At 44.5% G+C, this 71257-nt stretch overlaps 4 protein-coding genes and 1 pseudogene across 4 annotated transcripts; 1 reads left to right on the forward strand and 4 right to left on the reverse strand.

The window, feature by feature from the left end:
- Positions 1–21270: 21270 nt before the first annotated feature.
- Positions 21271–29723, reverse strand: LOC133915421 (serine/threonine-protein kinase 1-like). Its single transcript, XM_062358569.1, has 18 exons — positions 28662–29723; positions 28471–28559; positions 28178–28285; positions 27941–28048; positions 27674–27764; positions 27536–27588; positions 26592–26654; positions 26072–26116; positions 25930–25965; positions 25641–25696; positions 24049–24130; positions 23829–23945; positions 23627–23732; positions 22687–22837; positions 22343–22580; positions 22000–22200; positions 21821–21906; positions 21271–21724 (listed from the first exon to the last, which is right to left on the reverse strand). The coding sequence occupies exons 1-18, from the start codon at positions 29509–29511 to the stop codon at positions 21625–21627; spliced, it is 2580 nt and encodes an 859-aa protein (XP_062214553.1). The 5' UTR covers positions 29512–29723; the 3' UTR covers positions 21271–21624.
- Positions 29724–33571: 3848 nt separating this feature from the next.
- On the reverse strand, positions 33572–37350 carry LOC133915423 (cleavage stimulation factor subunit 50-like; annotated as a pseudogene).
- Positions 37351–38139: 789 nt separating this feature from the next.
- Positions 38140–42538, reverse strand: LOC133915422 (uncharacterized). The gene is made up of 6 exons (XM_062358570.1): positions 42237–42538; positions 41588–41969; positions 41277–41473; positions 40441–40582; positions 39499–39652; positions 38140–38583 (listed from the first exon to the last, which is right to left on the reverse strand). Exons 1-6 carry the CDS (start codon positions 42302–42304, stop codon positions 38552–38554), a joined length of 975 nt encoding a protein of 324 aa, XP_062214554.1. The 5' UTR covers positions 42305–42538; the 3' UTR covers positions 38140–38551.
- An 11638-nt stretch (positions 42539–54176) lies between these two features.
- On the forward strand, positions 54177–57436 carry LOC133915424 (COBRA-like protein 3). Its single transcript, XM_062358571.1, has 6 exons — positions 54177–54520; positions 55134–55213; positions 55444–55900; positions 56333–56486; positions 56581–56861; positions 56951–57436. The coding sequence occupies exons 1-6, from the start codon at positions 54436–54438 to the stop codon at positions 57241–57243; spliced, it is 1350 nt and encodes a 449-aa protein (XP_062214555.1). The 5' UTR covers positions 54177–54435; the 3' UTR covers positions 57244–57436.
- Positions 57437–59398: 1962 nt separating this feature from the next.
- Positions 59399–60733, reverse strand: LOC133915425 (cytochrome b5-like). Its single transcript, XM_062358572.1, has 3 exons — positions 60457–60733; positions 59894–59960; positions 59399–59801 (listed from the first exon to the last, which is right to left on the reverse strand). The coding sequence occupies exons 1-3, from the start codon at positions 60541–60543 to the stop codon at positions 59554–59556; spliced, it is 402 nt and encodes a 133-aa protein (XP_062214556.1). The 5' UTR covers positions 60544–60733; the 3' UTR covers positions 59399–59553.
- Between the last annotated feature and the right edge of the window lie 10524 nt (positions 60734–71257).

Genomic DNA, 71257 nt, shown 5'->3' on the forward strand with positions numbered 1-71257 from the left:
GTGATGGCAAATTATTTCCATGTTGCCTTGAGGGGCTCTGCCCGTTCTTGGTTTATGAACTTACTCCCAGGGTCTATTAGCTCCTGGGATGACCTCTGCCACCAGTTTGTGGCTAATTTTTAAGGCACCTTCACGCGCCCCGGTTTGGAGTGCGACCTCCACGCCGTCAAGCAACAGGAGGGGGAGACGCTGCGGCGCTTTATTCAGCGCTTCAGCCAGGTCCGCAACACCATCCCGCGGGTAGCCCCCCACGCTGTCATCGTCGCCTTCCGGCAGGGCGTCCGCGACGAGCGGATGCTCGAAAAGCTAGGTACGCACGAAATCGAGACCACTGTGAAGCTCTTCGCACTGGCCGATAAGTGCGCTAAGGCGGCGGAGGCCCGAGCGTGGCATGCTCCGCGCCCCACCGCCGACCAACCAAGTTCTTCCCGTTCCGACAGGCGGGAAAAGAAGAAGAGAAGAAAGCGCGACCCAAGAGCCCGACCGCCGGCAAGAATGCCGGGCGGCCGCCGACAGACGGCCTGCGCCCGCAAGGGCCCCTGCCAGGGCCCCTCCTCGGGCCCCGGCCCCCGCGAGAGCCCCGGCACCAGCTAGGGCATCGGCTCCCGCAAGAGCCCCGGCACCCGGCCGAGCTCCTGCTCCAGCGAGGGTCCCCGCTCCCGCGGGGCCCGAGCCAGGCAAATGGTGCCCCATACACCAGACCAGATGGCACGATCTCACGGAGTGTCGTACGGTCAAAGGTCTCGTCGAGAAACGCCAGAGGGAGCGCGACGAGTTCCGCGGGAAGGCGATGCTGAGGCCGCCCCCGGCAACACCGAGCTCGGCATCCAGGAGCCCGAGCATACCGTCGCCTTCATCGATGGAGGCGCCTACACGCCTTCCTCGCGACGTGGCATCAAGGTCATGCGGCGCGAGGTGTGCTCGGCAACCCCGAGCGAGGAAGCCGCTAGGCCCCTAAGGTGGTCGGACGCCCCGATCACGTTCAGCATGGCCGACCACCCCGCAAGTACTGCAGCTGTGGGGCGACTGCCCCTGGTAGTGTCCCCCACCATCTGCAATGTCAAGGTCGGCAGGGTGCTGATTGATGGTGGTGCAGGCCTCAACCTCCTCTCCAAAGAGGCTTTTGAAAAGCTGCAGGTGTCCTCCAGGCGCCTAAGGCCGTCGCTCCCATTCTACGGAGTGACACCCGGGCACTCCCTGCCCCTCGGGCAGGTCGAGCTACCCGTGACCTTTGGGAGTCGGGACAACTTCCGCACGGAGAACGTCCTCTTCGACGTCGTGGAGCTCCCCTCCCCTACAACGCCATCCTCGGGCGTCCGGCGCTTGCCAAATTCATGATGGCCACGCATTATGCGTATCTCACGGTTAAGATGCCGGGCCCAGCAGGCCCCATCTCCGTGATTGCCGACTCCGGCGGCGCCGTCTCCTGCGCCGAGCAGTCGTACATGGCTCTGGTTTCAGCACGGGCCGAAATTGAAGGCTGCATAGGGGGCCCGGGACCCTCTTCATCCAAACCCCGACTCGCCGCCGACGCCTCTGTTCCTACGAAGGAGGTCGTGGTGGGCGAAGGCGCTACCCAGGTCGTCCGGATCGGCGGTGACCTGGGCAGCAAATAGGAAAGCGCACTCGTCACCTTCCTCCGGGCCAATGCAGACGTGTTTGCATGGCAACCGTCCGACATGCCCGGGATCCCCAGGGAGGTGATCGAGCATCACTTGGCGGTGCGCCCGGACGCCCGCCCGGTGAAGCAGAAGGTCCGGCGGCAGGCGCCTGAGCGCCAGGAGTTCATCCGGGAGCAGGTCAGCAAGCTCCTTGACGCCGGAATTATCCGAGAGGTCCTCCACCCCGACTGGCTGGCAAATCCAGTCATCGTCCCGAAGGCCAACGGCAAGCTCCGCATGTGTGTGGACTACACCGACCTAAATAAGGCTTGCCCTAAAGATCCTTTTCCCTTGCCCCGCATTGATCAAATTGTAGATGCCACCGCGGGATGCGATCTTTTATATTTTTTAGATGCAAACTCCGGGTATCACCAGATCCGCATTGCCGTTGAGGACGAAGAAAAAACTGCTTTTACCACTCCGGTGGGGACTTACTGTTATGCGTCAATGCCTTTTGGTTTGCGCAATGCTGGGTCTTCTTTCCAGCGCGCCATTCGCATTACTCTTGATTCGCAGGGTGGCCGCAACGTCGAGGCCTACATCGACGATCTCATGGTCAAGTCCCGAGACCGCACCACCCTGCTCGAGGACCTTGCCGAGACTTTCAACAGTCTCCGCACCACCCGTCTCAAGCTCAACCCCGAGAAGTGTGTCTTCAGGGTGCCGGCGGGCAAGCTCCTCGGTTTCTTGGTTTCCGGCCGAGGAATCGAGGCCAATCCAGAGAAGATCCGGGCCATCGAGCAGATGCGACCCCTGGCTCGACTCAAAGTGGTCCCGCGTCTCACCGGCTGCATGGCGGCCCTCGGGCGCTTCATCTCCAAGCTCGGGGAGCGGGGGCTCCCCCTCTTCAAGCTTCTGAAGAAGACCGGTCGTTTCGACTGGACGCCGGAGGCCTAACAGGCCCTCCGCGATCTGAAGAAGTACCTCACCTCACCACCCGTGCTGGTGGCTCCCTCCAAAGGTGAGCCCCTACTGCTCTACGTATCGGCCACTCCTCAGGTCGTAAGCATGGTGTTGGTGGTGGAGCGCGATGAGTGCGCGGGGCCAGGTGCTGGGTCCCAGCTCCCGGCCGCCCCCGGGCACTCCCCAGTCCTCGCGGCTCCCCCCGAGCAGGGGGTCGAGCCCGAGCACTTGGCTCCCCCCCGAGCAGGGGGTCGAGCCCGAGCACTTGGCTCCCCCTGAGCAGGGAGTCGAGTCCGAGCACTCTACTCCTCCTGACCAGGGAGTCGAGCCCGGGCACCCGGCCAACCCCGACCACGCCGCCGAGCCTAGGGGCTGTAACAGCCCCTCGGGTGAAGCCGCTGCCCGGGCCCGCTGGGTACAACGACCGGTGTACTTCATCAGTGAAGTCCTCCGGGAGGCCAAAGCAAGATATACCCAGGCTCAGAAGCTGCTCTACGCCATGCTCATCGCTTCCCGGAAGCTGCGCCATTACTTTCAAGCGCACAAGGTCTCGGTGGTTACCACGTATCCGCTGGGACCCATCCTCCAGAACCGAGAAGGCACCGGGCGAGTTGTCAAGTGGGCAGTAGAGCTAGCGGAGTTTGACCTGCACTTTGTCAGTCGCCAGGCGATCAAAAGCCAGGCGCTCTCCGACTTCGTGGCAGAGTGGACACCCGTCCCCGAGGTCGTCCTAGAAGAGATTTCTGCGTATCCCGGGCACGACACGCTCGGGTACTGGGTCATGCACTTCGACGGTTCCCTTTCGCTGAAAGGCGCGGGGGCTGGAGTGGTTCTCACCTCCCCAACGGGTGAAGAGCTCCGGTACGTCGTGCAGTTGCAGTTCCGCGCATCCAACAACATGGCGGAATATGAAGGTCTCATCGCCGGCCTCCGAGCTGCGGTGGGGCTCGAGATTCGTTGCCTCCTGGTCAAGGGGGACTCCCAGCTGGTGGTCAACCAGGTATCCAAAGAGTACCAGTGCACGGATCCTCAAATGGCGGCGTACGTGGCAGCGGTCAGGAAGCTGGAGAGGCGCTTCGATGGCCTGGATTTGCGGTACATCCCTCGCCGCGACAACACTCTGGCCGACGAGCTCTCCCGCCTGGCCTCCTCCCGGGCGCGCGTCCCTGCCGGAGTCTTTGAAGAAAGACTCACACGGCCTTCCGTCCTACTTGCCGAACAGGACGAAGGGGAAACCTCAAACTCAATTCAGGGGACCCCGGCGGTGCCTGATGAGGACATCCCTCCTACGGATGCAAACGAAACTCCTCAAGTTGCTGTGCAAGGTCCAATTACTCGCGCTCGCGCTCGACTCTTAAATTTACAGGTGAACTCGTTCCTAAGCAATTCTTTTTGTGAGTTTGAGAATAAATTGCTACCTAATGATTTAATTGTACTTAGGAACACAGGAGAGGACCAGCAAGGGCGTGGAGAAGGCCTTCGAGGCGTGGAGGGCCAGTGCGGACGTCCGGTTCAAGATGGAGGCCCAAACCGATTCGATTTCGTTTCTGTTTCGGACTCCAGAAACAGCCCGCACTAAAACGGACGCCCAGGTTGCATACGGAGTCGGATTTGGGCGTACTATAGATGGATGGAAAGATAATTTCAAGACACTTCCAATGGCACCAGTATCAGGCTCAAATTCATCTGGAGTTATCGGGAATCGTCCGAACAAGTTGACGTCCAGAATCTGTCTCGGCGATGCGACGTCGTATTTTGGTCTTTGGGCCTTGTATCGTGTTGGAGCCCAATAGGGGCGCGTCCAGAGGGTCTTGTGCGACCCTAGAGTCTCCATAAACAGCTGTCGTGCCGTCGTTTAGGGCTGGGTTTTGCTTAAGTTAATCTGTCAAGAACAGTTCGCCGCTAGGTCGGTTTGTGAGACCCCAACTTGTGAGCTTAATCAATTCATCTGCAATTTTCCAGATTGTGTTCTTCTTGGTTCTTGCTTGTGTCTTCGATTCGCAGGCAAGGATTAGCCTTCGTGGCAAGGTCAATCGCGCAGCGCACGGTTGATAACCCGAGGAGAAGTGGTGCTGCGATTGCGGGATTCGAATCTTATTGATTGGAAGCCGGATCGTTTGTGTCAAATCTCCACCAAATCGTTAGTTATCCCCACCTGACGGAAGATCGGGACCCCCTGTTCCCATCAAGTGGTAATCAGAGACTCAGGTATAACCGTCAGGCTTACCCTAGTTCGCGTGTGTTTCTGTCTTTCGTCCCATAGTCCACAAAAACAAAAAAAAAATTAGGTTCTAGTTTACCCGTCCTACAACCGTGTTTAGCCTTTGCATAGTCACTTTCAGAGTCCGTAGTGTTGAGTTTATGTCCTAGTCGTGTCTTTGTTGCTGGTTTAGTGCGTGTTTTAGTTCAATTGTGTTTCCCCTTTGCAACCCTAGCCGCCACCTCCACAGCTCATAGCCGCGCAATTTTTTTTGATCGTCGTTTTCCTACCATATTTGTTTGATCCGGTGCTAGGGTTCATCAATTCCACCAGTTTCCACCATCATATACACCTACCCAGATCACCACGCCACTCCAGACCAGTGTCCATATATCCGCTGCCACCGTATCACCCCCCACCGCCAATCCAATTGTGTTTTTCCCCATCTGAAAATCATAATCGGAAGCCCTAATTTCAAACGGCCATAACTCCCTCATACGGACTCCGAATCAGGAAATTTTTGATTCTACGGACATCTACACGAAATTTCCCATCCACTTCGCCGGTTTTGACGATTTCAGAATCCCCAAATTCGTCTCAAAAAATTGTCTGTTCGAGCTTCGAAGTTTTGGCACGCTTTTTAAAGATTTTGCAGAAATTTCCTAGGCCACATCTTAAGTCTGATTGAGCTGAAACTTTGTGTGGTTCCTTTTCCAGTGTGCCTATTGGAGAAAAAAATATCAAAAAGAAAGAAAAAAGTGAAAGATTTTGATTCCTACTAGTGCCTGGCTGTCACGATAGCGTCCATTGAGCTCGATTCCAGAGAGGCTGTTTTGCTGAATTGTGCTGGTTTTTGCCTAGTCCGTGAATTGCTGTTGTTTCTCCTATCCATACTCGAGCCTTCCTTGTTAGCACTCCTGTTCTAGGACACGTATAGGCCAGCAACTAGGACAAGTGTACTTTGGACCTTTATTCAGCATTGCTATCTGTTATTGAATTGTGTTCCACTCACATACATTTTTTTTTGTGCCCTCCGAGCTCCACATATCATCTTCTGATCAATACAGTTTTGACCTTGCAATCGCGGTTTCACTCCTTCTCGGTAAGTATCACGAACCAGCCTCCGATTGTACCGTCCTCTGTATTGTGTTTTTCGAAAGATACTTGTAAGCGCTCAGTAAGACGCATTAGAGTGTGTGCCTTTTCCCACCAAAGAGAGCGTAGTCGGATTACCAGAGAGAGCATAGTTGGATTATTAGGGATAACCTTCACTGTTTGTTCCTGTTTTTGGTGTTTACAATGGCAGGAGATGATATGAAGATTCCCACAGATTTCAACGAATGTGTCAGTCGCGAAGAGCTAGAAGCTGCTCGGCAGCTTATGGAGGAAAAGATGGAGGAAACGGTCCGCAAGTCTGTCCATGACGCGCTTATTGCGATGCAGTTTGGCACCATGCTGGAGCGGGTGGACAGACAGGTGTCCGAGCTCACTGATAGAATTGCTGCATTGGAGACACGTCCACCTCCACACCCACAGAACACCGGTCCACGCTTTCCAGATGACGCGGTGTTTGATGCCAACGGTAATTACGTTGAAGCAGCTACCAAGGAAGCACGCCTACGACGTCGTCTCCGCACCAACACAGAAGGTATGGGTGGTGCTCACCATCAGCATGGTAATAATAATCGTGTACCCGATGATCCTTATGCTAAGATTAAATTCACAATACCATCTTTTTCGGGTCATTATGATGCTAAGGGATATCTGGATTGGGAGATGACAGTAGAGCAGAAGTTTTGTTCCCACCTTGTGCCTGAGCAACATAGAGTTAGACAAGCCACTAGTGAGTTTAAAGATTTTGCTATCATTTGGTGGACGGGCTTAGCTGTAGATGGTGCTTTACCTACCACGTGGGAAGAACTTAAGGTGGCTATGCATGATAGATTTGTTCCCCCATCTTATCATAGAGACTTACGTAAGAAATTGATGCGTTTAGAGCAAGGGGATAAATCTGTGCAGGATTATTATGGTGACCTTCAAAAGGGGTTGATGCGTTGTAGCATCGTGGAGGGGAATGAGGATTCCATTTGTCGTTTTTACTCGGGATTGAGGCGTGAAATTCAGGACATAGTTGATTTTAAGGAATTTAACTCTGTCGGCCAGTTGTTCCAGTTTGCTATGCTTGCAGAGAAGGAATTGCAGGGACGCCAACAGCATAAAACCCGGAGTAATTTTGGCGCTTCCTATGCGCCAAAGACGACTACATCAGCACCTCCTTCGAGTGCCCGCGTACCACCACTACTACCACCAGCTCAGGCCGCTGGTAAGCCTTCTTTGCAGGTACCCACCAAGAAATCAGATTCAGCGCCTTCCAGTGGTCGCACTTCGAGCATTCAGTGCCACCGCTGCCATGGGCTTGGCCACGTGAAGAAGGATTGCCCTAGCCAACGGGCGTACATTGCTACAGATGATGGCTACATTAGTGCTTCGGATGTTGATGAGGATGATGACACGAGTGCCGTTTCCGGCGATGACAACATGTATGATGCCAATGCTTTGGGTGGTGCTGCCACGGCGGGTTTCCGGAACATTATTGTGCAGCGTGTCCTTAGTACTCAGCTTGAGCAATTAGAGAGGCAGCAGCGCCATAATTTGTTCCAAACCTTCTTCGTCATCAACAATCGACGTGCCTGTGTTATAATTGATGGAGGAAGCTGCAACAATTTGGTGAGTTTAGATTTGGTCAAGAAGCTTGGCTTGGCCACAAGACCACGGCCACACCCCTATCATATTCAGTGGTTTAATGATTCCGGCAAGGTTAAGGTAACACAAACAGTACGCGTGCATTTTTCCATTGGTATATATTCTGATTTTGCTGATTGTGATGTAGTACCTATGGAAGCATGCTCTCTTTTGTTGGGTCGACCTTGGGAATATGATAATGATGCACGTCACCATGGTAGAAGTAATAAATACACCTTCATGCATCAGGGAAAGAAAATTACTTTGCTGCCTTTAACTCCTGCTGAAATTGTTCAAGCTGAAAAGGATAGAGCTGAAAGTGCAAAAAATGAACCTCATGTTAAACCTGAAAATCAGCAAGCAATTAAATTGAAAGCCCCTGTCATGCTTGCAACAAAATCTGATCTTTCTGGACTTCATGATGATGATACTTGCTGCTATGCCTTGATTTGCAAAGATGCTTTATTTTCCATTGATGATATTGCTAGCACTTTCCCTGCACCTGTGACTAACCTTTTGCAGGAGTTCAGAGATGTTTTCCCCTCTGAGATACCTCCAGGCCTTCCTCCCATTCGCGGGATTGAGCATCAAATTGATTTGATTCCTGGAGCGAGCTTGCCCAACCGTGCTGCATATAGGGCCAACCCTGAGGAGACTAAGGAGATTCAGCGCCAAGTCCAAGACCTTTTGGACCGCGGGTATGTACGTGAGAGCCTTAGTCCTTGTTCTGTTCCTGTCATTTTGGTTCCAAAAAAAGATGGCAGTTGGCGCATGTGTGTCGATTGTAGAGCCATTAACAACATCACCATCCGGTACCGTCATCCTATTCCTCGATTAGATGATATGCTTGATGAGTTAAGTGGTTCTAAGATTTTCTCTAAGGTTGATTTACGCAGTGGTTACCACCAAATTAGAATGAAATTGGGCGATGAATGGAAAACTGCCTTTAAAACCAAGTTCGGCTTGTATGAGTGGTTAGTCATGCCTTTTGGGTTAACTAATGCACCTAGTACTTTCATGCGTTTGATGAACGAGGTTTTACGCCCATTTATTGGCAAATTTGTGGTGGTTTATTTTGATGATATCTTGATTTACAGCACATGTTTATCTGAACATCTTGATCATCTACGTGCTGTTTTTGATGCTTTGCGAGCCGCGCGCTTATTTGGTAACCTCGAGAAGTGCACCTTTTGCACCGAACGAGTCTCGTTTCTTGGCTATGTTGTGACTCCACAGGGCATTGAGGTGGATGAGGCCAAGGTGCATGCCATTCAGAGTTGGCCAACGCCTTCGACGGTGACACAAGTGTGGAGTTTCCTTGGACTTGCAGGATTTTATCGCCGTTTTGTGAAGGATTTCAGCACCATCGCTGCCCCTTTACATGAGCTGACCAAGAAGGGTGTTTCATTCCATTGGGGGCAGCCACAAGAGGATTCTTTTGCTCTTTTGAAAGACAAGCTTACTCACGCGCCGCTACTCCAACTTCCTGATTTTGGTAAGACTTTTGAGCTTGAATGCGATGCAAGTGGAGTTGGCATTGGTGCTGTTTTGATGCAAGGAAGTAAACCCGTTGCTTACTTTAGTGAGAAATTGCATGGGCCTGTTCTTAATTATTCCACGTATGATAAAGAATTGTATGCTCTCATTCGTTCTTTAGAAATGTGGCAACATTATTTATGGCCTAAGGAATTTGTTATTCATTCAGATCATGAATCACTTAAACATCTTCGTTGCCAAACGAATCTGAATCGTAGACATGCTAAGTGGGTGGAATTTCTTGAATCGTTTCCCTACATCATTAAACACAAGAAGGGGAATGATAATGTGATTGCGGATGCTTTGTCTCGACGCTATGCCATGTTGTCTCAACTTGATTATCGTCTTTTTGGACTTGAAATGATTAAGGGACAATATGCTCGAGATGATGATTTTAAAGATGTGCTTTTGAATTGCAAAGAGGGACGTACATGGAATAAATTTGTGCTTAATGATGGATACTTGTTTAGAGCTAACCGTCTATGCATTCCAGTTGGATCCGTTCGTCACTTGTTGTTGCAGGAAGCACATGGCGGTGGTTTGATGGGCCACTTTGGTGCTAAGAAGACGGAGGATGTGCTGTCCACACACTTCTTTTGGCCTAGGATGCGGCGTGATGTCGAGCGCTTTGTTTCTCGATGCACTACGTGTCAAAAGGCTAAGTCCCGATTGAATCCACATGGTTTGTATATGCCTCTTCCTATTCCTTCGGTTCCGTGGGCTGATATTTCTATGGACTTTGTTTTGGGATTGCCTCGGACAAAGAGGGGGAGCGATAGTGTTTTTGTTGTGGTCGATCGCTTTTCTAAGATGGCACATTTTCTTCCTTGTCATAAAACGGATGATGCCGTTCATATTGCTAACCTCTTCTTCAAAGAGATTGTTCGCTTGCATGGTATGCCTTCTACTATTGTTTCAGATCGTGATGCAAAATTCTTGAGTCACTTTTGGCGTACGCTATGGAACAAATTGGGTACAAAGCTGCTGTTTTCTACAACATGTCATCCACAAACAGATGGTCAGACAGAGGTTGTAAATAGAACATTGTCTGCAATGCTGCGAGCGATATTGAAGCAAAATTTGAAGCTGTGGGAAGAGTGTTTACCTCATGTTGAGTTTGCATATAATCGGGCGGCTCACTCCACCACCAAGGTAAGTCCCTTTCAGGTAGTGTATGGCTTTAACCCTCGTGCTCCCATTGATCTTTTGCCTCTACCTACTTCTGAGCGAGTACATAGTGATGCTACGGAGCGTGCTGATTTTATTTTGAAATTGCATGCTTCAATTAAAGAGAACATAGAAAAGATGACTGAAAAGTATAGAATTGCTGGTAGTCAAGGTAGAAAGGAAGTTCAACTTGAACCAGGTGATTTAGTGTGGTTGCATTTGAGAAAAGATAGATTTCCATATTTGCGAAAGTCTAAATTGATGCCACGTGCTGCTGGTCCATATAAAATTTTGGCAAAGCTTAATGACAATGCATATAAGCTTGAGTTGCCTCCCGAGTTTGGGGTTAGTCCCACTTTTAACATTTCAGATTTGAAGCCATATTTGGAGAAGAAGATGAGCTTGAGTCGAGGACGAGTCCTTTTCAAGAGGGGGAGGATGATGAGGACATCCCTCCTACGGATGCAAACGAAACTCCTCAAGTTGCTGTGCAAGGTCCAATTACTCGCGCTCGCGCTCGACTCTTAAATTTACAGGTGAACTCGTTCCTAAGCAATTCTTTTTGTGAGTTTGAGAATAAATTGCTACCTAATGATTTAATTGTACTTAGGAACACAGGAGAGGACCAGCAAGGGCGTGGAGAAGGCCTTCGAGGCGTGGAGGGCCAGCGCGGACGTCCGGTTCAAGATGGAGGCCCAAACCGATTCGATTTCGTTTCTGTTTCGGACTCCAGAAACAGCCCGCACTAAAACGGACGCCCAGGTTGCATACGGAGTCGGATTTGGGCGTACTATAGATGGATGGAAAGATAATTTCAAGACGCTTCTAATGGCACCAGTATCAGACTCAAATTCATCTGGAGTTAACGGGAATCGTCCGAACAAGTTGACGTCCAGAATCTGTCTCGGCGATGCGACGTCGTATTTTGGTCTTTGGGCCTTGTATCGTGTTGGAGCCCAATAGGGGCGCGTCCAGAGGGTCTTGCGCGACCCTAGAGTCTCCATAAACAGCCGTTGTGCCGTCATTTAGGGCTGGGTTTTGCTTAAGTTAATCTGTCAAGAACAGTTCGCCACTAGGTCGGTTTGTGAGACCCCAACTTGTGAGCTTAATCAATTCATCTGCAATTTTCCAGATTGTGTTCTTCTTGGTTCTTGCTTGTGTCTTCGATTTGCAGGCAAGGATTAGCCTTCGTGGCGAGGTCAATCGCGCAGCGCACGGTTGATAACCCGAGGAGAAGTGGTGCTGCGATTGCGGGGTTCGAATCTTATTGATTGGAAGCCGGATCGTTTGTGTCAAATCTCCACCAAATCGTTAGTTATCCCCACCTGACGGAAGATCGGGACCCCCTGTTCCCATCAGTGCCCTCAGTGGGAAGCCCCGTCAGGGTGCCGCCGTCCGGCGTGTGTGCTGCACTCGCTGAATGTTCTCAAGATGCCTCGTGGATGTCCGACATCCGAGGGTACTTGAAGGAAATGTCCCTCCCCGGGGATGAGGCGTCTGCCGAAAGAGTTGCTCGGCAGTCCAAACGTTATGCCATAGTAGATGGGGATCTCTACCGGCGTAGCGCAGGAGGTGTCCTCCTGAAATGCATCTCCCGGGCAGAAGGCGGCGAGCTTCTCGCTGAGATCCACGAGGGCGAGTGCGGTGGCCATTCATCGTTCCGCACGCTGGTCGGGAAGGCCTTCCGGCAAGGTTTCTACTGGCCTATAGCTCTCCAGGATGCTTCCGAGCTGGTTCGGCGCTGCAGGGCGTGCCAGTTCCATGCAAAGCAAATTCACCAGCCAGCTCAGGCTCTTCACACCATCCCCCTGTCATGGCCTTTTGCGGTCTGGGGGTTGGACATTCTAGGTCCATTCCCCCGAGCAATCGGGGGCTATGAGTACCTCTACGTCGCCATTGACAAGTTCACCAAGTGGCCGGAGGCGGTCCCAGTCATCAAGGTGACCAAGAACACGGCGCTCCAGTTTATCCGCAGCATCACCAGTCGCTTCGGTGTCCCGAACCGGATCATCACCGACAACGGCACCCAGTTCACGAGTGCCCTGTTCGGGGACTACTGCGAAGACCTCGGCATCAAGCTCTGCTTCGCCTCCGTCGCTCATCCTCGGAGTAACGGGCAAGTCGAGCGCGCCAACGCGGAGATACTGAAGGGCCTCAAAACCCAGACCTATGACGTGCTCGCAAAGCACGGGAAGGGATGGGTGGACGAGCACCCCGCCGTGCTATGGGCTAATCGGACCACGCCAAGCCGCGCCACCGGGGAGACTCCATTCTTCCTCATGTACGGCGCTGAGGCGGTCCTCCCCTCCGAGCTCACTCTAGGCTCCCCTCGGGTGCATGCATATTCTGAGGGTGAGCAAGAGCAGCAAAGGCGCGACGACGTCGACTACCTGGATGAGCGCTGGCTCGGTACCAGCAAAGTTTGCAGCGCTACCACCAGCGCCACGTCCGGGCACGGTCCTTTGAGGTGGGGGATCTAGTTCTCTGACGCGTCCAGTCGCGCGAAGGAAAGAATAAGCTATCCCCTATGTGGGAGGGTCCCTTCACCGTGATCGGGGTCCCGCGAGAAGGTTCTTTCAGGCTAGCGGCAGAAGACGGGCAACCGCTTCCCAACCCGTGGAACATCGAGCACCTGCGCAGGTTCTACCCGTAGATGGCCATGCTCGCGCCTCAGGTCAACCAGGCCGGGGGCTTCTCCCCCGCCCAAGTTGACCGGGGGCTACCACTAGCTGGGTAGGTAGGTCGCCCAACCTTGTAAAATTTGTCAATTCAATGTAAATATTAATGTGCTGTCGTATGTCAATTTCTTTTTTCCGGATTCCATATGTTTAATCTTTCTGGTGAGGTGCTCGGTTGTGCGAGAAAAGTTCGCTCTCTCATTTTCCCCGCTGATAAAAGAATCCCGATCGATATGCGCGCGGGCAGCTACCGCTGACTTACGTCCGATATGGTAGGCTGTGGTGTTCGGTGTCCTGGCTGATCTCCGGGCACTACCGAGTCCCTGGGTGCTCTAGGTAATCCTATCGCTCGAGCCGCTCGAGTAGTCCGGAGCTCAGGGCCCAGGGGCGGGCTATCGGTGCTCGGTCTGGTCTGTCATACCCGGGCGCCACCGAACCATAGGACCTATGGGTTACGCCTCTGCCCGCTCTTGTCCGCCGGTCTTGGTATTCGAGAGGTCTCGGGTCGAAAACGAGAGCAGTCTATAACAAGTACCGCACTGACAGAGCGCACCAAGCAAAGAAATTCCCTATTCTCTCTTAAATCACAGGTCGACAATCAAAGCAAAAGCAGCTCGACCGCGAGGGCCTCGATTCCCAGGTCGCTGATCGGCCCCAAGGGTCCTCGGGTGGTCCTACCACTTAGGCATGAGTGGTCGAGATCACCCGACCCCAGGATCCTCGCGTGCCCCTTGACGCTCGGGCGCCCCTACTGAAGGAACCAAGCCCCCGGGCACCCCGAGCTCGGAAGCACACGCCCCTCCTGGATCGGTTGGCCGGAAGGCCGACAGCTGTCCGGTGAGTGGTTAAATTCAGATAAATTTACGTTCAATAGTATTCTGTTCCCGAGTTATCCTCGGGGGCCCTCGTATTCTAATATGCCTGGTGAGATTATCTCCTCGCGCACAAAACCCTACCGTGTGTCTACTTTTTCCTAGAACGACAGAACGGTCCGTAGAAAGGTGTACCGCACGTGCGGTAATGTCCGACCGAAGTCCTTCGTGGTGGTCGTGGTGTTCGGTCCGCTTTTAAGGGCCCCGAGCACTACCGAGTCCCTGGGTGCCCTGGGTAATCCTATTGCTCGAGCCACTCGAGTAGTCCGGAGCTTAGGCCTCAGGGGCGGGCTGTCAGTGCTCGGTTCGGTCCGTCTTAAGCCCGGGCACCACCGAGCCATGGGGACTCTTGGTCGCATTCCCGCCCGTGCGTGTCTCCGGTCTGCTGAGTACTCCCCGGGGCTTCAAGGCAAAATATTAGAAGAAACGCTAAATACTCAAGAGCACTGGAGCTGCGAGCCCAAAGAAAAGCTTCCATTATATTCACAAGAAAAATACAAGCATTTCTAAGGGATCGCTCCCATATTTACATCCAGCCAAGACAAAAATAAAAGAAAAGGAAACTACTGCAAAAGCCTAATCGGAGGCAGAGTTGGCATCGAAGTCGTCTTGGCCATCCCCGGGGGCTGGCGGCGGTGGTACTTCCCGCCTGAAGCCGGCCGCCACCTCGGCAGCGGTGCTCCGAACTGCTTCCCGGTCGGCCTCTCCCTCAGCTTCGACCACTCCTTCCCGCGCTGGCTCCAGCGGGAAGTTCGGGTCTCTGCTCCGGTAGCAGGCCAGGACATGCTCGGCCACTGCCTGGGCCAAGCCGCGTCCTTCCCAGGCGGCGAGCTCCTGGACGGCCCAGGGCAGTGACTCGAGGCGCTTGCAGACTTGTTGAAGCCCCAGGACTTGTCGTGCGGGGCTATCGCTCTTCTTGTCCGCGACGAGTCACCCAAGGCCGGCCCTCTCCACGACCCGCCGCATCCGCCGGAGTACGTCCTCCAGCATCTGCTGCAAGTTGACCCGCGAGACAAAAGCAGCCTCGAGCTTCTCCTTCACGGCCCGCAGCTGCTCCTCGAGTCCCTGGCCCTCGGCCGCGCCAGAAGAGCCGGCGTCGGTTGCCGGGCCGGCGGCTTGCTTCGTCCGCCGGCCCCGGCAAGGCCGCTGCTTCCGCCACCATCCGCCCCGGGCTCTGCACGCACGGGGTAGGTTCCACCGGCGCCGAGGGTTCGGGCGACGGCTCCGTCCTCCCCTCGGCTGCCGCTTCCGCCGTCCTCCCCTCGGCCGTCACGTCCGCTGGCCCCCCCACCATCGCTGCGTCCGCCTGCCTCGGCTCGGCCGGCAGGCTTGTCCCTGGCGCCAGCGCCGGCGTTCCTTCGCCCTCGGCGGCGCCCGTGGGTGGCCTGCAGGAGATAGGCGAAGGTCAAAACCGAAGTCTAGTTCGGGTGAAGAGCGCCCAAGAAAAAGCAAAGAATGAAACTTACGCGGTCGTAGTTCCCCGATACTGCCATTTGGCCGCCGGGAGCCTGAACTCCGGGTCCGGCGGTGCCGACCCGGAATCCTCCCGCCGCCTCTTTTGCCGGGGGCTCGGCGGGGCCGCCGCGCGGTCTCCAGGTGCCGAGTCCGGCCCCATCCTCACAAGGCGCGGCTCCAGGGCCGGGAACGCCGCCACCGCCGATGGCGATGGCGGGGAATCCGGCACAGGGATGTAGATTCGGGGGCGCTTCCCCCGGTCTCCCGGTGCCACCGTCGCTGCGCTGTCGGTGGTGCCCTCTTCTCCGGTGTGGCGGCTGCTTCCCGCAGCGGCTCTACCGCTGGCTTGCGGCTCGCTGCACCCGGCGCCCGAGCCACCGGCCCGCACCGGGCTGCTCGCAGCCTCCTCACTGGCCACCTCGTCCAACCCCGGGAGCTCGGGGGCCTCGGGGCTCCGGCTCCTCGGCCGGTCGACGAGCCCCTGGGCGTCGAACTCCGGCAGCTTCGCCAAGATTGCCGCGCGCTCGGGGTTAGCGCAGAGCGCCATCTCCGGCCACGGGAGCACCGCCCGGCTCGTGTCCTCCACGCCGGTCACCACTCGGGTCATACCCCTCAGCTCCGCTGGGCCCAGATCCCAGCTTGAGCCGATTTGGGTCCGGGTGATATCTTCGGGCCCGGTGTAGAGCCAACACGGCCGGGCCCGCTCCCGCAGGGGCGCCAGGCGACGGCGCAAGAAGTCCGCCACCACCATTACCAAGGTTAGCCCGGAGTCACGCAGGAATCTGATGCGCTCGAACACCGGCTCCAACCTCGCGTCCTCCGGCGGCAGCACCTCCCACGTCGACTTCCGGGGCTCCGCCGCCACTTCCGGTAAAGCGAGACGATCATGGGGGTCGACGTCGACAAAGAACCAGTCCCGCCGCCACTCCTCCCATTTGCTACGCAGCACCTGGGGGATGTACTGCTCTCCCAAGCCGTCTCGCAGCCGAAGATTGCAGCACCCCGCGACGTCCGCCGTGGAGTACCCCCCTCTTCTTCCCGGCCGGCCGCCGATGAGGTGTCAACCAGTCAGAGGTCCGAGGCCGTATTTAATGGGTGTGCGCGGCCTGACATCCCCAACTGCTCCCGCCGCAGTGTCAGTCCCTGCCATGCTTTAGCAGAGAGGCGTGGGGCCATTAATTGCACGGGTCCCGTCCTGTATCATCCGGTGTATCTCGGGATAATGTTGCCAAGATCAAGGCGTTCCGCCTGCCGCCCTGCCGTGGCAGAGGAACAAGACAGGGCGGGCACGCCGGGTGCCTCTGTGGCTGCCCGGTGGGCCCTCTCAGCGGCGCCCGTCGACAGGGCGTCCACAATGACGAATGACCGGACGCGCGCCGCGTTTTTCCACCGCCCCTGTCACTTCGCCCAGAGGAAATGATGACGCCTTTCTCAGTCGTGGCGTCTTGGAACTTGTGCCCCTTCCTTCCCATTCGGGGTATGTCGCGGCCGGCGAGTGAATAAAAGGATCGGCATACCGATTGAAGGAGAGGACAATTGGAAAAAAGACAAGCCCAAGCAGTCGACCGTGCCACACTCAGACGAAAACATTGCAAGCAAGCTTGAGCAGAGCTCCTGCCGAAGAACAAGAAGCCTCAAACTCTTAGTTAGACACGATATTCTTGTAACCGGATATATCCCTGAGGGATCCCCCTCAGGGTAAGTTATTGCATCCATACAGGAGTAGGGTATTACGCCCCCGTGCGGCCCGAACCTATCTAAACTCCAGTGCATTTACTTCCCTTTGCGCTAGGTCGATCATCCCCCACCACCGGCCGTTGCATTTACTTCCACTTCCATTTATTTCTCTGACGAACTTATTCAGGATCATCCCCCCGGCCGAATCTTTAAAAAGGGGTCTCTCGGGATCCCTGCGACAGGAGTTAATCCTCCGACAGACATACATTGAAAGCTTAGATTAATCATAATGAAGGCCCTTCCACATAAAAGATCATTTCAATTGGATTTTTTTATGAAGAAGGTCTTTATCTTTCAATTGGATTATCTTTCAAATGGTATCCACAAATAAGGCCATCTCCTTCAATTTCAATTGGAATAAAATTAAAAGGACTATCAAAGCAAAGCCAAGCAATGATGTACAATGATTACTACATCAATCCAATTCTATCTTGGTAAAAAAAAATTAAATTTATGCAATCTACATAAGTTCCTAGATTGAATCATAGCATGAAAATAACTTGCAAAAATTTATTTTTCATACTAGTGCTTAAAAACATCTTTATTGCAAATATGAGCAATTTGAAGTAGCATATTTTGGTGAAAACTTTATAGTCATGTTTATGATTTATCCAATCCCAAATATGCAAAAGATTTCATATCAAATGCTTAGTTGCTTTTATATGCAATATTGATGAAAATTGCAAAATCTTTTGCCTAGTGATCTATTTAATCTCAAGCGTGATCGAGCCCCTCAACAAAGATATAGGAACCTCTAGAGGAGGTGTTTGAATTTCGGGAAGCAAATCTTGTGTCTCCTCTCTTGTTTCCTTGTTCTTGTGTTCTTACTCAATATTTATGCATATGGCTCGATCTACTTGTTCGTGTGAAACTGATTGTAGGTAATCTATGGATCTACTTCACATGGGTGGCCAGAAGAATGGGAAATTGAAATGACAAGCGTGTCGTAAATTGGTCAAGCACAAGGACAGGCACCCATGGCAGCAAGAATCATGCCAATAAGATTTTCAAGAGGCAATATAGCATCTCAAACAATCGAACGTTGTTTCATTTCCACACACAAGACTCATTTTTCTGTTTATCTGGCAAGAATTGTACCAGTCAGTTATTTCTCTTTATTTGGGGGAATGCAGCTGCATTTGTCAAAGATACATATCGGGACCGGTATAAGAACAGACCAAGTACCCTTTCCATATATTGAGTTAGTAATCAATCTTAATATATATATCGACTTCACATATGACAACAAAACGCATTATCATTAACTTAACGTGAAAAAAGTCATTCTTACATAGAGGACCTCTGAGCGTCAAGAAGCAATAAACACTGCAACTAGCATAGTCTTCTCAACCACATCTCCCACAGGCAAGTCGATATAGAACACCACCTTAGAATCCTTTATCCTTAGAGTAATCTTTAGAATTTTTCCTGAGTATTGTGATTATAGCAAGTGTTAGTACTCCGCAAGTTGTGGTAAAGTATGATATGAAGGCATTCACAAATAATAAAGCTTGTAGGGGCTTATTTGCATAAAGGTAGAATTTAGTAAAAACATTTAATAAAAATGTAAGTAAATGTTGAAAGTAAATAACCTCAAGAATTAACATTCTTGACATCAACTGAAGTTGACCGCCTCAAACATGGTTCCCAACCATGAATGAACCACCAACCCAAGGTTTTCCAAAATATTCTAATCATGTGTGGCATTCCTCACCACTCATGACCATGAGCTCGACTGATATATCAGTTTTATACTCTGCAGAAGTTGTACACTTTACCCACAAGACGTGATTATCCGTTATGCCTGTGTTAGATAGACACTTACACACTTCTGAGGTGTGTGACCAGGATTATCACTGCATGACCTTTACAAAGTTTCTCCCAACAAGTGTCAACCCACTGAAGTTTCACCACCACGTGACACAAATAACCTCAATAACAGAAACCCCCTCTTGCGCCTTACGGTTCCTGGGAAGTCTCATCCCTTCCCCGTACCACCATCTGGTCTACACTACGCTGGAAGAAAACTAATTAATTGGCCAGGTCTGTCCCATGCCAGGCTTATGCTTGCACTGTAAAGCTCAGTCCGATCGCACCATGAACCGGTCCTTAATTGAATTGAGCAAGACTTCCATCCACCTGCCCTTGGCAATCAATCCAACCTCTTGCTCAATTCCCTAGTCCATGTTACTAAAAACATAATTTTATCTCGCTGCATAAAACCTTTATCAAACCAAGTTTTTCCCAAGCATGGCTAAACATTTCTACCCTTGATCCCACCAAAACCAAGGCAACAAGGAAGATTTGGAGGAACTAAGGTATAGCCTAACATGGTTTTCCCAACTACAACTGTAAGCATGCAATTTCATAAACAAAAACATTTAGAAATGTAGGATCAAAATGCATCAAGGATAACTTTCCTTTACCCTAGTACTCAGCGGGGTCTTATAATTCCTGGTCTTGAATACCTGCAAAGTCTACCTCTGAGATGGTGGTGTCTAATCGCAAAAGAGAACAAGGCAATAAACACCAAAAACCAAGAAAGGAGCTAAAAACACATCAACCAACTCAATATATTATTTTATGATTTTTGGTGAATTATCGATAGAGGAAATGATTAGATCAGAGTTACGACAGCAGAAATATGGCTTTGGAAGGGTGAAAGAAAGGCGGAGGAATTTTCCTGGGATTTTCTAGAGGCTCCTGATATTCTCTGAGAATTTTAGGCATTTTCTAGCAAATTTTAGGAATTATAAAAACACTAAAAGGATTAAAATAGATTATTCCAAAATATTTTACTAAAGAAAACTCATTTTTTGATTTATCATAATTATTTCCTTATTAAAACATTAAAGAAACATTATTTAAACCTTAAAAACATTTTCCAAAAATTATTTATTATTAACACTAAAACATAATTAAAACATTTATTTTATCATTGAAAAACATATATAAAAGATTATCAGATTAAATAATGATTTTTCCCAAATTTTGTATTAAGAAAAACCTATTTTTTAGATTTATGAATTATTTTCCTACTAAAAAAGAGAATTATTTTTATACTGAAAAACGGGTTTATTGTGCATGCTAACTAGGATGCTAATTGGGCTAGTTTTGCTGACTAGGATGCCACGTAGGACACAGACGCTTGCGTGACACGTTGACGTGGCTGCTGACGTGGATTATGTGCGCTGACTGGGCAAGGCGAAGGGGTACACGATGGATCTAATCCTAGTCGTTGGGTCGGCGATCGGACGGCGGCGCACGATCGGAGAAGGGTGGAACCTCATCACGGGCCTCGAAATTCGACGGCGAGTGGCAGAGGAGCTTCCTCGGGTGACGATGAGTTCATTTGGGGTACACGTCGGTGTCAGGGCAGCTTGGAGCGACTCAACGACGGCTCGAGGCGGTGAAGGATCGTTGGAGAAGGCGGGGACGACGCTACAGTGGTCGAAGAGCTCCGGTGAATGGTGGAGGATGATGCAGGGACGTCGACAAGCTCGTTTGGCACACATGTCGGCGTCAGGAAGCGGTAGAGTGAGCTTGCGACGGCGAGGCAGTTCGGCGACGCTTGAAGCTCGACGACGAAGCTCCTAGGCGCCACTGGAGCTCTAGATTTCGAGGGGAAAACTCAGGGAGGGCTCAGATGCAAATGAAGGGGTCTGAGGGTCCTTTTATAGCTCGGAGGCGCGTAATCGAGGTTAGTTTGGGTCCACCAGCCAATGAGAAATCCGCAGGCGGTTTCCTCCTCCCATGCTTCAATTTCGTCGACGATTGATCATCTTTCCTTTTCCTCGATTGTGGTTTCCAAACATGCAGACGCGAGGTGGCCTCCTTCCTCTTTTCGGCATAGATTTGGCGCAACGGTCGACTCGATCGCAGCGAAGAAGAAAGGAAGGAGGGGAGCGGAGGAAGGAGAGAAGACTCGATCACAGCGAAGAAGAAAGGAATGAGGGGAGCGGAGGAAGGAGAGAAGACTAACAGGTGGCCCTACCACGAAGGAGCGATGCAGTAGCAGGGCATGAGCGCAGGCTAGGGGCACAAGAGGGAGAGGGAGTGTGGGTTGATTTAGGTGGCTAGGCCGAGCAAGAAAGGGAGGGAGGCCAAGGAGCGGGCTAGGCCAGGCATGCTGTGCGGGAGCGAGCCAAAGGGGATGGGAGGCCGGGCTGAGGGAGAGAGAAATTAAGGAGGGGTTTCTTTTTTTCTTTTCTTTTGATTCCTTTTCTTTCCTCCTTTTCTTGTATTTCTTTTATTTATTTCTTTCTTTTGAGAAAAAATTATTTTGCAAAAATTAGGGCTGTCACAATACAGAGCCAGAGTACAGATCGGCATTGATGCCGCAAAATTTGATTAGCAAAACGTGGATGCAGTCTCTGCGTACACCAACTACTTAAATACCTAGAGGCTATTAACACGTGACAAAAATTTCCATTTTCCAGAAGAGAATTCCCTGTGTCCATCCAACTTCCAGTCACCGGGCGTCCATACAGATTAATCACAGGCGTCATCAGCGTTGCTCCACGGTCCGCACCATGCCATGCCTGCTAGCTGTTGATCCTGGATGTCCACGCCGAGCAGGATCAATGTCCACCACCGAAAGCCAAAATCGTCCTTGGCTCCGCGCAGCATTTTGGTTTTCTTCAAGGTTGAGCTGAGCCTTCACTCATGCATATCTACAACCTCAGTATGGTGCGAAGTGTATCACAAAGATTTTGTATTGTCTGCTGCTCTTGTGTCGCTTGTGAATCTTGTAGAGGCATGTCCTCGTAGCACCTAAAATATTTACAGAACGAAATGGGTATAAGCATATTCACTTCAATCATATTGTTAAAAAAACTCTAGCACAACAGAGCAGTTCAAACAACTCACGTCTTATGGTAAGCTAGAGCTTGGGCCAGGTTCATCAATGTGGGGCTTGTCGTCAATCTGTGGTGCACACCAGGAGGAAGAGGGACCTAATGCAGAATCCAGTATCAGAGTCAATACCATTCTGCAAGCATTAAACAGTACCACTCTGCAAGCGTTAAAGAAAAGAGTCTGCAGCATACTTCATTTTGCCCTTTGCGTCCTTTCTTTGCCTGCCCATCACCACTGAAAAGCTCCCTAACTGCCTCCAAGGCATCATCTGTACTTGACCCATCCAGGCCATTTCCTGCTACATTTTCTGATACTAGAGCTAGTGGTGAAATGTCAATCGCCTTAAGAAATGGTATAGGTACAGTGTTGCCAGCAGCATAAATTGACCAGAGCTACAGAAGGAAAATCATCGGAACAATGGCAAATTAGACATGGAGCACGAAGGGGACGAAGAAATACAATTGCAAAGTCTCAAATACTTTAGCCTGGTTCGGACATAAGAAAAATGTTGATGTCTGACCACGAAGCATATACCTTATCCTGAACCGAAAATGCTTTACGACTTGGACTGTTGTTTAATTTAGTCATTGTGTTGGTAAAACCTGGTGACAAAGAGCTAGTTTGATTATCATGGCGTGGCATAGTCCCTTCTGCACCCTTATGGCTTTTAACTGTTCCAGTTGAAGATGGGATTGCTTTTGGTTCCTGCATATCAGGACGGTCATCAAAATCCCGTTCTTTATTGGCATCACTATCAGCAGTGTTCTCCGTCCTATCAAAAAATCATGCATAAGATTTCTGATGGGATAAAGAAAAAGTTTTTGTTGTGCTGCTTTCTATGAACGAAAATATATAAAATAAATTTCTGCTGCTCATACCAAAAATTTGAAATAAGTTCGGCCCTCTTTGGATCATGTGTGAAAGATTTGATGCTACCAAGGCCTGGTATGAACTCTGTTCTAGGGAAAATGGGTGATTCTGCCACTTCGTCTCCATCTTCAGTGTGAACTATCATGGTACCAAAATCACCTATAAGGAAAAGAATTAAACAGTGGTTTCAAGGGCAATAGCACAAGATAACAACATATGAAACAAAACTATATTTAGAAGCATCCCATTCAAGAAACAACAGAATACCATGCTCACCAAAAATATCCAGAAACAGCTATTTGAAATAGATGCTGCATGAATTATGAGCAGGTCATAAAAAATATTGTGATCAATTCACATCACAGTCGCTCGATAGAAGACTCACAAGAACAATCAATTTTGATCTTACATGCATTGGTCGGATTCAGAAGGAATTATAAGGCTCATGTATCAATTTAACAATAAATCATTAGCATCTCTAGTGTGAAAATGAAAAGTTGAAGAAAGACTACATGTGGAGGAAATACTCCCGAGACAACAACAAATCTTAACTATCTTAACAAAGAGTAACATATATTGGCGGTCCTTGAACTTATCCCGCGATATCATCCAGGTCCCTAGACTTTTAAAATGCTGATCTAGGTCCCCAAACTTTTTTAAATGCACCACTCGAGGTCCAAATCACCCTAATCAATATAAACGTGAGGTCAAGATCCAACCGGCAGCATGCCACATAAGAAGGTAAATGCAAAATAGGGCGATTTGGACCTTGAGTGGAACATTTACACAAGTTTGGGGACCTAGATCTGTATTTTAAGAGTTTAGGGACCTAAATGACACTACGGGACAAATTTAAGGACCGCTGGTGCACTTTACTCTTTAACAAATGAATGTATAGGCAATATAAAGGACAGCAGAGGTGTACTAGACTTGAACAGTTATCGTTACCTGCCGGACCATCATTATACGTTTCATGTTTCATATGTTGCTGAGAGTTTGAAGGAACAGTTTCGCCATAGTCTTCATTTATTTGAACAGTTGCATCTTGCATTCCCTGCAGATATAAACGTCAATGCTATAATGCCCAAGGAATACCATAATAACCAATCCAATGCACGTAACATTAAGCATAAAAGAGAGTGTGGCATACGTTGTCAGGGCCAGACAGCTGGTTTTGCACAGCAAGTGTGTCTCTGATCTTCTTCGCTTCCTTGATCTTAGCCAACATTTTCGAAGCTCCAGTATTACACTTTTCAATAAATTTGTGCTGCAAAGGGAATCATTTTAAAAATTATATCATTAAGTAAATAAAGAACTAAAAAATCATGAAAATGCATCACAAAAGTTGTCCCTGAGCACGAATGAAGTACCTTCAGCATCTCACTTGCAGCAGGTCGAAGTCTTGGATCTTTTGTTAGACACTTGGCAATAAAATCATGGAAGAGGAGAGACCTGAAGGGTAGGATAACAAGAACTTAGGCCAACTGATGTTTACAACTTCCATTGTCTTATGTTTAATCTTTTCTTTGATGAGTTGTCTTGTGTTTAATCTTTTGATGCCTCTTGAGTAAAGAAAACAGCTTAGTAGATCAGTATGAACAAGTATTGGTGACTGAGCAAAAGGATAAAATCAAATTAAGTAGCCTATAGTTGTGCAACTCCCTCTTTTAGAACAGATCTATCCATGCTCTAAACAAGTTAGGAGTCCCAAATATGGTGTTCTATTATCTGTCAAAGAAACTGGTGTTCAAAAGTCCATGAAAGTTTAAAGCAAAGGATATAATTTGCCGACTTTTCAAACCAAACACTCAGTAAAGGAGTCCATGACTGATCTTAATGAGTGAACTGCATCATGGTTGTATTACAACATTGCAATATTTACTGGCTGGAACTTGCCCCAAGCTAGGATGAGCTTCTACCTCATACAATTCAGGCTGAAGAGGGCATTTTAAGACGGGTGACCCAACTGCTGTTGGTCATAACGAAAAAGTTCAGTCGATCGTAGAAGACCACCAGAATAGAAAGGAGATAGCATAAGAACTCCTCAATTAATAGAAAGGCAGCATATATTGCTGTTCATGAGGTTTTTCACTTTCTATAGTGTCTTCAAGCTACAATATGGCTCACAAAAAGATGTAAAATGCTGGGAAAACAGTACTAGCAGACACTAAGCCTCGGTTTTAATCCTGGTAAGGACTTGGGTGAGTGGGGATTAGGTCCAGTCCATTCCGTTTCGGATGGAAAATGAACTAGTTTCTCTGCCAATCTGAAGGGGTTTCATGTAAGCCCTGTCTATCCAACCAAGCTTTAGTGCACTAGTAGCCAATAAGAAGCGTGCTATAGCCAGTTAACACAGTAACCAGTCTGGTACAGCTATACAGAGCAAATGTGCCCTGATACAAGCACAGTCACGTCTCATCCAGGGACTAACTGAAAACTGGCAGGAAACCAGAAAAACTCGATAAATTGGCAGCATTGTTTCAATTTTTTCCCAATAACAATATGAAACACATTTCTACGCAAAACAAATTTAATCTCAGCTGATATTGGCAGAAGAACTAGGTTAACTATCCGCACGACTGCGAGGCTAGATTTGAGAATACGATTGCATTTGTTTACACAACTCTAAGATATCCCATTAATTTACATTGTTATAATCTAGCCCCACCAAAATAAGCAGCACAGATCTTTATCTTTTTTTTTCTTGATTAACGAGAAAATTTCTTTGACTTTTTCTTTTTTATGGATTTTTTGGGAAGTGGCCCTAAAAGCTAAGGAAGTGCCTCTAATTTCACCAGTTGTTTATATTTATTTAGTTTTCTTTGCAGATCAAAAGAAATTAAGTCAAAAGTCCTATGCCTGAGGCAATTAACAATCTGGTATTGGAAAATATCATATTTGATCGGGCTATCCCATTATACAAATAAGCCAAACAGTTGCATAATGATTAGAAGCCACTAACCACTTCTCCTTATCCTCCAGCATTGGTGCAGGTTCACTAGATATCATGAAGATGACCTGAGATAAGGGAGGGAAAGAGAGACAGTTACTCAGTGCATCAAGCTAATGAATATGACATAACAAATTGATAGGTATACCAAATATTTAGCTGGACAACGTAAAGAAGCAAATGCATCAGGAATGAAAGTAAAGAGGTAATAAGTACAGTACACAAAGATAAAGTAGCTTTTATTCTGTTATAGCAGCATTAACTGCAGATACTAACACGCATTGAGAAGCATTGTACTTACTCTCATTGGATGCACAGTGGATCTTGGCGGCATGCCCTACAGTAAAAGACACAAAAGAAATATGGAAGCATTGACGCGGCACGAAATAAAAACATAAGGGAGTGTACAGTTACAAAAGAAAGAAGCAAAGAACATTGTCTACCTCTGCCATCTCAATTGCAGAAACACCTAGTGCCCAAACATCTACCTGGGGCGCAAGGCAAGAATGTATGGTTACCATGGGTCTGTTAGATTGGTAAGACAAAATGAAGAAAGAATAGAACTCTCAAACAATTTTCTTGATATATCAATACAGTAGCTTTGTTGTTTTGGAAGCTTAGTATTAGGTAATAACTAATAAGTTTTTGTCACTCCAGGAACAATCAAGAAAAGAAGAAAAAAAATCCATGTATTGGCACTTGGCAGGGTCTCTATAGTATTTATATACTAGATGCATTAAGTACCTTCTATGCCCATGCAGCTACATGCTTAACTTTCTTCTGCGATATGTAAAGAATTTTTACACCGAAAGGAATAAAAAACTATAAAATTTCATACTCACTGAGAAACCGACACCATAAATTTTATAGCCACTAAGTCCTAGACTAAAATGTCAAAATACATAAATACTTCCAGAATGTACGATTTAATAGCTATACACTGTAGAGAGGACCAGATGATACCTTCCCATCATAGCGACTTTCTTGAATAACCTCTGGTGCCATCCAATGTGGAGTACCAATGAACTGAAAGCATAAACATGAAGCACCCAGTTAAGGAAATTAGTGTGCCACTAAAAATTTTATGCTTTGCAAAAACGGAGTCCACAACCCTAGCATAGTAACAAAGAAGAGAAGAAAATTAGCCCAGTACCATCGCAGATTGGTATAAATTGGAAAGTACCATCCATAGTGATGACATGTTGGGCTGGGGGGCACATGTCAGTGACACACTGGACAGTATTTCCCAACCTGGTGATATTTGCGATGGTACTGAGCGATATTGTGCAGAATTGTTGGCTGGATATGCTCCTGGCACAGTAACCCCCTACTTTCTCCCGTAGCTCCCCCACCTTGCCAGGCTGCACATTCGTGCCTGCAGGCAGAGAAATGGAGCCTTGCGGTCATCAAGCACAGAAGAATTGCTTAGTGTTGGCTGCGGGGAGGATTTAAAAAGGGGGAGAGGAGACTCATATAGGGCTGTTTGGGGACAGGAGGCTGCCACGACAAGAAAGGAAGAAGGAGCAGTGCGGAGAGTACTGGTGCAGGATCCTCTTGAGTTGGGTTCAACCGATATGGACTTTGAAGATGTGCCAAGGAATTAGAAAGCACATAATAGATAGCTAATAGATATTTTCCCCTCTTATTTTTTTACCTACAGAACCTAATGCAGTTGCATAAAACTCAACAAACATAGTTTGGAGTAATCTTTTTCCAACATGAACTTGTTTCTGAGTTTTCATCAAAGTACCATCATACTAAATAAGTATGCACAAGCACTGATGGGAGCTCTTATGGTAAACTGTGATGAATAGGTTCCATCTGTCACTACAGTTTTTTGTTGCGTTGATGTATAAGGTTATGGAACTTTGGATACAAAGTAGCAAAAAAGACATTGTCAAGAATACCGTGTTGCGCTTTGACATGGTTCTCGTCAGCTGGGCAGCTACACCAAAATCGCCTGTTTGAAACAGCGTTGTGGTGACACATCAATATCAAGCACTACGAACTGAAATTAAAGCATAACAGCAAACAACCATACTTACCCAACTTCACCTCGCCTTGCTCAGTTAGAAGAATGTTGCCACCCTTTATGTCTCTATGAACTTTAAAAATTGAGTGCAAGTAATCAAGACCCTACAGAAGAAAATATGCAAGCAAAAGTAAAATATCTTTAGACATTTGAAATATACCTTTGCCCTAAAATATTCTTCAAAACTGGTGATGAAGTACAGTCAATATAAGTAGCAAAGCTTGTAATTATTTAGTATAATATTTTGATTCTACATGCAAATGTGTTAGAAGAACAATACCTTTAGTGCTTCCCTACATATGTAAGCTATTTGGGATTCATCAAGAGGCTCCTCTGTGATGCCCATCAAGTCAGCAACACTTCCACCACCACAGTACTCCATAATTATCTGCAAGTAGAGAATCACATCAAGTGTATGTTTCATGAGATGACAAGTAAGCAAGCATCACAATGATAGAATAGCGCAGCTATTTCGTAATATTAATAAAATAGATATTATCAGGTTATTCGATTATACCCATAGGTAATCCTCTCCTTGATAACTTCCAAAGTAGCGGACAACATTCGGATGGCTGCATTGCTGCAGCATCTCAATTTCTCCTCGTATGTCTTCGTATCCTTCTTCCTGATAACCAGAGATCGAGGCTTAGACTTTGAACAAATGCAAGGGCTCATGAAACAGACAGCATCCATATTTATGAGATTCTCTCACAATTTAAACCCATGCAGATTAAATGCTCACAGAACAAGCCAAATATGACCATGGTGGCCTGTACAATCTTAATAAAAAAATTATAAACAAAAACCAACCCCTTCCGTTAAGGAGATGATCTTGACAGCCACAAGCTCCTGCGTCCTAAGATCCCTTGCTTTGTACACTGCACCATATGAACCTTTACCTGCATTCCCAGTTGAATTTTGCATTATGCAAATGCTCAAAATTTCAAGGGTTTATAAATATATAAAAATATGAAATAGTAATGCCGAAACAAGAGGCGCACCGAGCTCATGGAGCAGCTCGTACTTGGTGGAAGGGTCTTCCTTGGTAACGCTCTCCGGTACAGAGCTCACCGATGGCTTCCGCCTTGAATGCTGCTGCTGCTGCTGCTGTTGCTGCATCAGAGGAGCTGGTTGCCTGTGCTCCTCCGACTGTTCCACCGCTGGACTCCAGAATGAGGACCCAAAGCCGCCGCCGCCGCCGCTGGAGGCGGATTCACGGGGACTGGAGGCGCCGCTGGTGTGGCGAATGAAGGTGCCGGAGAACGACTCGATGGGGTTCGACTGGCTGCCTGTACGTTGGATGAATGTGCCGGAGACGGACTCGCGGGGGCTCGACGGGCTGCCCGTACGGCGGGTGAATGTGCCGGAGAGGGACTCGCGGGGACTGGACGAGCCACCTGAGCGGCGGATGAAGGTGCCGGAGCCGGACTCGAGCGGGCTGGAGGATGCTCCCCCCGAGCGCACGGTGGAGTGGACGACGAAGGTGGAGTACGGGTCGCCCTCGGCGGCGCGGGGGCTGGAGCGCCGCAGATCCAGGAACGGGGATCGGGAGTAGGCCGAGGTGGACGCGGGGGCGCCGCGCTTGACGACGACGGTAGCGGAGAGGGAGGCGTCTTCGGGGTCGGAGGAGTAGGGTTCATCGTCGTCGTCGAAGGAGACGCCGCCGAAGTCCTTGGGGAGGCGCTGGAGGAGCGGGGGCAGTGAAGAGGGGTCCTCGTCGTCGTCTTCCTCCGCGCCCGGGGCGGGGCCTCGGCCGCGGGCGTCGTCGTCGTCATCGCTGTGGACAACGACGGTGGAGTACACGTCGGGCTTCCTGGCGCGCGACCACGACGAGCGCGGGGAGAAGGCCATGGCGTGCCACGCGAGGTGGGAGCCTGGGAGGACGGGGAAGGTCGGAAAGGGCAAATGGGGAAACTCGTTTAGCTGGAGCCAGTTCACTCGAATCTGGCAATATGGGTCGGGCTCGAATGGGCCATCTCATTTTAGGCCCACTTGATATAGAAAATTCGGCTAATCTCCTCCTCCCTACTAGGCCCACGGAGAGCTTGTCCTAAAAAAAATACTGGGCCATAAAAAGCTCCTCTTTTCGCCTCTCAATTGTTCCATTTCAGGCCTTGTTCAAAACGCGAGGATTTCCTACCACCAGTAACTACGCATGTGTTTCACATACGTAAAATTAATTTAGACTATAATAATTTAAAAAAGTAAAAAATATAGCATTAAAAAATGCATATATAAAATTCATAATATGATCGTGTAAATTCAAAGGGAAGAGGGACCATATCATCTAGAGTTGGTCGTCCATAAAAACGCTGTGAGAATAATATTATTTCCTTTAGCACACGCAATGGCAACAGACATATCATTATTTTTCTAAGGAAACATACATGTTGTAGACCATATAATGGAAAAAAACAAACAACAAATCACTGAAAATGGGCTGACCAATAAGAATAGGTTAAGGACTTAGAACCATAATCACAATGTTCAGGGTCGAAACCACGTTCCATGACCCCAAAACATCATCCCAATTCGTGGGTCAAAAACGAATAGGATCGTTGTCCCATTGTTGATTGGGTCATCATCCCATTGCCGCAGGGACACATCCCATGGAACGAGATATAGTGAGGAATGGGGAGAGGGACAAGGATGAGGAAGGAGAGGTGCAGGATGAACGAGATCTAGTGAGGAATTGAAAGTGCATCTAACCCTTAAATGTTATTTTAGTAATTAATGATAATACCTATAAACTAACAATATTATAGTGAATTATTAGTATGTTGTTACATAGGTAATGCATGGAGAAGAGATATGCATCAAGATAAATAAGTTCTAAGTGATGCTTAGGCAAGTGGTGACAATACATATGGACTAATAATTATGTTGAGAATTATTATTAGCTTGTTCTATAGAAGATGCATAAGAAATGAAGCATGAATTCATTGAAGAATGACATAAGATAAAAAAAATATTATTCTCATTGAGCTCTCAGTGATGCTCATAAGAAGAAGGATAAGCTCACGGAGATTGACAACAAAAGTGAAGATCAAGTTGCTTGTAAAGATTAAGTAACTCAGGGTATAAAATTATCAATTAGTTTTTATGGACTAACCTATGTACTTTGTATTTGAGAGTGAGTTGGGGTTAGGTTATATAAGAAGGTATGAGTTGAATTAAGATATTCAATATGCCAATTTGGAAGAGCAATATCAAGACATACTTAGTGGACAACTTATATGCTTGAATGCCTGCAATTCATGCCTCGGTGGTGAACAAAGTGAAGAGCGTGAAGATCTCGGATATAAAGTGGCTTTCTATGATAAGACGATGAAGGACAAACAATACTCGAGTGCGATAGACCATCTGGTGGTGAAAGGCAAACAAATAGTTTGGTGTCGAATAGACTATGCGATAGTAAAGGTTGAATGAAGGCTTTGCGCCAATAGACTATGCGATGTCATGGGAAGCTATGGATGATTCGCATCAATCGCATGAAGATCAAGAAGGAAAGCAAGGATAAACATCATCATCATCTTTAAGTGAAGAGTTGATGATAAACTTTAAAGAGCCAGGAGAAGCATTGTGACTTGGATGATATGTTTGTCAAGTCCGATGGGATTGCTCAATGCAAAGTTATAACTAGAATATATTTTTTAGTTTTGTTGGTCTCAATAAGTTTGGTGGGAGACCGGGTTATAGGTATGTCGCACTATCAAGAGAGACTACCCAAAATGTTGCTCGATTGTTGTGTCGAGTGCTCACCATGTGCTTAGTGTGTGATGGGTTTATGTTGAGAGTTCGTTTTAGGAGTCCGGTGTCAAAAAAGTAGAAGTATTTGAATTGGGTTTCGTAGTGTTCTTAGTTTGATCCTATATGTTTGAGATCATAATTTCTATTGGGACAGGCAACCCACTGAATAGGCTTTCCGTAGAGTCTAAAATCGCCGAAGCCGAATTTTAGGATCAAAAGTTGTCATCGTTTTTCAGCGGGTGAGTTGTGCTAAACTCAAAAGTTCTGGGTAAGATCTGGAAGTTCCAGGTAGCTAAAACCTCTAGATAAGTTGCGGGTAGGGGTGTTTGGTTTGGGCTTTTTAGTTTTACCAGAAAGTTCCAAATTGATCTGGAACCTCCAGATTCTGGTGTCTTGCACCGGAACCTCCGGATGGAGTCCGGGTTAGGGTTCTCGGTTGCTGAGGTTGTGTTGCCCAAGGACTAGTTTTTGAGAATGGGATATAAATACCCCTTGTCCTCCTAGCGTGGAAGCGGTTACTTTGTTGACTTTGTGTTGGTGGTGTGAGATTTTTTGAACTTGGTGTTCCACCTTTGAGTGCTTCCTGTCCCTTTCTAACAAGATTTGGTGATAATCAAGCCTTGGTGGCTAAGTGAGTAGAGAAAGAGAGAGTTGTGGTGCTTTGGTAGCCCACAGATTGCCGCATAGGTTACGTGTGTTTGAGCACTTGGTGTTGATCGTACGTGAGTTTGAGAGTTTGTTACTCTTGGAGCTTGGAGCTCCTAGCTGACTAGGCATCGCCGGTGAGCACCCAAGGTTATGGTGTGCCGCGGGAAGTTTGTCAAGACTTGGATTTCGCATCTGCAATGGAAGAAATCAAGAGTAAAAACCCAAACTCAAGTGTGACCGAGCTTGATGAGGAAAAATATTGAAAGTGACCTAACTCAAGTGTGATCGAGCCCCTCAATGGAGACATAGGAACCTCAAATGGAGGTGTTCAAACTTCGGTAACAAATCAAGTGTCTTCATGTCTCATTTACTTTTATGCTTAATTGCTATATGCTTGCTTGCAATTCGTTCTATCTCCTTTTGTATATCTTGTATAGAATTGAATTGCATACTTATATCTATATTTGTGATATCAATTCTTGAACCCTCTTGCATATCTTGCTTAGAATTGTTATGTGTGTCTATCACCTTATGATTTCAATCCATCACACTTCGTTTAGGGTGTTAGAGCACTAGTTGAACCTAGCGTGTTTAGATTTTGAGTTGAACCCAGAAGTTTCGGATTAAACTCGAAAGTTTCGGATTCTGTATAATCCGCTGCAAAGCTCTGAACCCGGAAGTTCTGGGTTAAACCCGAAAGTTCTGGATTCTGTATAATCCGCTGTGAAATTTTAATTTTGTAGGAACGCATATTCACCCCCTCTATACGACATCAGTGTCTTTTCAGAACCTCGATGTGGTCAATCTCTATGTCGACGTCCTCGGCGTCAAGCCCGTGCGGTGGTTCTCCTTGTCACCCTCACGGACGTTCGCTGCGGCAGTGGCGGTGTGGGTGTGCCATGTGGAGGAGGAGGCGTGGTCGAAGGCTGCGTTGTTTTACATGTGCACCAAAGGGATGAGCGGGTCCTCCTCCATCGTCGCCGCCATCACCGGAGAGCACTTTGCCTTCGGCTACCGCAAACGCAGAGATTAGGGGAGCAATGTGGAGATACCTGGATCAATTGTGGGCAGGTGGAGAGGAGTGGGATGTCCCATGGAGGAGGAGGTGACAGTGCATGGTAGGAAAGGTGATTGGTGGCTGCATATATCGATGGGATTAGGGCATAGGCAGGGTATGGTGTTTACATGAGCTTGGCTTGGATAGTGGGTCAAATGAGTTAATAGCCCATTTTTATTTCCTTTCCTTTTTTTGATGTATATGCCATATGTCTTGTTGCCCATAAGAAGTGGAGGCATCGACCCGAGTCATCACCCCGGATGAATCGGGATTACATCTCGCGTTACAAATTGTTGTCCCGAAGAGGATATGATCCTCATACCCTCTTCGTTCCCTACTTTTCTCAATTGTTGACTCTCATCCTATGATCCCGTTCCATGACCCGATCAATCCAAATTTCTGGTGACTATGCTCAGAACTGTATCATCAGCCACGCAGAGCCAAAAATAATCTCACTAAAGTTTGCTACGAAGCAAATAAATGTATTAACTTGTGCAAGTTTCTCCCATATACAACTAATCCAGTTACATGAGTGAATTTCTCCTGAAGTAGTAATGCTACAACAAACTTTTGATTTGAATGGTTGAGTCTACACAGTTTGTTTCCATAATCTGATCGATCTATCGTTTCCGCAAGTAACAAACAACGGCTCTACTGGGGAGTGGTCCAGCCACCTAGGAGCACCGGTATTTCCAGAGGGCAATCTTGCAACCTTTTCAGCAGTAAGTGCAACCCAGACAACAACCTGAAGGAATAATATTCTCAAATTGGAATTTTACCTCATTGTTTTGTTCATCAACTGATAGCACGAACTCCTCAGTTTCATTGAAGACGGCCTAAACAGGAAGACCAGTTATTACCGTAGCAAAGTTAGTGGTATACTGGTAGCCTTAGCCCTGATGTCCCAAAAAATGTAATCTTTCATTTGGAATCAAAGTCAACATTTTCTGAGCTTTTGGGGCAACAAGAACATATATAGAAAAAACGAATAATTTAAATCAGAAAAAGGATAATCTTACAGAAGCACACAAAATACCAACCTGACATCGGAATTGTCTGCGAACAGCTCCTGCATATTGCTTCACAAGTCGTCCAGTGCCAACTTCCCATAACTTCACAGAAGAATCATTCCCACAAGGCAGGATGTACCTGAAAGAAGATTGTAGGCTTCATAACAGAGAGCCAAGCTACAGTACAATTTTATGAAATCCAGGAACATTATCAAAAAAATGTACTTCAGGCACTACATCCGATTCTTTTGTTCAATCATATGCAAGTGCATTCACACTGTAAATAAACACAAGGCATTTCGGAAGTAGAAGTTCTCAAAGGTTATAGGCAAGGGTAATTAATGCTGAAACATCAGGCAAAGGATAAAGACTTGTTAGTCACTCTTGGGGTCAAACAGTTAGGACCTGTCTGGAACACAGGAATTCTCCAGGACATGGTATAAATCCTCAAGAGTTCATACAAGTTTCCTGCATTCCAAACAGGGCTTAGGTTGTTACTATCTTGAGTCAAACATACAACATATACCTTTCTCTTTGTTCTCCAAACAAAACAATGACTTGAGTCTTATCTTGAGAGAAGAGCATCTTACACATGCTGGCAGCTCGCTTACCTCTCATCTTTGGTGAAAATTGCGCTAATAGCTTCTGCAGATCCATGTGCTCCAATAATAGGCCAACACATTCAGCAGATACTCCATCCTAGATGCGCAGAGAACCATCTTTAGAAGCTGTCGCATACAAGCTCCCGGTACAAGAGTAGCGCACTTGGCACCAACACCGGTAAGTATGCATAGGAAAGTAAAACTAAATCTTTAATGAGAAAATAACCAATGCAGCCTAATGCTTGTGAATCAGAAGGAAACAAACTACCTGGTTAATGGAAGCACTAGAATCAAGTGGATTTGATGATAAGTAACATGTGAAAGTGTTTATATCATACAGATGAGCAACTGGGTGATCAGTCCCTGCAAACATTTTTATCAGCATCAGTTGCTTCCAGAATTTGCATGGTTTACAAATTAAACTTAATTTTCGCAAAAACTGATTTAAATGAACATGTTCAACTATAGGAACGATGAAAACTCATAAGATATACTTGCAGTATTTTTCAAATGCCTAGGAGGTAGAAACTGCTTGATCCAGGAACAAAATTCAAATCCTTGAGCCAGAATATCAGATTGTTTTGGTGAAAACAATTAAATTGTTTTACTGGATAATAATTAAAAATATGCCAACCAGTTATGATTTTATAATCATGAAGAAGATGGTGACTTCACATGTCATGCTCTTATCTCAAAATGCATAACCTGTTGCCCGATTTAAAATGATCAAACATTAATCCAGAGATCCATTAGACTACAGGACAAAGAAAAGTTGAGCCCAAACCAAATTGATGTCAGAAACCAAGAAAAAGTGCATAACAGCAGAATTACAGGTAACATTAAATTTGATGAAAGGAGTGTACCTGCTAAAAGGTAATCCCCACAAGGATGAAAACATACAGATCTAATGTTATGAGTATCCTATCCAAGTATTGACAAATGAGCCTGGCTAGATGCAATGAACACAACATTTTACATGATATATGGATAGATTGGATTACTACAATTTACTACCTGAATAACTCTGAACGCTTTCCTTGCATTGGTTTTTGAGAAGTCAAAGAATCTGTTGGGAAAATTTCAGGTCCAAGGGAATATCAAATATATCAATTAATACCACAGAAACCTAAATAATTTAAAATCAATGCTCAATCCCAGTATGAGCGCCTCAAATAGACAATCTAACAGCAAGGAGGGTAAAGTCAAGGATAAGCATACTTTATTGTATTGTCTTTTGCAGCTGCTATCAGTATTGGGCTCTCAGAGTGAAAATCCAGATTGTTGATGGGCTGCACGAAATCAAACATGTTTACCAGCTGACAGAGGGTGTGGTAAGGTAAAGATTCGAGCCATGCAAAGTAAAGAAACAATTAGTGACAAATAAATCACATGAACTTGTTACAGTTACAAAATTAACTACCCTGTCAATGTTGCACACAGCTGGCTGAGCAAATTTTTAACTATTAACTGCAGGAGTACTAACAAGAAGCAATCTTGTCAAAGTAGTGAAAAGAATTTTAAGGCCTTGAACTGTAAACATGTTCACCTGCATATGATCATAAAATGTGCGGATCACAGGCTGGGCAGGGCCATCTTTGGAATCCCCTGCAATCGTCTGCTTAATTTTAGCAACCTGCAAGAGAAAGAGCAATAGTGATTTGCAGGTACAACTTAGCAGAAGCCCACCAAGCACTCGGACTGGCAATTAAAAGCTCACCTCAAAGAACTTAATAGATGTGTCTGCACTCCCAGTTGCAAAATACTTCAGATCAGGACTAAATTTCGCACACCGGGCAACATTCTACATAATACATGAGAGTAAGCCAATGAAGTAGCTATAGGTTAAAACCGATTGCCAACTGACCCCCCCGCAATTCTATCTACTAAAACAGAAGCTATATCCTTTAAGGAGGCAAACGCGACGTGTGCAAACAATAGTAGCAAATGTTCAGACGAACAGGAGGAAATTGATACAAAAGTAGTTTCACACGGTGCATCAGCAAGGAAAAACTATAACCGTACGCACCTTATGGTCAGAGACGTGCCTCGCCTCGTGTTTGGGGAAGCTCTTGGGCGAGCCCCTGACATCCTGCATACTACACAGCACTGGGGTCACCACTTCACTCACCGCCAAAGCCACACAAACACACAATCAACAGGCAACGCAATGGGCACGCAGAGTTGGGGATTACCTGAAATTCACGGTACTGGAGACGAGAGGGGGCACCAGCCCGCCGTACCCGACGCCGGCGGAGTCGAACGCGGAAGCGGTTCCTCCTCCCCGCTCGGCCGCGAGGCCCTGCGAACCAACAGCGAGAGTTTAGGCCGGGGCAGAGCAAATCCTAGGCAGGAGGAAGGTGAGAGTGTGGGAACCTTGGCGACGAGGCGGAGGAGGTGGTTGGCGGGGGCGGAGTCGGCGGCGGAGAGGGGGGTCATGGTGGCGACGGCGGAGGCGGCCTGCGCGAGGTTGTGGCCGCGGAGGTGCGCCACGATGAGGGCGTTCACCTGCCGCAGCAGCTTCGCCTCCTGCACCGCCTCGTCCATTGCTCCGTCGCTTCGATTCGCTCTCCCTCCGGAGGCCGAACCAATCCTGCGCGGCGGATTCGTTCTGACTGGACTGAAGCTGAAGGGTGAAGACTAGGAAGCTCTTTTGTTCGAGTCAAATTTCATGAAATGCTATCACACATGTCGCTTACATGTGGGCCCCATGCCACAACTAAGACATGGAGTACGGTGTCGTCTTACGTATTCAGGAAAACGGCAATCTTTGTTGTGGCATATCCCAGTTCAAAATTGAGAGTTTTCAGCACAAACATGAATAAATTACACAACGCTTATATTCGTCATGTAAACTCGTATTTCGCTAAAACCTTCTTTTTCAGATAATTAGTTCCTCGTTCGCGAACCCATTCCCCCCACCAGTAATGGATGGCAAGCCATGGACATACCAGAGGTGAAAATTGTATCACGTCCAAAAAGAATCCAAAAAATGAGTGTACAAGTTTAACCAGCCAACGAAACACAATGTCGAGCACACCAAAACGATTTTTTTTTAAAAAAAAAATGCCAGGTGTTTTGGCGTTCACTTAAAAGAATAGGTTCGAACCCGGACAGGTGTGCTGCTCGACGGCAATCTCTACCAACTGAGCAAGGGAGGAGGTTGGCATTTGGATTCGAGTCCAGACACATGTTGCTCCGCTGGCATCCTACCAACCGAGCAAGCGCTCAGTCCCAAGCACACCCAAATAATGTTATAACAGCAAATGAACACGAAGGATCAAATAATATAGCCTCCATGGATGATTATTGTCTGTCAGAAACGGTTGCTACAGTCCACTAACATCCATTCCATAAGTGAACATGGGAGCAGCAATGTTTTGCACATTTTAGCATTCCAAGGACAAATAAAAAATACCATAACAGCTGCACGTATATTGAAGAAGACAATATTCAAAACGAGCATTGTTGGAATCATTGCTCCATGTCATTACAACTGGTCCCAATCATCCAGCCTCGATATAACAAACCTTGACGTTTAAAAGAATGAAAAGTGAGTACATCTGATTTCTAGTTTATATGTCCATCTGAAATAATCTTCCTAATCCATATTCAACATGAGGGAAATAATAAGGACCTCTGCAAAAAAATCTAGCATCGAATGAAGTCTTTCACACCATCAAGCATCCATTTGTTCACCTATGTCAGCAAGAACTGGAGCTTCGGGTGGGTGTCACTGTTGTCGGTGTACAGCATTAATTTGCTTTTGCTACTACAAAACTTCCAGCAATGTAGAAATTGCATTTAGGTTTAAGCCGACTCAGAAGTCAGACCTCTTCAACTTTAGTACACAGGCGCTCTAGTGAAAGAAAAAAAAAACAGAAGTAAAATACAGTTAGAAAAACAAACTAGTTTCAGACCAGGTCAAAAAATTAAAAAATTAAATGTAGAGTAAAATTCAAAAACCTACAACTATTTTGACACATATTGCAGAAAACTACAACTTCTAATGCTCATTTAAAAAACCTACAACTATTTTGACACGTGTCAAATTAGTTGTATGTTGTCATCTGGAAGTCTAAAGGGCAGTAGCACACCTTGTATTTCTTTTAACTTTTAGTACAAAATTACAAACAACTTTGCTTATATGAAATAGATATTTACTTACACATGGAATTACACACTAAACACAAAAATGTCACATCCATTCAGTAGAAATAAGAAACCATACTCAGTGGTTTTATTCATGATACATTAATGACATGTTTCATAAAAAGGACTATTTGGTTTCTTTTGCAGTGGTTATATCCCACAGATGGACCAGATTGGTGCACACACAAAGCAAAAACATGGCACCTTATAACATTTGATGTTTGCATGTGCCAATGGTGAACTATGCAGCCAATCTATAGGAATAATGTGCATTCTTTGGCATTAATCCAAGCAAGCTTCATGTAAGGTAACAGCCTTGTAGGGCAAAAGCAAAAAAAGTTCCGCAGCTGCAATTTTAGTGAAGATTTTTGTTGCACATGGGATTATGGCACAACTTACAAGAGCAATGGACTGACGATGCAAATTGACCAGAATGATACCAATATCCTAAATTCTAAATGAGAACTCCTCATGTACCTAAAATTAATTTGCATGAGCTGTAGTAATATATGACACTACATATGCTTGTGAATATCATTAGGTAGTGGGTACAGTGATTTGGAAACCAGGAGATCAGCTGAACATATACTAGTATATATTTGACAAGGGGAGATAAACATACTTAGGTATTCATAGCATACTATCATTGAGGTACCCCAAGCTGATGAGCTGAAAAATCTTGGACCTAATCCTCTGTAGAGACCTTTCCATCCATCTTCAGCAATCAATCTTTTAACTACTTCACTGGCTTTTGGCTTATTTTGACTGTCCATAACCTAAATGACAAGAAATAAAATTTGATAAAGTCAACTAGAAATAAGGTTTACTCACACAATGTACAACAAAGATCACAAAATAGCATAATTGCAAAATACGGCAACAATCTGCTGCAAAAGGCATTTTTAGAAACAAACTCAACAAGTACAATTTATGAATAGATGGAAGAGAAAGGGATTGAACACAATGGTCAAAACATATGGTTCTAGAAAGTGGAAACTTTAAACTTTACTAGTTGCATTATCACTACAAATGCAACATGTGATATTTGGAAAACTGTGAGTTAAAATGCATACCATATCCCTGACATACTCTTAGGTCACTATGAAATTGATAAATTTTTGTTACTCATTATATACAGTGAAGTCACCAATAAATCAAGTTTTCCCAATGAAAGTTTCTGCTTCAATCTTATAACAGATTTATGAAAAAGTGATCCTAGTAGGTCAGCAGGTTTGCCTTTCAAATAACCAGCTGTGAACATAGAAGTAGATCATGCTTAATATAGACAGCATTCCAGACTAGCACCTCAATGAAACGGCATTGGATACTATACCAGTATAAAAATCATTTAAGTCCTCAAGACTGACATCAAATATACTTCCAAGACAATCACCATGCTCCTAAACCCAGTGGCATTGTATTGATTATGGAATCAAGTTATAGAAACAAAAAGCATAAATGTAAAACTCAAGAAGCAGTAGTCACAAGGGTAGGCCTGACAAAAAAAGTACATAAATCAACCCAGTTAGGCAGAATAAGCAGTAAATAGAATGTCCAACAGCACCTGCAGCCTGGTCTTGATTGTATCTATGGGAGTTGTAACACAAGAAGTCACTGCGCCAGCAATAACTCCCCCTGTCGCTTGAACACCAACTATTTTCAACTGGCTAGGAGCATCTTCTTTATCATACCAATGGTCAAGGGCACTGTTCAGACGTGTAAAAAGAGCAGAACAGCGAATTGTTTCAACTACCTAATTTAGCATGATAAGAAATATAATATATTGACCCATCAATGTTACCACAAAGAAATAAACTCCCAAAAGGTACTGATTCCAGTACTTACATACTCTCTCTTAAAAACATCAGGATACTAACAGATGCTGTTTCCATCAAGTTGTGCAGAGTGCAGAACATATTGTGGATTATTGTAATTTCTTCATCAAATTGCTTCAGGTTGGTCATTAAGCCTTCTAAGCTGCCAGCATATGGAACCATGGAAGTACTCTATCTATTCAGATTTCACCAAACAATCTACTTTTAGTCAGTTATCCAACTGATCATGGTGACTATTTCTACCTATAGAGCAAATGTTAATTAAAAGCCATAATAATTATAGCCACTTCAGTGCAGCGCCAGCACATGCATCGCTAAAAAGATATAGCAACATAACAGAGCGAGCGTTGGAAAACAAATAATAGATACCTGAAGTTTGGGCGTCAAGAGGCGCGGTTTGAAAAGGTTGTGGATGGATAAAAATACCAGTTCAGATTATCATTATGCATAAATGTACTACTGGCCTTTTTCTCTTAGGTTGCTGTAGCAAAACATGCAATTAAACATAATAGCATGCAAAAGACTGAGAGGAATATAGTGATGATCCAATCAGATTATAGCTAACCTCCAAATTATGCGCTGGCTTGATCCATAACTCGCCCACCACACAGCGCTAGATGGTGCGTACGTCATAACAGACAGTCCAAATCCTCTGTATAGGCCCCTTACCCCATCAGCCTTTATGATCTTTCGAGCAACATCTATTCCACCTTTGTATCTGGCATGGCCAGAATATCCTTGAACCATCAATTTCTGGCTTATCTGAAGCATTCCAATACACAACACAATAAATGCAGTATTCTAGTGTAATAACAGTAACATTGTTCTATGTTAATAGGCATACAACATCATGTAAAGGGAAAACAACAGGCATACCACATCAATGGGCACAAACACAGCCTGCGAGCACGTAGATGCTGACAGACCGGCAAGGCCATTGGCAACTGCGGCCTGCACCGGCTCCAACAGCTTAAGCGGCTCAACAAGCTTGAGGGAGGCCGCCTTGGTCGTCTCGAGCGCCGTGAGGAAGATAATCCTAGTTGGGACAGCCCCGGTGATAACGGTCGCAAATCCCCGGTAGAGCCCCGGCACGCCGTCCACCTTAAGGATGTTCTTGATGGTGGCCAGCGCGTTCCTCCTCACGGCGTCCCCCGAGGCGACCTGCATCCGGGTCTTGACCACTGAGACAGGGTACAGCGCCACGGTGACGCCGCTGAACATGCCGGCGCCCACCACGTAGAGCTTGGTCTTGTCAAGGCTGCAACATTTCGGCACCGCGATTTGAGAACAGCACAAGAATCAGAAAAACCTTCTACCAAGAAGCCAGAATCAATTATTGTGCCCCATCCAGGAACAAGAACAACCATGCCAAGTTCCCAAACCACAATTCCTAATCCTAACGCCAATCCCGAATAGCACGCGGGATACAGTTCAACGATCGAACTGGATTTCCAGGAATGCGAGCAAGAGGGGGAAATCGGCAAGAAAAGGAAACCGAAAGAATCAAGACGCGGCAGTTGATTACTTGTCCCAGTTGATCTCCGTCTGGCGGTGGAGCGGCGGGATCTTGGCGGCCCTGGTAGTCGTATCCATGGCCACCCAAACCCTCCTCCTCCTCCTCCCCTCCAATCCGAGACTCCCGAGGCGAGAACCGAAGGGGCGCCGCCGCGGCCGGAGGCGTGGACTCGGCAAGAATGGCGGGCTGGCTGCTCTGGCTTCCTTCCCCTTTACCCTTTTCCGCTTTCGTGCTCTTTTTGTCAACAACTACTCACCAAAGAAGAGAGGCGAGCGAGCAGGTGTTCCTCGCTTCCTCGGTTTTGGGGGAGGGCGTCAATGGTGTCCGGGATGGGGGTTCTTGTTTCTTGGGCCCAAAGGAAAAGGAGTGCGTAGGAGCTGTTGGGCTTGGCTGAAAAGCCCGTTCGCTAGTTTACAGCGAATGGCCCAAGTGGCCGTGTGGTTTTGGAGCTTTCTTATTTTTATATTTCTTAAATCGTAAAATTGTAAAAGTAAGGGTCCGTTTTGAAAATTGTATATCTAAGACTATAGTTGTCCGTTATTCTCAAAATTTAAAATATTATATAAATGATCATGAAAAAAATCTGAAAAATTATGGTGCAGAGGATGATATCATGAAGCTCTTAAAAAAAACCAGCTCAAAAAGTTACTTGTACCAGAAGGAAAAAAAAAGGACAAATTTCAATCGAGTACATACGAATTTTAGCATCTCTAAATTTAGCAATTTTGTTTCTCATTATACAAGTAACCTTTTCAGCTGAAAATTTTGTAAGAGCTATAGGATAGTATCCTCTATACTATAATTTTTTTAGAGTTTTTAATGACTATTTATATAGTGTTTTGAATTTTAAGAGTAATAAAACCATGTATTTTTATTTTTATTTTAACATGCCGCCGTTATCCAACTGATCATGAAGGTCAAAGAGCTCAAGAAAAATCAAACCAAGAGAGGAGACATATTGATTTATTTCTTGAAGTTTGGACCACTCCATCAAGATTTCTACATCTCCGTTGAGGAGCTCCTATAGGAGTCAGGTCTCTTTCAACTCAAATCCTCACCAAAGCAATACCAATGTATCCCTTGGGTTTACTCTTGATTTCTTCTTTTGTGGAGACAAAATTAAGGTTTTCACAAACTTCCCATGGCATACCACAAGATTGGATACTCGTCGACAACTCCTAGTCGTCTAGGGAACCTTGATCTCCAAGAGTAACAAACACAATTAAAGATTCGCTTGTTATGAACTAAAGTGCTCAAAGATGGAGTTTAACTCACCTGCACTTAATCCTTCAATCTCTCAACCCAACTCACTTCTCTTCTCAAATGTCACACTAAATTGGAGAGGGGAGAGCTCAAATAGCTTTAAGTATATTCGTGGGGAACAATAGCAGCTCTCAAAGGAGGAGTGAGGGAGCTATATATACCCAACCCTAAAATACTAGCTATTATGCCCAATAGTCAGTAAAATCCGAAACTTTAAGATTTATCCGGAACTTCTGGATTACTCAAGTTAGACATACCCGAGGATCCATGTCCGGATCAAATTTAGAACCTCTGAACTGACCACAAAGAATCTGGAACTTCCGAATTCACCCGAAACATTCAGCCAACCTAGAACTTTCGGGTTTGCTTAGTTAAAATGGCAATAACTTTTTACTACGATGTTCGATTTCGGTGATCTTAGACCCAACGGAAAGCTTATTCAGAGAGCTTCCTATCCCAACTGAAATCATGATCCAAGACCACCTGATATATGTGTAGTGATAAGTTTCTCTCAAGTTAGCACCGAGATAGGTCATGTTTCAGCACCGAGACATCAACAAAGCTATTAACAGTATGGTATTCCTATACTCAAATTCAAATAGAAAAAATATAATAAAAGTAACACTCTCATGCTATCTTCTTTCTTCACCTTGAGGGGCACCAACCTCAAAGTCAGTTCGTCATTGGGACTATTCATTTGATCAAGACTCATTGAGCATGTTAGTCTCATATCATTTATACCTTTGCTTTGAGCAATATCCACTTTAGATTTGGATTGATGTTCATCAACTCATGAAGTTTAACCTATTCTATATCTTCAAGCCACTTGATGTCATGCAACATATGAAGTTCAATCTTTGCTCTTCACTAAATGTCTTCTTACGTTCTTCATATGATTGATGCAAATCACCCATAGCTTCCATTGGGTTTGCACGATCCATTAGCACAAAGCCTTCGCTCACCCTTCATCATCACATTTGTCCTTCGATGCCAAGCTCTTTGCTTGCGGTTCACCATGAATGGTTATCGAGCCGAGCATAACTTGCCCTTCATCGTCTTACCATAGACAATCACTTTGTATTCTACATCTTCAGTCTCTTCACTTTGTCATTTTGATCATCACTCGATCTTCGGAAGCTCAATGAAGCTCTCTTGATAGCTTTCCATGCACTAAACATGAAAGACTTCTTATTTTACATCATCTTCATATGGTTCACCGCCGAAGTATGAACCACAATTATCAAGTATATAAGTTATCCCCTAAACGTATCTTGACCTTGCTCTTTCAACTTGACATATTGAATATCTTAATTTAACTCATGTTTTTATATAGAATCTAACTCAACTCACTCTTAAACACAAAGCACATGTGTTAGTCCATAAAACACAATTGACTCATACCTTTAGTTACTTTGTCTCCATATGTGACTTTGTCTTCAATCTTCTTGATCGTTAGTAGGTTGTGGGTGATTCTTGACAATTCTTGAGCTCTTTGACATTCATACTTGTTTTTGTCTGATCTATGTGCTCGTACTTGTTTGACTGCATGTGTAAGACCGCAAACTCGGGATCTCTTGTACTTCCTGTATCAGTCCCTAAATTAAGTAGCTGATACATACAATATAACAGTAGTAATATCACAGTCAAACTTCATACATAAGTATTATGGTTCAGAGTACAAAAGGTTTACGAACCATATTGTATATTACAAACCTAGAAACCTGGCCAACAGACTAACGAACATAGCGGAAAGCAAAAACCCAAGCCACAAGCATCTTAGGGTGCGGACATGACTTCTAAGACTACTCTTCATCCTTGCCTTCCCCTCCGGCGAAGTCAGCATCGGCTTCCTCATCTGAATGATAGCAAGAGTGAGTATGGAAGGTACTCAGCAAGCACTATTCTACTTCAAGGTGTTTGATAGATGCATAAAAGGGTGTTTCAAAGATAGGGCTTTATGGTTTAGTTTTAAGCGTAAAGTAGTTTATGTAGGTATCCAATTGTATCATCTATGATTGACTTTAAAACAGTTTAAATAGTTCAAAACTAGGTAACAAGCTATATCTGAGGTTTTCTCGGTCCTGGGAGGGGCTACACCTCACTCCGTAGTACCTTTCATCACATCTAGTGTACCTCTAGTACCACTCAAATCCTGGTGGATTTAGCCAGCAACCTCATCACACGGATATCTAATCCAGGCACTCACTCGTCAAGACACACGCACCCGGAGTCTATTCGAGCACGACCATGCCTTCACATATCTATGACTGTGGACACGGCTATTCGAATAGGTTTACACTCTGCAGAGGTTGTACAACTTTAACCATGCGATATACACAGCCTCCAATCGTTCTAAGCGGAGGAGCGAATCATACCGAGACCCTTCAACCACCTTTCCTGCCGGAATTTTTCTACGAGATTTACCTCCAAGTCTAGTGGTCTTGTACTAAATGCTAGGCTCCCTTTTAAAGTAATTGCCAATCTTTGCATGTTCAAACAGAGGGTCACATAGTCACTTGACTGCTCGCTGCTCTCAGCCTCCTAGTATGATGCCCAACTAAGTCCGGTGAAGAAAAGTCAAGTCCTACCCATTCAGGACGTATGGTTGTATAGGGTAGCTAAGCATGACGACATAAGACTTGGTACTTAAACGGCTAGGGTAGGTATCTTCTGGCTATGAACACCACATAGGTGACTCAAGTCCTCATGAGCATCCTCCACTAAAGCACTACTCTACCCACCCTCGCAAAAATAATTTTCACCCATTTTTACACATCTCCCACCATATCCCACATAACATAAAGGATTTCACAACCATCACGAAATTAACAACAATCAAGGATTCATGGTATATGAGTTATCATTGATAACAGTAAATCTTATCTCCGAGGAGAGGTGTTTTCAAAGCGACGTCCCCGAGTAGATGTATTCAATCCTAAGAATGCTAGATATCAAGACGTCGACTGCCATTAATATAGATAACAACAGGTAAACCTAGGGTGATATGTGTTCTGGACGATAACATTTATAGCATGCAAGTGTTTAATAGGATTAACTACTACAAGTAATTTGCAAAAGTGCAATACATAGCACATGTAATATAAGTCCTGTTTTAAGTTGATCATGTAGATTATTTAAAAACAAAGGTTCAATATCATCAAGGAGATAGGACTTTCCTTCTCCAATGTTCTCTTCGAGTTCTTGTTTGTAGTCGGGATCCTCCTTGCTCCTGACACTTCCCGCACAATACTCGCAGAATTCTGATTGCTCTGTAATTGCGACTACGATCAATAATGGCTATACTAGAGAAGAATAAAATAATACCAAATAGAAATCCAAATAAGCCCTAATAGATATCACAATGTGACAGATGAGTAAATCTTGATTTTAGATGAATTTCAGCGAAAGAATTGCAAATCCGAGCTAGAACGGAGAAGTTATCGCTCCCGAAAGATTTAATCAGAAATTAAATCGAGAAATTACAAAATAGTATTGTTCATAGGTGGGACCCACAGGTGGGGCCCATAGAATAGTAGCCTAGGCCCACATGAATAGTGACTCGATGGGAACCACATGAATAATAATTGGTTGGGCTGAAATGGGCTTAGATTGAGCTGGGTCCGGGCCTAGATGGACCAGGCTGGGGTTAGGCTGCACAGTACTGGCCCACTCGGGTTGGGCTGGTTGGCTTTAATGGGCTGAGAAGCTGGGCCAGCCCACTGGTCCGCAACCTGCGGGTGGTTGGGCTAGCCGGCTCGGCTGGGCCGCGCAGGCGCGAGGACGGCCTAGCCACGCGTGCGAGTGCACGTGGGTGCGTTGGCCCGAGCGGAATGACGAAGGGGGGAAATCGACGACGAGCGATTGCGGCGGAGCAAAGCTGGAGGTCTCGCCGGAATCACTCACCCGCCGGGGTTGCACGACGATGGATGATCACCAGGCTTCTACACGCGACAGTGAGTTCGTCTGGGGCTTTATCGACGGCGTGCTAGGGCCGGAGCGGCGCCAGATGGTGGCTGGAGACGGTCTACGCGGTGGCACAGAAATTGACAGCCTTTCCCCTAGCCTACGCGTGATTTCCTTGCAAGAAAAAGGAGCCTAAGGCTCTATGGACTAGACAGCACGATGGCCAGACCGCAAGTAGAGGCACAAGCACACCGGCTACGAGCTAAAACATGGCGGTGGAGCAAAAGCTCGGTGGCGTGCGACTACGCGCGAGAAGGAAGCATGGGGGCGACTGAAAGTGCCTAGAGGGGGGGGGGGTGAATAGGCTTTTCTGAAAATTAAAACTAAAACAGCGGATTAAATCTGCCGGATACTCCGGTGAAGGTCGGATACTCCGGTCTGGTCCGGAGTATCCGGTCTAGTCCGGAGTCTCCGGTCTATACAGGAAATCTAAAACAACTACCAATTAAAGCAAGTAGCTAGAATCTATAGTTGAAGCTATGTCTACTAGATATCACAGAGCTAAAATAACAATTAATACTAGATAGATGATCACTAGGGCAATTTGCATGAAGAATCACAAATTCACACGATTAAGCAAATTGCACAAATAAGAACGCGAGAGATTATCCCGGAGTTCGGCCACCACACAAAGAAGTTCGGTCTTTTCCAACCCTATCCTCTTCTAGCGACCACCAAGATCAAGCTAGAATTTCTTACTCAATTCGAAGATGAATACAAACTTCCCGTGGTACTCCACAAAGTTTGGGTGCTCTATGGGCGACGTCTTGCCGTCTAGAAGCACGAAGCTTCAAGAGAAATGATCACAGCGAATGCTCGAGGAAAAACTCAATGCTCAAGTGGCTTAAACCCTCTCCAAACACAAACTCACTAAATTTTGCAAACTTTGCACTAGAGATAGTTGGAGGGTCTTTGAATGCTCTTAAAGTGCTCAAAGAGTCTAGAGTTCACCAGCAATAGCAAGCCTTAAATACCATGGGGGTGTGGGAGTATTTATAGCCCTCTCTCAAAAACTAGTCGTTACCGTTCTGTCAGACCTGACCGGAGTATCCGGCCCTAAATCCAAAAACGGCGTCAGAACGGTCACAGAACGTGTCAGAACTAGCCGTTATAATTCTGTTAAGTTACCGGAGTCTTCGGTGAACATCGGAGTCTCCGGTCCTGACAGGGCTTTCAAAAAAACTAAGTCCGGAGACTAGCCGGACCCTCCGGCCTCTCCAGGTACCGGAGTATCCGGCGAACACCGGAGACTCCGGTCTTTTTATCAAAAAGATTAAAAGCTAACCGAGACACCCCTGCCAGAGTCTCTCTCGGAGACTCCGGTTAAAACTTATCCTCTTACCGGAGTATCCGGTGAACACCGGAGACTCTGGTCTTTTTCAATTAAAATAAAGACTTAACCGAGACTCTCTGGCGGAGTCTCCCTCGGAGACTCCGGCCTCAAAACCCATAAACTACCGGAGTATCCGGTGATCACCGGAGACTCCGGTCTTTTTTCCAATAAAAATAAATCAGAACCGAGACTCTCTGCCAGAGTCTACCTCGGAGACTCCGGACTAAACACCGAGTACTGGAGTATCCGGTGAACACCGGAGTATCCGGACTCAATGAACTTTTGCAGAACTAACTCGGTATCCGTGGGTGAGTGTGTCTCTCATCTAGTTGGTTCTAAAGGATATCTTGAGCATTGAGAACTAACCAAGCAATCAAATGCAACCCTCTTAATAGAGCGACTATCCTAGACTCAATTTTAAAAAATAAAAGAATTTAAATCCTATTGAGTACTCTTAGTTGCGTCTCCTTTCGTTTCGACGGGCGTCAAACGTCATGTGTCTTCTCAACTAATACTTAAACCTGTTCATAACTTAGATAAACACATTAGTGCCTTAATCGTTTTATCATCAATAAGTCAAAACCCACTTAGGGGGCCTATATGCACTTTCAGCGACAACATGCTAGCTAGGAGGATTGCGCGAGGGGGTGGGAAGCTCACCGAGCTCAGGAATGGTGAGAAGTTGGACGGCGACCGATGATGCGAAAGAGCGGTGGCGGCGGAGGTAGCTCGGCTACCAGCACAGGCAGGCTCCCGTCGGGCTTCTGGTGAACGGTCAGCGGCACAAGGATGGCTACGTCCTCCTCGAGCTCCTGGGCAACATGTGGCCGTCTGATCGACGACGGTGAGCTGCAGTGGCGTGCAATGGCGGTGGCGGCAGTGACTGGGAAAAAGGGGAAGGAGAGGGGTCGGGGTTATGCTATTTATAGAGGGGGAAGGGAGTAGTGAGGCGGTGCGGTTGCTCACGTCACGCGATCATCAGTGAGCTGAATAGTGAATGCAACAAAATTAAATCTAATATCAATATTTTTTATTTTTACTTAAACAAATATTCAACAGATGCTTTTTGACTGGACAAGTGAAGCTAACAACCAAAGCCCTAAGTTCAATGTATAAGCCTCGGGCTATCCTACTAAACCCACTCAATCTTCTATCAAAATGACCCATTAAATTTGTCCTTTCATACATATAGAGTCAGTCTCATCTAGAGCATCACGAGCTTACCATTTGTTTTTCTATAAGGTGTGTCGAAAGAGTTGGAGCTGCCAATTATAGAGGGCAAAAACCAAATTCGATCTTTGTAGGATAGTGTTTGTTTTTCAAGGTTCAAGTCTAATAATGTACTATTTCAACATTTTAATTATACCATTTCAACTATTTTCAAATAGAATGTTGAATCATTTTTTTCTAATATAACTGTTGAGCTAAGTTACGTTTTTCCAAATGCTTAACTAAGTTTTTCAAAATGTTGAATGCATATAAGAAACAAAACTACTTCGATGTTTTGAATATACTATTTCAATATTTTCACATAAAATATTGAACTAGATTTCACAAAATATTGAACCAAACCTTTTAAAATATTGAATGCATATAGAAAAACATAAATTTAGTAAACTGTGAATTAATAATGATGATTAGAAAAATAAAAAGAAAAGAAAAAATACCTGGTTTTGTGGGCTTGCCCAATTAATGATGGAGGGATGATAAGCTACGCTACGTGTTAGCTTCTTTCGCTGGCTCATCTACAGGAGGCCCTCTTTGTCGTGGGTGTACTCGTTACCTTTGGCGTGATGTGACTTGCTGGTTAGTGATAACTGATTAGCACCTCTTTTAAAAAAAAGAAAGAAAGAAAAAGTGATCACGGATTAGCAACCTTGTGGGTTTTGATAAAGTTAACACTATCATTAATCTTGGGGGAAACAACTAAATAAAAACTTACGTCTATATATATACTTGAGTGCAAAACGTGCATGCTAGCTACGATTTATGGCTATATATTTATTGAAGTCTTCAAAGTGTTTTGCGAATAGGGTTATACCGTGCAAGCAAAGGTGCGTCACGGTTTGAAAATGACGAATTGAAGTCACGTTGCCGAATTGTCCTGGGAATGCAGCAGTACCATGCGTTATTAGTTGGTGTTGGTAGTGTCAGCAGACAAATAAAACGGTGATAGTGTTTCCACATCGATCGAATTCCACGCGCACATTCTTCTGTGTTCCTGATTATTAAGTACAGGAATTGGACTGTTTTCTAGAAATTGTTCTAAATTTTTTGTATTCCAAACAAGTCATTGATTGTGGAATTTAAACGAACTCTTTTCGAGCAGGATAGGTAGCCTTCTCTCTACCTTTTTTTTCGACGAAGCAAAAAAAAAAAATATGAAAATAGGAAGACCTCTGCTTACAAAGCAGAACCAATTGTAATATTTAGCACCGTGTGTCAACGTTTTTGACTTCATTTCTCAATATATCATACAAACAATTACCGGCAACAAAAAAAACTTCTCTTCTAATCATGTCTCAATGTGTTGAAGCATTCACGCTGGGAAGAACTCTGGGCCACAACAGTGAGCTTTATACATCCATATTTAGTCTATTTGATAATTTTTTAATTATCATTATATTTTAGTAATCATTAAAAAATTATTGAACTGATAACCATGTAATATTTTAAAATACATATCTAATATATTAAATTACCTTACATCTTGATTGTTCCATGTTAGATAGCCCATTACCTTCTAGCACTTGGTCCGGGTCGGAGGACTCACCTTCTAAATACTGTAACGTCTGCTTGCGACTAACGGGTGGATTTGTCATTCCTACATCACAATATTTATATTCAATATGTTGATCTATTTAGAGATGATTTTAATTTTTTAACTAATTCAATACTAAAAAATTGGAGCTAGATTTTAATCTATTTAGAGGTGATTTTATTTTTTTTCTTCTTAAATCACTACTAAAAAATTGGAGATCTAGGTCACCATGACATAATTACATACTTTCAAATCTAGAGCAATCGAACAAAAAATCTAGCCACAAATGAAAAATTGTAGATCATCTCTATATGCTCTACAATGAGAAAATTGTAATTCTTACGCAATTAGAGCTCTAAGTCCTCTCAAAATTCATCACATAGAGCAATCACATACTTTCAAATATAAAACAATCTAAGTAAAAATGAAATATAGATCACCTTACTAACCATCCTGGTCACGTAGATTTCTCCAAAATTTGAAGTCTCCTTGCGTAAGATTGGGCACAAATAGTAGGAGTCGAGCAGAACAAAGCTTCTCTTTGTTTTATTCGCACTTGGGGAGAAGAAACGACTTTTATAGATTGTACACTTATCAGTACCGGTTCATAATACGAACCGCAACAGATACTCAGTATCAGTACTGCTTTATGGTTACCAGCTGACACTGAAGTATCAATGCTGATTTATTCCAAGAGACAGTATTGATACTGAGTATTAGTACCGGTTCAATTTGGCTCAATCGACAGTCGAGCATAAAAAGGTACAGTATCGATTTTAACCTAATTGGTACTGATAATCTAACTCGAATGACTATTTATGTTGTTGTGTAGTACATGCACTAACACTGTATGCCTTCAAGCCACCAATTTCTTCGTGGTCAACGTGTTCCATGCTCATCACAGTGATGGCCTTTTGGTCCTTCCTCACCTAGTCATCTTGAAGAAAGCATGCATTTCCATGCCACATAAAGAAAAAGGAAATTATCTTGGCCGGACAAAATTAATTCTACTATGAAAATATATAGAATGCCAAGGGAAGAAAGAAATCATTCTGCTGTCCCAAAAAAAAAAAATTCATGTTGGCACACAAATCATTGAGCGATTATTACATAGCAACTACGTACCAGTGGCGGACGGAAGGAGTTCAGTGCGCTTTTCTTCCTTCCGGTGGGACATGAACATCACAAGTGTTAATTTGCACTTATGAGCTAAGTTTCTGCATTTACTGAACTTTCACAAGTGTTAATTTGCATTTAGGAGCTAAGTTACTGTATTTACTAAACCTTTGCAGGAAAACAAATTTGATGGCAGCCATTGCTCTGATATTTCTATGTCTACTAGGCATGAATAGTCTTTTTAATTCCAGCCTCATCTTTCTTCAAGACCTAATTAAATCCTTAGCTGTTCATCCTTGCATTCCCTGACAGGTAGACCGGACACCATGCACTAGTTTTCTCAGCTGCAATCTCCACTCATTTCATGCTCCCAATAGGAAAGAGAAAAAAAAAGAACACATGGAGAGCTAGGTTGGTAGATCTGGGCTATAGACTACAGCTGGAGATCTTGATGCTGATACCAATTATAACTAAGAATAAAAAAATACAAACTATATATTGTTATACACAGCATGGTCGCCAGGGGTCGTTGGTACGTCCAGTTTGCAGCACCAGCCAGATGTGGCTGATGGGGTCTACGACGTTAGTTGATGGACCGGGCTCACACGTTCTCCAATCTCCAGTCTCTCTCTTTGTGGTGTCGGCGTCTTAACCTGCAATTTGTGGGGTGCATCGCTGGTGATTAGTGGCGCTATTTTTTTTTTCTTTTCGCCCCACCGACAGAAAGAGGGAGGACTGGAGGAGAGGCTACGTCGTCCTGCGTTTCTTTATTCCCTGCAGCTGCAGTGTCGGCTCTCGTGTGTAGGCAAGGTTCATATATATGTTTGGATTCCAAAAATTGTTCGTCAGTGGTAACTGATAGTAATTTGGTGGATTTGATAAAAATTGGTTAAATTTTGTTAATTTTTTATTTTTTTTAATTTTGAATTTGAGTTTAATCGGTAATCGTTCGGTTTATGAATGTTGTGTGGATCGAATCGTCCGATAACCGTGATAATCGAGTGGTTATCGATGATAAATTGAACCCTGTGTGTGAGATCTTTCTCTTGTGGGAGATTACACCTATGATTTGTAATTACATTATTAAAAATAAAATTAAGGATTTAAACCCAAAATCCTCCCCTCCAAACAAAAGATTTACTGTGTTTGTTTTAGAGCAACCAGTTACGGCCATTTTACTATTACACCTAAACTTGTCTTCTGCCCTAAGTATCCACTAATCACTAGCATTTGAATTCATTATGCAATTCTTTGAGTAAAAGAAATTGCTATCGATCTATTTCGAATGCAAGAATTTTCCAGTTATTCCTGTTTCCCTATAAACCCATACTTGCAGAACAGGGCTAGGTTTTCAGTTTTCACTGACCGTGAATCACCACACCGGTCCCTGTCCCCAAGCGAATATCACCAACAGCTGTACCAGCAGGGGGCATTTCGGAAAACACGCACCGGATGTTGAGGCGTCACGTCGACTCCCTCGCGGCTAGAAACGCCACCCATATAACCCCACCCGCACCGAGGCGCGGAGGGAGGGAAGCAGCTGCGTTCGGGAGCAGAGTAGAGTGTGTCGTCGCAGTAAAAACAGGGGAGGGGAGGGAGACGCAGCACATGCTTTAAGTCTCACCCCCACCGCCCCAGATCTCCGCCCTCCCACTCCCCATCGCCCGGTGCCCCCGCGGCCGCCGCCGTCCGGAGCGAGATCGGCGGATACACAGGCGCGGCTGTATCTGTCGGTGGGAGACTGCGTGTCGGTGAGGCGGGTGGGAGGAAGGATGGCGGCGGGCGGCAGATCCGTCGCTTGCTGCGCTGCGGTGCTGCTCGTGGCCGCGCTGCTGCTCTCCGCACCGGCCACCACAGGTTCGATTCTCTCTCTCTCCAGTCCTCGCTCTGGTCCTGCTTGTGCCGCGAATCCGTGAGCTAGTTAGATCCGCGCGCCCGATCGCCGTGGCGTCTGATGCAACGGGGTCAGAGGGCCGCGGTGATGCTTTCGCTCCGGGGCATTCCGTTGCGCGCTGGCCAATGCGCCCCCCGTTTCGTTGGTACGGTCAGTGTCGGTGCTTTCTAATTTTGATCCCATTGGCTTCCAATTCAACTCGATCTTTCGTGCTTGCCCGAATTGTTAAGAATCTAAGTAGGTTAAGTATCCCACAACCGGGAGAAGTGCACACATGGAGCTGCCCTCTCAGACTAATCACTTAACCAGTGCCATTGTCTGCTGAATCCTGTTGCGAGCTGCTCCATGCCAAGCTCCTTGATGATAGATCTGTTCAAGAAGGGAGCAATTTAATCAAGATGTTAGTAATTATTAATTCTAATTCACTGTAAAGGGATCCAGTGGCGAACTTAATTGTGTAGATCTTCGAAATTGGAATTAGGATGTAGCATAGACTTCATCTACTGTGCCAATTCATTATTCATGCTTCTATGTTTGGGATCTGTATTTGATGTGAACCCTTTGTTTGCTCTGCAGAGGCTTATGATTCTCTGGATCCAACCGGTAACATCACTATAAAATGGGATATTATGCAGTGGACTCCTGATGGATATGTCGTAAGTAGCATCCCCACATCAACAGCTGTATCTCTTTCATCTTCAACATAGTAGGCCCAGATCTTTTCTATCAAATAGGCCAGTTTCACTTTCACAATATAAATTATGTAACATGGTCAATGGCTGAATTAGAAACATACATTACATATAACAAGAGTAGCATCCAAGTTTTGTGTCAGTGGCATGTTATGCATGCTGGTTCATGACTTCCTGTAAAATGTCTCCTGCAGGCTGTTGTCACAATGTTCAACTACCAACAATTCCGGCACATCGGGGCACCTGGGTGGCAGCTGGGGTGGACATGGGCAAAGAAGGAGGTCATATGGTCCATGGTTGGGGCACAAACCACCGAACAGGGTGACTGTTCAAAATTCAAGGGCGGTGTTCCCCACTGCTGCAAGAGAGATCCAACAATTGTTGATTTACTTCCAGGCACTCCATACAACATGCAAATTGCCAATTGCTGCAAGGCAGGAGTTATAAACACCTTTAATCAGGACCCAGCAAATGCTGCTTCCTCCTTCCAGATTAGTGTAGGTCTTGCTGGGACTACCAATAAGACGGTTAAGGTGCCGAAGAACTTTACTCTTAAGACTCCAGGTCCGGGGTACACATGTGGGCGTGCTATTGTTGGCAGGCCTACCAAATTTTTCACCGATGATGGGCGCAGAGCAACCCAAGCTCTAAGTAAGTTGCTGATCTATTGCTCCTTTTACGCTATGAGTTGCTTGTATTCTTTGTGGAAATGAGTTAACAAGCTAAACTCATTGTATTATTCAGCATGTTCCTATTGTTAATCATTATTTCAAAATGCTGGGTTACTTTACTTGTAGGATTAATGAAAAGAATGAAAACATTGTAGTGAAAGGGGGTTTGTTCTCAAATGGGAGACCAGGTTCATCACCTAGGAATATAATCGATGTTAGTTGATATTTGTTGAAAATAAGTTACTGCTAGGCCTAATAAAATGTAGCCTATTTTCAGTTACTTTGTTTTCCAGCAAATAATGTAATTCACACAATCATTGGAAAGGTTCCATACAAGTTGTTGTTTTGTCTAAGTTTTAGAGCAAGGAGTTTATTTATTTATTTGACGGTTCTTAACAAACTCTATCTGCAGTGACATGGAATGTGACCTGCACGTATTCCCAATTTCTTGCTCAGAAGACTCCATCCTGCTGTGTATCTCTTTCATCGTTTTATAACGACACAATTGTGAACTGCCCAACATGCTCTTGTGGCTGCCAAAACCCAAATGGGACAAACTGTGTGAAGTGAGTTAACCTACTTTTTACTCTTAATATGCTTTGTATTAAGGTTCTATTTTTTCTTTGTAAAGGTTCTAATGAGTTCGGTTGCATTTTGCAGTGAGAATTCACCTTATCTACAATCTGCAATTGATGGCCCTGGCAAATGGACTGGCCAGCCTCTTGTCCAATGCACTTCCCACATGTGCCCTATAAAAATACACTGGCATGTGAAGCTCAACTACAAGGAATACTGGAGAGTGAAAATCACTATCACAAACTTCAACTTCCGCATGAATTACACACAGTGGAACTTAGTCGTTCAGCATCCAAACTTCGATAATATCACTACGCTCTTTAGCTTCAACTACAGACCACTTACCCCATATGGGGGTGGCATAAGTAGGTTAATTTGTGTTATTTTAAAAAAGAAATCAAAATGAACCGCCATCCCTCTCTCTCTCTAATGTTGTTTGCTCATTCCATTTCAGATGATACAGCGATGTTCTGGGGTGTAAAATTCTACAATGATTTACTCATGCAAGCTGGTAAACTTGGGAATGTGCAATCAGAACTGCTTCTCCGTAAGGACTCCCAGATGTTCACCTTCGATAAGGGATGGGCCTTCCCACGCCGAGTGTACTTCAATGGTGATAACTGTGTCATGCCACCTCCCGATGCATATCCATGGTTGCCCAATGCAAGCCCCCTGACAAAACAACCATTGACACTACCACTTTTGGTATTCTGGGTTGTGTTGGCAACTTTGTTGGCTTATGCATGATGAATGGGATCAAGCGATTTAGCGAGCTTCACCTTTATGTCAGATTCCATGAGGTGCACTGCAACAAGTCATTTGTTCATTCAATTCCACGGTTGCACAGAAGAGAGAGAAGAGATGGCGCACCACGCAGAGAAAAGTTGATATGTGTGTGTTTTGTAAGTTAAAAGGGCCAAAATGTATTTCTTGTTTGGTACATACTGGACACAGCACTTTGGTGAACTTAGTTACTGCAAATTAGGTAATTACAGCTGCACCTTTTGTATTTTATAGCAAACCCAGAATTTTTCGTTGAATTATATGACTGCGCTTCTTGTAATAAACGTATGGTTTTCCTAATAATATTTTGTAAGATTTGTCAAGCAGAAAGGATGTTGGTTGAGATCAATAAGTTCTGTTGTCTTGATTCATTTTGCTGCTCATTGAACCAAAAGGGCATTACACAAGATCAGAGAACAAGAGTTAATGCAGCGCCTGTCTATGCGGATAGAAACCAGAAACCACAATCACTAATTTGCATCATCAATTAAGATGTGACCGAGCTCGAATATTATTAATCGTATCAGTAGTAGAGGCCTAGCACTAGAAACATCACATAGAGCCTGGGTTGCTTGAGAATTCAAAGAGCTAAGCTACTTGGGTACTGCGCGCTGCCACTTTTTACTGGTAAAAAGTACATGACGTTATCCAATGAATGTTATATTATGAAAGTATTTTTTGAGCCAAATCTACATGTATGATTTTAAGGTTTTCAATCTAAATATTTTGAATGCTTTTGTTGGTCAAAAATACTTAATATTTTTGGACAAGACACGGTCTTCTATGTATAGCTTTGATCATTATTTTGTATTAGGACATATTCATAAAATTTAATGAAATTGTGATATTATGAAAGCGTTTTTCAAGACCAATCTATATGCATGATTTTAAGATTTCTAATATAAATATTTTAATAGTTATTGTTGGTCAAAGTTTTAAAAAAATTACCGAATCTTGTCCAAACGTCATGTTTTTTTATGTCAGGTGGGAGTACCATTTAGAAGCAATTCTGAGAAGAACAACAGAAAGATGACAAACTGATTGCTGTGGGAATTTATGTCTACAACTAGTTGGAGAATGACCTGATGGGGGCTCTATAATTTGTTCTGCTGAGTGAAGACCCTACACAACATATATCCTTTAAAGTACTTGTCTCAAGGCAGCCTAAGTACAGACCTACAGATTCAATAATTTATCAAACCAGAGCAACGAGCACTACTCAAATTTAAAACCAAACAACAACAATGAACATAACAATATTACAGCAAAATACATCATATCAACAGCAGCAGACTAATTAATTGAAACAACTTACCTAAGATTGGATGTGGGATCGGATTACTCCAAAACATCCGCTTGAAAGGAAAAAAATCAGGCCTTCTTTGAAGGGAATTTGAAGGGAACCATGATTTGGCTTGTGCGCAGCTTCATGGTGCGCAGCTTCAGAGATCAGAGGAGAGCATATGCCACCCATGGTCCGGTATAAATATCCATGAGGAAGATGCAGTGCAGTGGAAGGACGGGCTGATGGTTCGCCCGTAGCTTTTGGTTTGTTGGCTAGTTGCTGTTCAAAGCAAACCCTAGCTTGAAGCTCCTCACCCTCACCTTCCACATGTCGGTTTTTGCTACCCCTTTAAGCAATGCCATCCAAGTGCACCCTTCCAGGTTACTCAGAACACATGAGAATTCACCAAGCCTTCACGGGTGACGGTGAAACACTTGCAATGAAAGGAGCAAAAGATAAAAAGATGGGCCAACTAAAGTAACCTGATAACCTTCTGAAGTCTACTGCCCAACTATCTGCACCTTATTTGAGATTTAGACAGTTTAAGGGAGGCAATAAAATGGAAGAAAACAATTTGATAGATGCTATATTTGTTGATATTTAACAAACAGAAGAAAGCTTTTGATAAATCTCCTGTGATCCGGTTCCACACCTTTTGAATATTGTGAAACAATAAATAACACGAAAGATACTTAGTGATTCAGATAAAAGCAAGATTGACTGTGAAACCACAACATTCAAAAGCAGCAGAGGTGGCATGCAACGTATCTATGCCAGCAGCTGCCTCATGAGGGTTGGTTCCAAGAGAGTAACAAATACATCAACTGAAAGACATCGATGAACTTGTGCCATCAATTGGACAAAAATGTTTGATTTAAAGTATCTAAGAATTTAATATAATAGTGTATCTTGGTTCTGGACAGCAATATGCACCAGGTAAAAATGGGTTGATCCCTCTCAAATGGTTCGTCCACTCAACAAAGCGATCTTCACTTCCTTCGTGCATACAATATGGCAACAACAGCTGATATCCCAATTGCAGCTGCTGGAATTGCCCAGTACCGCATTGCGTTGTCCATCAGCTCGCTGGCAAATCCCATGCCCTGCTCCTTCCTGAAAACCTCCATCTCAGGAATCTCGGGAGGTGGGTCCAATTCCCCAATGAAGTAGTCTTGCATTAACTCCTTGGCACTCTTGCTGTGCCCTGCATCGTCAAATTCTTCCGTGGCGTCCTTACCTTCAAACAGATTTACATATATAGTCAAACAAACCATATAGGAAATTAATACCAGAGACAGGAATACGAAAACAGAATTGGAGTAGCAGTACCAGTTACTGCAAGAAGAACATCAGCACCCCCAGGATGGTCATCCAAATACTTGGTCACATCATAAATCTGCAATGAATTCATCAGCAGAACGTAAGTTCTCCAAGCAGTAAGCATGATCAGTGGAACATATCTCCAAGCAGTACATCCTACTAAAGCTAATTCTACTTGACCCGAAGCTTCTATAGGTGCAATTGTGATGGCAGTTAGAGAATAAAAAAAGAAAGAAAAATCCACAGGAATACTAATTCTGTGTCAGCACAATCATCAATCTACACTTAGATGCATTGTTCTTGCAAGCCGGTAAGCATGCCCTCCGAATCTCCCGTAAGGCCGTAACTCAACAAATCACCAAGCCTCAATCCACATCATAGGCCGTGTGCGGAGGCCAAGCTCGTCCCAAGCATTCCATCGAACACGTTACGCGCGACATCGCATCGAACTCGAACAGTGCGCTCTCCCCCCGCGCGTTTACATCTCTACCTACCACACCTCCATACTACCTACCTACACCGTACGTATCAGAAGCAAGCAAGGCGGAAGAGAAGGGGGTGGCGGCGCTAACCTTGCCGTCGACGACGACCCAGCAGTCGTCAGGGGTGTTGTGGAGGGCGGCCTCCTCCATGCTGTACAGCTTCGTCAGCGTCGGCATCTCCGCCTCCTTCCTCCCCACTCTGTCAATCTAATCCAATCGGCGATGGCCAAGAAGGAAACGGTTATACGAGGGGGACCTACCGCCGCGGCTTGCCGGGGAAGAAGAGAACAGCAGGTCGCGGTTGGTTCTTGGAAGTTGGATCCTCGGCTATCTTGTTGCCGAAGAAGAACGACAAGTTGGGCGCAGAGGGGTAGTTAGGGGAAAGAAATTTTTATAAGACTCGGCTGAGAATAATCCAACGGTTATACGTATAGAAGAGAGAAGAGATAACATATGTCATGCTGAGACAGGGTTTTTCTCATGACCGAACTATATAATTTTTTTTCCGTAGTTAGAGACCAAATTGATTAAAAAATAGTTATTTGTTTATGATCTAGTTAAAATTTGACAACTTGATCAAAACAAGAGCGACCAAATCGGGCACGTCCAAATTTTTTTGGACGCAGCCAAATTTTAGTGTTGAATCAAAGGGTAACCAAATTGGGCATGGCATTAGGCCCGGATTTCGTGTCACAAACCAAACATCTGCTTTGGTCTCGTTAGTGTTATGAGATTCTAGCACGGCCCAGTGCTAATCTGCAGGAGATGGAGGCCTACCCGTGCCTTTAGGCCCATGCACTAATAACTTGAAGCCCAGATCGAATACATCTCTCTTTCCCCGAAGGCCAACCCACACTTCAGGCCCATGGGCTAATGATCCAAAGCCCAGCCCAAGTACGTCTCTCTCTGGGCTACAAATAGTGTTATTTCAGGATTCTAGCTGACTCCGACTAGAAAATAGACATTGCACATACGACTAAAATTAGCATCACAATCCATCTAAAAAAAATAGCGTCACAAGAAAAATACCAAGTTATAGTGAATTTGGGTTCAGGAGACGAAAGTTAGACGTTTAACGTTTGACACTTTTTTTGGCATGTGTGTGATACTTTAATTTATTGTCATGATCGTAGCATGCCACTCTTTCGTAAACATACATCTCATTGGCATAAATTCGTTTCTCACAAACCATAACCTAAATATCAAACAACCCCTGAGTTATAGCAGCTTAAGTCCCTGCATGGAATGAAGAAGAAAATTTGCATGATTTATAAATATTTGCTCTAGTCCCTGCAAAAATAATTCATTTACGAGCATAAGTTTTTTTACCAAGTAACCTTGATGTATGACCTGTCATGATTAAACTATATCATTGATCGTGGCTTGATTTTACTCTCTTGAATCTTAGACTTTATATGAGTTCCACAAAAAATTCTCAGGCAATTTGCGACAATCAAAGAACCCTATATATAGTCACATACACAAAAAAAAAAAACACGGATGGGAAACAAAGAACAAATAGTACTAAAAAAATCCTTATCATTGTTGGTTTCAAAACTCCATTTACTACCGGTTTTAGAGCTAGCAGTGGGTAATGAACAGTGATAGTCTCCGACTATTACTATCGGCCTGGGAGAACAACAGTAAAGAGGGTTATCACTGCTAGCTGGTGGTTTCGACGGATATTGTTTTGCCTCTCCTCTCTCATCTCCCTCTCTCTCCTCTCTGTCCTCCCTCTTTGTCTCCTCCCTTGTCTCTCTCTCCCTTTCAAACATGCATATAATAAGACGTATATTAAATATAAATCAATAATAAATAAATCTTCATTAATATATAGTAATTTATGTCATTCATTAATACATAATAATTAATGTCATCAATTAATATGGTGTCATTTGATGATATGTATGTTGTCAAACCCTTGGTAGACCTTCTCCTCATCACATACTCTGTACCATAAAGTATGGTATCATATGAAGGTCTCTCATACGTCGATGGCACAATCGATTCGTGAAACTCGCTGTTTGGGTTGATAGCATTTTCGTTGAAGAATCCAACGATCTGTTCTTGAATGGCATGTATTTTTGTAGGGAGTAACACACTTGTGCGTTATATGAAGCGCTACGTTTGAATAATTAAAAGAAATAGTCTTTAAACACGTATAGAAATTGAAAAGAAGGCATCGATATGTAATTTCATACCTCATCATTATTAAACCTGACAATGTCTCTGTCTCTATCTCCGCTGAATGCATGCATGAAAGTAAGAACATAAAACCCGCAGAGATTGTTGTCGGGTGGCTGCCTCATACACTTCAAGAGGAAAGGATTCCTCAATGGAATGAATTGAACATTTTTATTTAGTAGGAAATATAAGACATGAATATTTCCTGCATACCAAAAAGTCAGTTTTTACATCATACCGTTTCCTGAATGGAAAGTAGATAACACCTTTTTTTGCAGTATCTTATATATGCTCTTTATGTGAATATGAATACCAATTAACTTAGATGCAATCGAAGAGAAGATTAAATGATTGAGTATACCTGTTTAGCATATCGATGAGGTCTTGATATGTCTTCTTATCTCTTTTTTGTAAGTCTAAGATAATGATCTTGCTCAAGTCTGGGTGGATGACAAGGAGGATCCAATAAAAATATAGGATTATGTCACCATAGCAAATTAGTACTAGAATCAAGTTGCCCATAAAAAGAGAATGCCCTGGCATGCAAACACATACTCAAAGTTGTAGGGTATGAGTACGAATTTCTTGTCTTAGTGGTGAAGCAGACACTTCACTAAGTAGTTCTCGGTAAAGTCTATACTCTCCCTTACAAGTTCCTCATTGACAAGTCCAGAATCAATGAGTCCTACTTTATTATCTAATTTATGTCTACATGCGTGGATGTTCATTCAATGAAAGAGAAAAGTTAGCCATGCAATTTGAAGGTATAAGATCATATAATGTGATTATATACATAAGTCACTTACAGAGTCCAAACTCTGATTATGGCCATGTTGAGGGTATTTTACTTGTACATTTCATACAAGCACTCAAATTTCCCCCAGAAGTAGTCATCCCCGTTGAGAAAATATTCATTTTTTTATCTTATAGGGAACGCCTCCAAACCCATCCTGGACTGTTCCAAGTACTACAAATGTAATCGAAGCATTTGAGTTGTAATGTTATTTTCTATATCTGGTTTGACTAAAGGTTTGCTCAACTGAATGGCTATGTAACATCCAACTTTAGGATTTCCGCTCCCCCAACAAGCCGTGCTAGTTCCTCCACTGTTAATCTAGAAATAGCTAGGAAGTTCCCAATGCTTGAAGCATCCTTAATAATTGGACCTGATTTGCTCTTGGCCTGCTTCTTACTGATACATTCGTAGTCAGTTAGTGGCTTACTTGAAGCCGGCCTTGTTTGTTTAACTTTGGCTATATTCATGAAAAAAATTATACTACCTTCAGGCACAACATACTTCAATGGAGGTGCTGGAGGATGGAAATGAGTCGTTACACTGGCTACAATCTTTTTGGTTTCCTCAGGATTAAGTGAATAGAAATCTTTGAGTTTCACCAACTTCTTAGATGGCACCGACTTCTTAGATGATGTCGTATTCTTGGATGCTGTGGAACCTAATCATGTTTTTTTGAAATAATGGCTGGCTTCTTGATGGTGTTGGTTTCTTGAGCGATGGACTTCTTCGAGGCGATGGCTGAGGAGAGGGAGATCTATGAGGCGATGATGACCCGGGGTGTAGTGGAGAGTAGAAGTTCTTATGAGCTGTCCTTAATGGAAATATTATGTAGGCATTCTCCCACACGATAAATGTGTGCTCGTTCTCTCATATATTGTTCATCCTCTTCTCTGCGGGTAGTCAACCTCAACATGACGGTAATAGTCCGCTACCTCGTCTACTTCGACCACGGTGTAGCCCTCCAGTATCGAACGTCCGCACAAAAGTTCATGGCCACCGCAAGGATAAGCCACGCTGGAAGACACCTTGATGGTAATATTCTTAGCACCAATGTGTAGTTCACACGGTGTCCACGCTGTGATGTGGTCCATGGGATAAGTGATGGAGATAGCTCCCAGAACTCCTATGGACGCATCTACTCCGACGACCATCAGGGCTGGAGCGCGCAACATTAGGAGACACTACCGGTTGTTCCTGTTCGCTCCCATTGGAGCCCCATTCACGCCTGATGGCTTCCTGTACTGCTTGTCTTATTTTTGCATCTGTCTGTTCCCTCTCATGTTGTAGCGCAATTTCAAGCATGTTCATCATCCTAGCTTGTTCTGCCTTTCGTTCTTCGTATTGCTTTATTTAGGATCTCTTTCTACTCTTGTAACTGTCGATGGTGACTGGGAATCCATATTTACAACCCATCACACCAACACCCCATGTGCGACCACCGTGTTCCTTGTTTCCCAAGACTAAGGTGAGCTCGTCCCTATCCCCATCTGGCTTAAAAGAGCCTTCTGCATACTATGTGTGGACGTCCACAAGCCTTTTTGCAAAATTTTACGTCATTTTGTGGTCTTTGGAGATTGTAAAACATAAGCTTCCATCCTCTCCTCTGAGTACGAAGCACACCTCCCACAAAGGAAGCGCGTCGATTGTTCGCTCTAGCCCTCCATGTCAGGTATGACACATCTCTCTCGTAATTCATCTAGCTTCTGTACTGCGGTTCTTTTCTTACGTACAGACGACTACTAACTTTGTAAGGGTAAAGCTTCTTCATTGAGTTTGCTTTATTCACCTCACTCAACTTTTGTGCTTATTTCAATAACTTGTACTCCGTAAAGGCTTGTCAATGATCTTTCAGTTGCGGTCATTTGCTGAAATCTAGCGTTGTACATTTCTACACATAGGTTTTGTTCAGTGTGTCTTTCCAATTTTTAAATAGAAGGCCTATGATCATTAGCACCTTATGCTTAACTACTTCCATAGCTGTCTTTTCAGGGAACTCGAACCTCCCTAATATGATGGGCCATAAGATATTATTCTTGATTGAATCAGGAATCACATGCGGATTATCTCGTTCATCAGTTCACAATCTGTAGCTGATGGGCACGTGATCCTTAACAGTTATTCCACAAACTGACTTGTACGGCCCTAGAATTTTCTCTGGTGCAGTTGGCTCCCCAGCTGGTGAGACCTCTGTGATCACAAATCATCCCACATGCAGCTTCGAGGGACCTCAGACACGATGCCGCTCCTAGGATTGATCATTGTCGTGACCCTCTAGAGCATCAGGCATCTATACATAAGAAAAGAAGTATTGAGAATCTATATGATAATATGTACAACATATGCATTCATCTATTTTGAATTACCTCACTGCCACCAAAGGCATCTGTTTGGTCCAGGTTGAGGTAGTGGCTCGGACTACCTTCTTCAATGTTTGATGGCATCACATCTCCATCTGGCACCTGAGCTGGATCAGCGGTTGGTGATGCCATCCCTTCCTGAGAGTTCTTCATATGATGACGATGAACGGTTGAGTATTCTACAAATAGAGAGTTGGGGAATGAGGGAGATAGAGAGAAAGCCAACGAGAGAGGGAGAGAGGTTGTTAAAAGAGTGAGATAACCGGGAGAGAGTCCATAGATAGAATACATACACATACATATTATAATTGAGTGCATTACGACCACATTTAAAAAAAATTACATCCTACATAGCAAAATAGGCATAAAGTTACTAACAAGTAATTGATCTTCCAAGTCACAAAACCTTACATAGCAAATAATGATAATTATAACCAAAACTAGGATTACGACATCTTTACATGTGAAATCACACTTCGTCTCATTATTTTTAAAGTTAGCCAATTTTAGTTCGACTTGGATGACTTGACTGTTGTATGCCGTAACAGTTTCATGTTTGGACTTGTATACTTTGTAACATGCTTCTTTGAATCCATTAACTTGTGCTTGATACACCTCTCAACTAGAGAATACTTCACTTTACCGATCAAATAACATACCATATCATAGCAGTCCTAAATTTGAGAACATATGCATGAGCGGACATACTAGAAAATAATTCATATTTCAGAACCTACACTCTAGTTTTCGTTTGATTGCAGCAGTTCTGCTTCACTTTTTTTTTAATCTATTTTTCTACCACAGATATGAGAACAAATAAATACATATTTGAAAACTACAGAACGAGATCTACAACTTTTGTTGTGAAAACAAAATTTTATTTTGCCACTAATGTGGCCAAAACTGCAACAAAAAATAGGCTCTAAAACTGTCTGAAAATTCAGGCAGCAGGCTTTACTTTTTTATATTTGCTAAACCATACATCCAAAAATTCTGAAAATTCATGGGAGTGCAGATACTAATACCCTCTACAAATTTGTAGTTGTAGCATTTTGCAAGAAAAGCTTCTAAGATAGCCTAATCTATGTCTGAACTTAACTAAACTTTCTGACAGACAAAACATGATAGTCGAATTTGACAGACCAGAACTGGAGTTTTACTCCACCAAAAATTGTGTTTTTTACCAATCAACACTAGAGCAGAATTTTACCAAACAATACACACTGATATATGGGACTAGGCAGGGAAAAACGTATATGATTAGCATAGCAGTTGGATGCTAAATAACATTTGTACTTGAAGCAGTCAGGTTCAAGATTTTTCTCCTCTTGTACACCAGTTCTTGTGCCTTTTAGCAAGTCAAAATTCTGAGATGTCCAGCGGCATGTAAGCAAGATAAAAATATTGCTAAATCGGCGGTGCGCAACAATTAGTAAGGCCTGTAACCAGGGCTTGTATCGCATCCATGTATGATTTTATCAATGAAATGTCTAGCAAATGAACTAGCGCTCCTATATTTTAAAGTTACTCTATTCTGTTCTACTTCCTCTGTTTATTGTTCCTAACTTGAATGCTGGGTGCTCCCATACCCAACGAACATCTGCAGATCTAAAGGCAATATTAGCTTTACCACTACTTACAAAACTTATCGTTCATGTTTTGCATAGGCTAAATAGATCACTCATCTACGGTGTAGTAGTTAATCCTTCAACAAACTACTATTTCAAATGTCTCAACAGGCTACATAGCAAGCCAGCATGGGTAGTCCAGATGAGCATATTTTCCCATGTTGGCATAAAACCAATATCATCGTTAGATTTTTAATGGTTAAAGAGCAGAAGTGATACAATTGATAAAGCTATTAAAAAGGTGGGAGCAATTGAAAGTCGTGGCTCCAATAAATTAGAGAAAAGCAGAGTGGATGTGAGGAATATCAGGACTTAAAGCAATTATTTAGACCAACAAGATAGCAGCTATACAACGGCAAAATTGCTCGCTGTACAGATATCTGTGGTCATTACCATACAATTGAACCATTTGAGGCTAGCTTTGCCATGTCCCAAGCTAACTTGTCCTATGAATCCGACTGCCAAAATAAAAAATTCATATCTCCTAAACTACTTGGCTAAAATTACGAAATAGGACTTTTTAGAAAGGATTTAAAGTCCTCTACAATTTTCTCAACTGAACCAAAAATTAATTCGGACTCTAATAAGATGAAAATCTAAACCCTAGCCGAACTGCACAAACTATGTTAAACATAATTAAAACGGTCATCCTCCCTCTACCTTCTAGGCGGTGATGGGGACGGTGGCATGGAGGCAGGCGGCAATGAGGACGGGGCAGCGGAATCGGGGACGAAGGTGTGGAGGCAGGCGGTGACGAGGACAGTGTTGAGGAGGGGGACGGGGACGGCAGGGAGACGACATCGATAGGGATGACGTCGACGGTCTCAGGGATGACAATGTGGGGCAACGAGACAGGGTGGGATCCAGGGATGAGGAGGGGGACGGCGGCATGAAGGAGGCTCCGGGGCAGCAAGCGAATCAGCGGTGGTAGAAGAGAGGCGAGAATATTCTAAGTGTTGGCCGGTCGTGTACAATATTTTTATAGGGAAGGGTCTTCATTGCCGGCTATGTGGATTGACAATCAAAGGGTTCCTTCATTGTCGGCACACAACTTCGACCGGCAGTGAAATCACTTTCATTGCTGGCACAAGCGGTCCGCCGGCAGTGAAACCCCTTTCACTGTTAGCTTGGGGGGGGGGGGAGAAAAAAATTTGCACGCGCCGATCTAGCGTCAAACCCACAAGCTACCCCAAGTATGGCCAAATAAACCGTTACACTACTCAAGTGTTTTCATTGATGTTGGTATTGAAAATGTTTATTAACATTTAGTTAAGCTCCAGCAAGCCAATATTAATATTAATTTTAATTTCAAAATATATTTATTTTAATTTCAACTTGCTATATACCTAAATTTCTATATTTGAGCTTGCTAACTAATTCAAGAATATAATTGGAGCTTGTTATACTTAAAACAAATTCATACATATTAATTCATTTCATTAGGTAAACAAATCGAATTAGTCCTTCATTAATATATAGTAATTCATGTCCTTCATTAATATGTAAATAAAGCTACTTAATCTAGCTTAATGATTCTCCCTTCATTATGATCACAGCGTATATAGGGAGGTTCATAGTTGTCTTCTATGAGACCTAGGTCGACATCCCCTCCGGAAAGAGGCAGCGTGTTGAATTGATTATACTTTTCCTCGTCGACGACATTCTCCACTTCGGCAATCCTTTTTTCCCCCTTAAGAATCACATGGCACTCCTTGTTTGTCGGGTCTGGGTTCTTTACATAGAAGACTTGCATAACATCTTTCGCAAGTACAAATGGTTCTTCTTTGTATCCGATGAGTTTTTGGTCCACTATACTCATACTGTACTTGTCGATCTTCACGCCCCCTGGGAGCCTGACCCATTGGCACTGAAAAAGAGTAACCTTTAACGCTCTATAATCGATCGTAGGCACCTATATGAACACCACTATTTTGGTTGTTATTATCTTGTACTCTCGTATAAAATGTAAAATCATTCATGTCATATACTTAGAATGTGAGGATTGTAGTGGATGGTCCGTGAGCCAACACATTCAACCAAGTACACTCTATCTACTTATCCATCATCTGTCTACATAACCAGACGCTAAAAATGATCTCGGTGCTCTTGCATGATCCCAACATCGGACTTTCTTGGGTTTTTGGTGTGTAACATCTTCTGGTGTTCTTCGACATATGGGCTCACTATAATTGATTGTTGCAAAATTACGAAATGTGCTTGCGTGAATAAAATGGTGTCATTATTGTGAAATGAGTTTGCACCTATCGTCCCTTCCCCTGTAATCTCCCTGCATGGCGAGATACAGGTACACCATTCGATTTGAGATTCATGTAGTAGACGTACAAATCAATGATCTCCTCGTTTCCCCAGCCCTCGGCCATACAACCTTTTGACCAATTTTGGTTCTGAACATATTTCTTCAGAACTCCCATAAACATCTCGAAAAGGTACATATGATGAAGAAATATGGGGCCAAGAATCTGTATCTCTTTGACAATATAAACAATGAGATGCACCATGCTATCAAAAACGATGGAGGGAAACACGCCTCAAGCTGGGATAGAGTCTCGACCACATCTTCCTACAGCTTATTTATCTTGGTCAGATCGATGACCTTCTATGATATTGCGTTGAAGAATGAACACAACTTTATGATTGGGTTTCGGACCTTTAGCGGCAGAATGCCTCTAATTGCAATTGGAAATATTTGTGTCATCATCACATGATAATCATGAGACTTCATGCCAGTTAATTTTAAATTATTCATGTTTACTAGTCTCTTTATGTTGCCAGAGTAACCGGATGGAACTTTGATTCCATGCAAGCACTTGCACATTGCAATTTTCTTTGTCTTACTCAGACTATAGCTAGTAGGACCAAAATATTTGTAGTCTTCTTCTATATCTTTAGGATATAGATCCTTTATGAGTTTCAAACATTTCAGGTCCTCCTGTCCTTGGAGTGTATCTTTGTTTTGCTAGGTATGTCAAGTAATGTATCAATTAGGCTATCACATACATTCTTCTCAATGTGCATGACATCGATTACGCGTGAACCACCAAATCCGACCAATAAGCTAAGTTATAAAAAATAAATTTCTTTTTGAACATAGGCACTCTAAGATTAGATTTTAGAATCGGTGTACTCCCACATCCCTTTATAAGGATAACCCTAAATCTCTTTACCATCTCATATACTTGTCTCCCAGTGCGATCCTTAGGAGGTGATCAAGTCTCAACTTTCCCATAAAAAGCTCTCTTATTGCTGCGATACAGGTGATCCTTATGAAAAAAAATTTATGATGACCTAGGTACACTATTTTTTGCAGTTCTTCAGTCACAAGCTCTCTAATTCATCCAAGAAATGCATGCATGCCAAGTAGCTTTTGACAGTCTGACCCGATAGGTTACCAAGGGCTGACCAATCTTGAATTGTTACAAACAGTATTGCGCGTAGGGTGAAGTTCTCTCGTTTTTATTCATCACATACCCGCACACTATTGTTCCACAATGTTACAAGATCTTTCATTAATGATTTCAGGTAGACATCGATATTATTGCCAAGTTGCCTTGGCCCTTGTATTAACACATGCATCATGATGCACTTTTGCTTCATACACAACCAAGGAGGGATGTTGTAGATACATAGAGTAACAAGCCAAGTGCTATGACTATTGTTCATGTTGCAAAATGGATTCATCCCATCCGTATTCAACCCAAATCTTATAGTCTTCACATATTGTGCAAATGGCTTCTTGTATTTTCTATCGATGTTTCTCCACTACGTAGAATTGACGGGGTGTCTCAGCATTCCATTATCCTTACGCTCCTTGGTGTGCCATCGTATCAATTTGGCATGTTTTTTTTCATAAATAAACGCTTCAAACTGGGGACTATAGGAAAATACCACACCACATTGATGGGAGG

The sequence above is a fragment of the Phragmites australis genome, chromosome 4 (assembly GCF_958298935.1).
Source record: "Phragmites australis chromosome 4, lpPhrAust1.1, whole genome shotgun sequence".
Taxonomy (NCBI): domain Eukaryota; kingdom Viridiplantae; phylum Streptophyta; class Magnoliopsida; order Poales; family Poaceae; genus Phragmites; species Phragmites australis.

Coding starts and splice junctions, on each gene's coding strand:
- LOC133915424 (XM_062358571.1), top strand. CDS start 54,436: ATGGCGGCGGGCGGCAGATCCGTCGCTTGCTGCGCTGCGGTGCTGCTC. Junction 55,214..55,443: donor GGACTCCTGATGGATATGTC/GTAAGTAGCATC, acceptor TGTCTCCTGCAG/GCTGTTGTCACAATGTTCAA. Junction 56,487..56,580: donor AATGGGACAAACTGTGTGAA/GTGAGTTAACCT, acceptor TGCATTTTGCAG/TGAGAATTCACCTTATCTAC.
- LOC133915421 (XM_062358569.1), bottom strand. CDS start 29,511: ATGGCCTTCTCCCCGCGCTCGTCGTGGTCGCGCGCCAGGAAGCCCGAC. Junction 22,201..22,342: donor CATTTTCGGTTCAGGATAAG/GTATATGCTTCG, acceptor TTCCTTCTGTAG/CTCTGGTCAATTTATGCTGC. Junction 21,725..21,820: donor GCTCTAGCTTACCATAAGAC/GTGAGTTGTTTG, acceptor TAAATATTTTAG/GTGCTACGAGGACATGCCTC.
- LOC133915425 (XM_062358572.1), bottom strand. CDS start 60,543: ATGCCGACGCTGACGAAGCTGTACAGCATGGAGGAGGCCGCCCTCCAC. Junction 59,961..60,456: donor GGGTCGTCGTCGACGGCAAG/GTTAGCGCCGCC, acceptor AATTCATTGCAG/ATTTATGATGTGACCAAGTA. Junction 59,802..59,893: donor TGTTCTTCTTGCAGTAACTG/GTACTGCTACTC, acceptor ATCTGTTTGAAG/GTAAGGACGCCACGGAAGAA.
- LOC133915422 (XM_062358570.1), bottom strand. CDS start 42,304: ATGGATACGACTACCAGGGCCGCCAAGATCCCGCCGCTCCACCGCCAG. Junction 41,474..41,587: donor TGTTTGTGCCCATTGATGTG/GTATGCCTGTTG, acceptor GGAATGCTTCAG/ATAAGCCAGAAATTGATGGT. Junction 40,583..41,276: donor AGCCAGCGCATAATTTGGAG/GTTAGCTATAAT, acceptor ACGTCTGAACAG/TGCCCTTGACCATTGGTATG.